The sequence below is a fragment of the Hyperolius riggenbachi genome, chromosome 4, assembly GCF_040937935.1.
Source record: "Hyperolius riggenbachi isolate aHypRig1 chromosome 4, aHypRig1.pri, whole genome shotgun sequence".
Taxonomy (NCBI): domain Eukaryota; kingdom Metazoa; phylum Chordata; class Amphibia; order Anura; family Hyperoliidae; genus Hyperolius; species Hyperolius riggenbachi.
In genome coordinates this window covers 364,803,749-364,875,837 of record NC_090649.1, presented here as the reverse complement: position 1 = coordinate 364,875,837, position 72,089 = coordinate 364,803,749, and the positions used below count along the sequence as shown (strand labels likewise).

At 46.4% G+C, this 72,089-nt stretch overlaps 1 protein-coding gene across 1 annotated transcript; it reads left to right on the top strand.

Moving 5' to 3' along the window:
* Positions 1-32,546: 32,546 nt before the first annotated feature.
* Positions 32,547-67,649, top strand: IYD (iodotyrosine deiodinase). The gene is made up of 5 exons (XM_068279550.1): positions 32,547-32,778; positions 50,999-51,196; positions 55,800-55,959; positions 57,155-57,311; positions 67,348-67,649. The coding sequence occupies exons 1-5, from the start codon at positions 32,589-32,591 to the stop codon at positions 67,528-67,530; spliced, it is 888 nt and encodes a 295-aa protein (XP_068135651.1). The 5' UTR covers positions 32,547-32,588; the 3' UTR covers positions 67,531-67,649.
* The last annotated feature ends 4,440 nt before the right edge of the window (positions 67,650-72,089 follow it).

The following is a 72,089-nucleotide window of genomic DNA, read 5'->3' as shown; positions in this document are numbered from 1 at the left end:
TAAAACAAATTACACAGATATATAGCTATTGTTTGACGTAATAGCTGGTGGCAGAGTGGCAGCAGAAGGTAAATCTGTGTACCCTGGCAGTGGGAAACACAGACAGACAGCAGAAGGGCAGTACACAGCAGCCCACTGTAGGTGTAAAATGTGTGGCTGCAGGCGACGTAATAGTCAAAGTGAACCAGGCTGGCTTAGTGAGCAGGAGCCAGGAGGTGGTAAAGGGTGGTAAGGCACATTAACGATGGTTCTTAGCCAGTTCATGTCCCCCTCTCGCCGACAACAGGGGCCAGGAACTCGCCTTCCACCCACGCCTGGTTCATCTTGAGAAACGTCAGTCTGTCCACAGACTTGTGAGACAGACGTGAGCGTTTCTCGGTGACCACACCACCAGCTGCACTGAAGCAGCGCTCGGACAGCACGCTGGAAGGGGGGCAGGACAGCACTTCCAGGGCGTACTGCGCCAGCTCGCTCCAGATCTCCAGGCGCTTGACCCAATACTCCATGGGATCAACAGGGGCATCGCTGTCAAGCCCGCTGTAGGACCCCATGTAGTCAGCCACCATGCGGGTCAGGCGCTGGCTGTGACCGGTGGAGGATGCTGCTGCATGCACCTCCTCTCTAGTCACTGCTGCCGGAGCCTCTACAGTCCTGTAGAGCTCGTGGCTGAGAGACAGCAGGTCTGTGGGGCGCTTGCTGCTGGATGCAGGCACCTGCTGCTGCCTCTGTGCTGGCTGCTGGACAGTGGGGGTGGAAGGCTGGGGGAAGGCTTCCTCCAAGCGCTCAACAAGGGCCTGCTGCAAGCTCCTTATTTGTTGCGCTGGGTCTCCTCCTGCAGGCGGCAGGAACTGGCTCAACTTCCCCTTGAGGCGTGGGTCCAACATCATGCTGATCCAGATGTCCTCCCTCTGCTTCATCTGGATCACCCTGGGGTCTCTGCGCAGGCACGTCAGCATGTGCGCTGCCATTGGGAAGAGGCGGGCCACGTCTGCTGGCACATCGACGGCAGTGCTGCTGTCCTCATCCTCCTCCTCTGCCTCGTCAGCCTCATCCTCTCTCCACCCCCGCACCAACTCAGCTGCACTGTGCTGATCCCCCTCATCAGCAGCAAGGTCAGGGACCTCCACCAAGTCCTCCTCCTCCTCCCCCTCAGAGGTGGACTGTGCAGCTGCTTGCCGCTCCTGCTGGTCCAAGGCTGCCGCTCCCTGTTCCAGCAAAGCATCGAGGGCCCTGTTCAGCAGACAAACCAGGGGCACCCACTCGCAGACCATAGCATGGTCCCTGCTCACCATGTTAGTGGCCTGCAGAAAGGGAGCCAGCACTAAGCACACCTGCTGCATGTGCCTCCAGTCATCATCGGGGACGATGGACGGGATGTTGCTGGTCTTGTCCCTTCTCTGAGCGGCGGAAACAGTGGCCAGGGCAAGGTACTGTTTGACAGCGCGCTTCTGTTCAACCAGACGCTCCAACATCGCCAGGGTGGAGTTCCAGCGAGTCGGAACGTCAAGGATCAGCCGATGGCGTGGCAGATCCAGCTCCTTTTGCACGTCTTCCAGGCTCGCACAGGCTGCAGCCGAGCGCCGGAAGTGACGCACAACGTTCCTTGCCGTTTCCAGCAGTTCGCCCATCCCCTGGTAGGTGCGCAAGAACTTCTGCACCACCAGGTTCAGCACGTGGGCAAGACAGGGGATGTGGGTCAGGTTTCCCCTGTCTATTGCGGCAACCAGATTGGCCCCATTGTCGGCCACCACCTCTCCGACTCTGAGGCCTCTGGGGGTCAGCCAAATCCTCTCCTGCTCCTGGAGTTTGGCCAACACATGGGTTGCCGTCAGCTTGGTCTTCCCAAGGCTGACCAAGTGCAGCAGCGCTTGGCAGTGGCGGGCCTTCACGCTGCTGCTGAGGCGGGGGGTTTGGCCAGGTGTGCCGGAGGATGGCAGAGGATCGGAGGAACCTGCTGCAGTTCCCCTGACCCTGCGGGGTGGCACCACCCACTGTGTTGCTGCTGCTGCTGTGCCCGCTGCTGCTCTCCCATCCTCACCCCCTTCCACCAAGCTGACCCAGTGGACAGTGAAGGACAGGTAGCGGCCTGTCCCGAAGCGGCTGCTCCAGGAGTCCATGGTGACGTGGACCCTTTCACCAACCGCGTGCTCCAGCCCTCGCTCCACATTGGCCATCACAAAGCGGTGCAGTGCAGGAATGGCCTTGCGGGAGAAAAAGTGTCTGCTGGGGAGCTGCCAGTCTGGGGCTGCGCAAGCAAGCAGCGCACGAATGTCGCTCCCCTCCTGCACGAGCGTGTACAGCAGGAGTTGGGAGCACATGGCCCGTGCCAGCAAGCCGTTCAGCTGCCGCACGCGACGGCTGCTGGGAGGCAGAGCCCTAACCACCCCCTGGAAGGAGTCGCTCAAAAGGCTCTGGCGTGGCCTTTTGCTGGCACGGGAATCAGCAGACACAGCGGAGGAGGCCACTGAGGACTGGCTGCCAGAACAGGCCTCAGTGTCGGCGGCAGGAGTTGCAGAGGGGGGAGGAGCAGTGCGTTTCCGCACTCCTGCTGGTGCTGCTGGAGGAGCAGGAGGGCGGGTGGCTGCTGTTGCTGCTGCTGCTGAAGGCTGTGCAGTGATGGGTGTGGTGCCACTGCCAGCACCAGATGCCTTCAGCCTCTGGAACTCCTGATGCTGGTGGAAATGTTTCGCAGCGTGGTGGTTGATGAGCGAGCTGGTGCAGAACTTTAAGGGGTCTGCACCTCTGCTCAACTTCCGCTGACAGTGGTTGCAAGTGGCGTACTTGCTGTACACTGTGGGCATGGTGAAAAAGCGCCAGATTGGTGACAGAAACATCCCCCTACGGCATGGAAGCGCTGCTGCCTGTCTCCCTGTGGTGGTTTGGGGGGGGGGGGGCTTGGGGGGCTTGGGTGCGGCTGGTGGTGGTACTGGCAGATGCTGCTGCTGCTGCTGCTGAGCCTGAGACACCAGCAGGCTGTGGGACCTGCCTACTGCTGCTGCCAATGCTTGCAATGATGCGCCTCCTTGCAAGGCCCACAAGAGCATCCTCCTCCTCCTCCTCAGAGCTGCTGAGGACGACATCCCCTGGAGGTGGTGGCACCCAGTCTCTGTCTGTCACCGGGTCATCAACATCCTCCCCCTCCTGAAACATGTCCTGCTGGGATGAGGACCCCCCAAACTCCTCTCCTGATGCATGGATGGGCTGCTTGACTGTCGCCACAGTCTTGCTGTCCAATCCCTCATCCCCCAAAGTGCCCATCAGCATCTCCTCCTCAAGATCGCCAACAACAGCAGACAATTTACTCATGATGCCTGGGGTCAAAAGACTGCTGAATGACAGGTCGGCGAGTGACGGTGAACTGGCCTCCTCCCCAGACCCTGCTGGGCGGCTGCTGCGAACAGGGGTGGTGGTGGTGGTGGTGAGGGTGGAGGCCTCAGATGCAGAGCTGATGGCGGGCTGCTCATCCTCCGTCATGAGTTGCACCACAGTGTCTGCATGCTTTTCCTCAATGGGACGTTTCCGACCCGGCTGGAGGAAAATCGGAGCAGGTGCTACACGCTGCTGCTGCTGTGTCTCTGCAGCGTGAGTTGCAGATGCTCCTGCTGGGCGGCGCCCAAGGCGTCCACGGCCAGTGGCTATGGGAGGAATGTTAGCCACTGACGCTGCTGCTGCTGCGGAACTGTGCATGGTGGCGCGCCCGCGCCCGCGGCTTGCCACAATGCTGCTCCCTCTCCTCCTGATTCCCTTGCTGCCCTTCCCCTTGCCCAAACCGCGCTGGCTGCCACTTCCAGACATCTTCGATGTTTTGGGCGTATAGACAAAAGTTTTTTAAAAGGGCGGGTGAAAAGTGGGGTACTTTAATGGAGTGGGTTGGTGGGTGAGGTGACTGAGTGAGTGTCCCTAGTACAGTAAGTAAGTAGTAACAGTCAGGAAGTACAACTAGCAGTTACAACTTACAATAATCAGTAGTAATCACAAGTAAATTTAGTGTGTGTACACTACAGACAGTGAGTGCACGCACGCGCAAACACGCGCAGGAGCTAGCCTATGAACAGTGACTGAGTGAGTGTCCCTAGTACAGTAAGTAAGTAAGTAGTAACAGTCAGTAAGTACAACTAACTAATTACAATAATCAATCAGTTATCAGAAGGAAATAGAGTGTGTGTAGTGTGTACACAGACAGTGAGTGCACACACGCAGGAGCTAGTAGCCTATGAACAGTGACTGAGTGTCCTAGACTCCTAGTACAGTAAGTAGTAACAGTAAGTACAACTAACTAATTACAATAATCAATCAGTTATCAGAAGGAAATAGAGTGTGTGTAGTGTGTACACAGACAGTGAGTGCACACACGCAGGAGCTAGTAGCCTATGAACAGTGACTGAGTGTCCTAGACTCCTAGTACAGTAAGTAGTAACAGTAAGTACAACTAACTAATTACAATAATCAATCAGTTATCAGAAGGAAATAGAGTGTGTGTAGTGTGTACACAGACAGTGAGTGCACACACGCAGGAGCTAGTAGCCTATGAACAGTGACTGAGTGTCCTAGACTCCTAGTACAGTAAGTAGTAACAGTAAGTACAACTAACTAATTACAATAATCAATCAGTTATCAGAAGGAAATAGAGTGTGTGTAGTGTGTACACAGACAGTGAGTGCACACACGCAGGAGCTAGTAGCCTATGAACAGTGACTGAGTGTCCTAGACTCCTAGTACAGTAAGTAGTAACAGTAAGTACAACTAACTAATTACAATAATCAATCAGTTATCAGAAGGAAATAGAGTGTGTGTAGTGTGTACACAGACAGTGAGTGCACACACGCAGGAGCTAGTAGCCTATGAACAGTGACTGAGTGTCCGAGACTCCTAGTACAGTAAGTAGTAACAGTGAGTACAACTAACTAATTACAATATTCAATTACAATAATCAATCAGTTATCAGAACTTGGAAATAGAGTGTGTGTAGTGTGTACACAGACAGTGAGTGCACACACGCAGGAGCAGCTAGTAGCCTATGAACAGTGACAGTGAGTGTCCTAGTACAGTTACAGTATATAACTACAATACTAATACAATCAGTAGTAAAGGACAGCAGAAATACTGGTATAGAATAGAGAGAAATAAACAGAGGACAGGAGGACAGCTGCCCACACAGGCAGGCCCTGAGGCCTAAAGCTGTAAGCCTGCAGCAGCTGGCCTGTCTCTATGTAACACAAAAGCTACTAACTAAAATACAATGTCTAACTAACTAACAACAATATAGGTGTGTATAGGAGGTGTATGTGAGCAAAAACGCTAGGTAAATGACCACAATAAAGCTCTTGCTAAGCCAAAGCACAAAGGAGCAACTCTCTCTCTATGCAAGTCTCAGGCAAGGACGGAGAAACGTAACATGGCGGCCGCTATTTATAGGGTAGGGCTGGCCAGGGTCCCCCTCTGTGATTGGCTGCCGTCAGAGGGCCTGGGAGCCCTCTGATTGGCTCTAAGGACATCAATCTGGGCTATGACGCTATTCGAGCTCGGTACCGAGCTCGAATAGCGCCGTTTGCTCGAATAGCTCGAATAGTGAATGGGCTATTCGAGTGTACGCGAATAGCCCATTCGAATAGCTGCAGCTATTCGGAGCTCGAATACCGAGCTCGAATAGCTGAAAAAGAGCTCGAATATTCGAGCTACTCGAATATTCGAGCTCTGCTGAGCACCACTGCACGCTATGTACAAATCCAACATACAGCTAATATTCATAGCCCATCCACATACATTCCTCATCCAATACCAACAATTACACACATATTCACAGGTGACTAGTTTTACATCGCTTCACAAACTTCAAAACTATCAACAAATATTTATATAACAAATCAATATATACATGTAATATACAGTTACTTTTCCTTGACATCTTTACCATGATACATTCTATTTACCTTCCCACTTACATTAATGAAGATTTATAATTATTTTTACTTCATTTTCGAAATCGATACGAGAAATCATATGACACAACACAAGAAACCTGACCAGACAAAATGGCAGTCCCAGTACAGGAGTCCAGTGTGACAGGATATCCATTTATGTAGCTACATTTTTCACACTGGTCACTGTCCCGCTCTAGACTGCACCGTCTGTCCAAGCCTCAAGGGTACCAACACATTAATTCTACTAACAGTATCTCTCTCGAAAATGCAGTAACCCCAACACTTATCGCTGCGCAGGAAATACTATGTTACATCTTTAAATAACAATCTCTTCTGTACAGATAACACTATACAACAAATTTATAAATAAGGATTTTGAGTGCAATAATAATAAAGGGTTCTCCTATATTATTATCCCTTGGTGTTTGTCCCACTTTTTATTATGTTATGTTTTTCCTTGTCTTTTCCCCTCTTGGTTACTTTGGGAATGGGTTTATTTATTGGAGTTCCCGTGTCAGATGTGGATGGCAACCCAGGAGATTCTTTATTTAACTTGGGATCTTTTCCCGGAGTCAGGTGTGATGTGTGTCTGCATACCTCAGCACTAGGCGGAGGGGAAAATATTTCTACAACTTTCTGTCCATCTGGTCTACTTATCAGTCTATAATATACTTTTTCCATTTTACTAATGTATCTGTGGGTGGAAATGTATATGACTTATTATGGTAATTTCCAAGAAAGAACTGAGTAGTATGTAATAAAGTGTCCTGTATATTTGTCCTCTAAAAGGACCCCCTCTTTTGGGAATTTAAACTTATCCTATGTATTTAGTGGCCACACACTATCCAAGTCAGTGAATGAGGTCTAGATTATACGGATCAGGAAACTTGTGACTTTTAGGTATCTAAGGATTCTTTCTATAGTCGCAACCTGGGGACACTTATAAACGGACTCAGTTGGAAGTTAATATGAACTTCTTATATTTTGGGCGGGAATTTTAAACCAGCCGGGACACCCATATACTGAGATCATTAACCTAATTATTTCTACTATATTTCAGAGGTTGTAATATCGGCACTCTGGTATTATTGAGGAAACGATTTCTAGTGACACTAAAATCAAGCCTAACCGTGGCCTTGATTTCAAATTCCCTCCGATGGATTTAACAGCTGAAATAGCATTAAGCCTGCTTCTTTGGGGTCCTTCTGACTGAACAAAAAAGAAAAGAGAAGAGCCTCTTTAGTCAAATACCAGAGTGTCGACTTGTCTAGTGCAAAGACAACAATATACAGCCGACCTGTCGTATCCTACCTAATACGACAGAGTTGAACGGCACGAAAACAGATTATCTTATTGACTTCTATGCGATAGATAAGATTCAAGCAAAGTAGAAAGAAGATTGTGACCAAATTATGTGACCAATCTCTATATTAAAACAAATGACAAACAAAGACTACTAAACTATTACATATACCCGTCCTATCTTTCAAGAACGGCCCACTCCTCACACCCGGGAGCGTCTCTTGTGGGGTGATCAAGCCCACTCTTTATTATAAACCCCGTCCACTTTAGTAGGAGGCCACTATTCCAGTCAAATATGACTGACACTATAAACAAAGTATTATAAACCCCGTCCACTTTAGTAGGAGGCCACTATTCCAGTCAAATATGACTGACACTATATACAAAGTATTATACAAAATTTAGACAGACAGTACTGGGAAAGCAGCAAAAATGAGTTCCCTAAGGGCGGGAAAAATTCTGTACTTACCCAGAACTGGGCTGTCGGCCTCTCAGCTCTCCTCCGCAGCAACTTCTACCATCCGAGTCACGGCACCAGCTGTAGGCTTAAAACTTATCTTAAACAAATATAAAACAATTATAAACTAACTTTAAATTTGATTAGTCAGATAATTTGGTCAGCGCATGGCATGCCAAGTGATTCTGACTATATGAATTAATACACAGACAAGAGCGGTCAGGTATCAATAGCCAGAATGAGGTTTAATAGGAAGGGGAGCAGTATATATAAAGTTTCTCAAACCGCAAATTTGGAACATGCGCAGAAGCTACAGTATACATCTTATAGGGAAACTTATAGGGAAACTTATAAAAAATCTCTAAACCTTTTGTTACAGGAAATCAACAAGTGTGAAATTGTTTGGCTGTGCGCCCAGAACATGTGGTGGGAAATGTATCATAGGTGTGACAACGGATATAAGCTTGTGGTTTAGGCTTCAAAAGAAGTTATCTGCTTAGCGACATTCAATATAATGGCCAAATCATACTATTACATCCCACCCTATCATATGGAAATACAAAGTATATGTGATTAACTTAGGCTGGACAATATGGTGACCTTAGGCCTATGAATCACCCTCTGCTAAGCCTCAGTACCAATTACCTTAACTAACAGTTCCAGCTAATACAGCAGATATCATAGTTTCTTATATATGTGTTTTAATATATGAAGATACAAAATGGAGGATGCTATGCATGTACTGTCCTATTTCTGAACTATTGACAGGATGCATGGGTTGGTAGGGGTTTTATTGTTGGGTGTGTTACTATCAGATAGAGGCAAGAAGAGGCATTGTGGTTTGTGTTACAGGAAAGAGCTTTTGCAAAATTACCTTTAATATCAAGATCGTATAATGTTGTTAATATATGTCCTTATATGTAACTAATATAACCAATATGGACGCCTCTGAACAACATGGCGTCTGACCAGTTGCTAAGCACTGCAAAGCCTTATGATATGCCTTGCGGTTTACAGAACTAAGCAATTCCTAACACTATGTTTATATGAGTATATGTTCCTGTCTATCTTATTATATGGCTATAGTATGAGCAAGCAAAGGAATATGTGTTAGATATATTAGGTATAGCAAATGAGTAATAAGGGTCCCCAAGGGTCACTCCCACAGTTGCCACCAGTAAAGGCTAGCAAGGTAGATGCCCCCAAGACAGGTTACATAGGTAGCTGCCCCCAGTATAGGTTACATTGGTAGGTGCCTCCAGTATAGGTTAGATAGGTAGCTGCCCCCAGTATAGGTTAGATAGCTAGCAGGGTGAGAGGGCGGGCAGATAGCTAGCCGGGTGGGCAGATAGAAAAAAGGGGGAGGGGAAAGAAGTGGTGCGGTCATGGAAGAATTGGGTGTGGTCATGGACCAGAATGTGGGTGTAGTCATGGGTGGAGACAAATTTGCATGAATGGTGGGACATTAGATTAGGACAGTGGTGGCGAACCTTTTGAAGGCAGAGTGCCCAAACTGCAACCCAAAAGTCACTTATCTATTGCAAAGTGGCAACAGCAATTTAAACTAAATAAAAACGCTTTAACTCATACATGAACATTATGGAAAATCCAAGTTGAAAATAAACTGTGAAGATAAACAATTTCATCCATCCTACTCCTGAAAAATGTATTCTTTTTTTTTTTTTTTTTTTAGAACCTCCCAGTTTTATTTTCTGTTTTAAAAAGCTAAAAAGTAGCTATTGTCTCATATGATGATGATTCAGCTTTTTCCATAGTCTCGCAGTTAGCAATCATGTGACCCTCAACAAGACAAATTCAGCAATCATGAGGTCCCCCATCAAGACAAAATCAGCAATCATGGGGCCCCTAACAAGACAAATTCAGCAATCATGAGGCCCCCAACAAGACAAATTCAGCAATCTTGAGGCCCCCAACAAGACAAATTCAGCAATCATGAGGCCCCCAACAAGACATTCAGTAACCATGAGGCCCCCAACAAGACATTCAGTAACCATGAGGCCCCCAACAAGACAAATTCAGTAACCATGAGGCCCCCAACAAGGCAAATTCAGCAGTCATGAGGCACATAAATAAACAGCATTTCACATAAATAGGCAGAATGCCCACTAAATATGGTAGACACCTCTCACCTGGCTTCTGAATTCTCCTCTACTGGCTGCTGTGCCAGGCAATACTGTTTTTGGCTGGATTGGGGATGATGTGTGGGCTGAAAGGCCTGGCGGTGATGCTGTGGCCGGCCTGGCGGTGATGCTGGGCTGTACTTGGCTGGTTGAAGTAAATGTTGGCCTGACTGTTGGTGGTGATGCTGTGGCCTTTTTGACAGTGATTCTGGGCTGGTTGGCTGGTGGTGATGCTGGGCTGGCCTGGATAGTTTAGGTAGTGACAGGTGCACCCTAGTTTAGGTAGCACCAGGAGCCTCCCAGCTTAGGTAGTGACAGAACCCCCAAGTTTAGGTAGCGACAGGAGCCCCCCAGTTTAGTTAGTGACAGATACCCCCCAGTTTAGGTAGTGACAGGAGCCCCCAGTGTTTGTAGTGACAGGTGCCCCCCAGTTAAGGTAGTAACAGGTGCCCCCCAGGGTATGTAGTGACAGGAGCCCCCAGTGTTTGTAGTGACAGGTGCCCCCCAGGGTATGTAGTGACAGGAGCCCCCAGTTTAGGTAGTGACAGTGCCCCCCAGTTCAGGTAGTGACAGGTGCCCCCAGTTCAGGTATTGACAGGCGCCCCCCCAGTTCAGTTAGTGACAGGTACCCCCAGTTTAGGTATGACAGGAGCCCCCCAGTGTATGCAGTGACAGGGACCCCCCCCAGTGTATGTAGTGACAGGAGCCCCTAGTTTAGGTAGTGACAGGGCCCCCCAGTATAGATAGACAGGTCTATAGGTGTCCCCAGTTTAAATAGCCAGATCTATAGGTGTCCTCAGTGGCAGCGGAGAGAGAAGAGAAGCGGTGGGGAAGGGAGGACGTTTCCCCCTCCCCCTTCCCTCACCTTGGGGCTCCCCCTCTCTCGCTCCCCCCTTTAGAATTAAGTGATGCGGCAGGCAGCGCCGCTGTGCCTGCCGCTTCTTTTCTCTCTCCGCTGCCACCCCAGGGCGGGCGGGCCAGCCACGTCCGGGTAGCTAGGGGGGGCAGCAGCTAGCCAGGGGAGTGCGCATGCCCCATTTTGCCCTATGTAGGGACGCCCATGGCATGGTAGGCAGATAGGTAGCCGGGTAGGCAGTTATGTAGCCGGGTGGGAGGGTAGGCAGATAGGTAGCTGGGTGGGCAGTTAGGTAGCCGGGTGGGAGGGTAGGCAGTTAGGTAGCCAGGTGGGCAGATAGGTAGCTGGGTGGGCAGTTAGGTAGCCGGGTGGGCAGTTAGGTAGCCAGGTGGGAGGGTAGGCAGATAGGTAGCTGGGTGGGTAGATAGGTAGCCGGGTGGGCAGATAGGTAGCCGGGTGGGAGGGTAGGCAGATAGGTAGCTGGGTGGGTAGATAGGTAGCTGGGTGGGTAGATAGGTAGCCGGGTGGGTAGATAGGTAGCCAGGTGGGCAGATAGGTAGCCGGGTGGGAGGGTAGGCAGATAGGTAGCTGGGTGGGTAGATAGGTAGCTGGGTGGGTAGATAGGTAGCCGGGTGGGTAGATAGGTAGCCAGGTGGGCAGATAGGTAGCCGGGTGGGAGGGTAGGCAGATAGGTAGCTGGGTGGGTAGATAGGTAGCCGGGTGGGCAGTTAGGTAGCCGGGTGGGAGGGTAGGCAGTTAGGTAGCCGGGTGGGCAGATAGGTAGCTGGGTGGGTAGATAGGTATCCAGGTGGGCAGATAGGTAGCCGGGTGGGCAGATAGGTAGCCAAGTGGGAGGGTAGGCAGTTAGGTAGCCGGGTGGGCAATTAGGTAGCCGGGTGGGAGGGTAGGCAGATAGGTAGCTGGGTGGGTAGATAGGTAGCCAGGTGGGAGGGTAGGCAGTTAGGTAGCCGGGTGGGCAGTTAGGTAGCCGGGTGGGAGGGTAGGCAGAAGGGTAGCCGGGTGGGAGGGTAGGCAGTTAGGTAGCCGGGTGGGCAGTTAGGTAGCCGGGTGGGAGGGTAGGCAGATAGGTAGCTGGGTGGGTAGATAGGTAGCCGGGTGGGCAGCCAGTTAGGTAGCCGGGTGGGTAGATAGGTAGCCGGGTGGGAGGGTAGGCAGTTAGGTAGCCGGGTGGGCAGTTAGGTAGCCGGGTGGGAGGGTAGGCAGAAGGGTAGCCGGGTGGGAGGGTAGGCAGTTAGGTAGCCGGGTGGGCAGTTAGGTAGCCGGGTGGGAGGGTAGGCAGTTAGGTAGCCGGGTGGGCAGTTAGGTAGCCGGGTGGGAGGGTAGGCAGAAGGGTAGCCGGGTGGGAATGTAGGCAGTTAGATAGCCGGGTGGGCAGTTAGGTAGCCGGGTGGGTAGCCAGTGGGGGCCCCGACTCCTATGCTCCCCCTCACCTGGGTGTCCCCCCTCCTTACAAGCCGCGGGGAGGGCAGCCCGACTGGTTTTTTTTTTTTTTTTTTTTTTTTTCCCTTAAAAAAAACTATTTTCCCCGGGGGGCCCCCTCCTATCCTCCCCCCTCCCTCACCTCGGAGGGCCCCCCTCCTGTTACGAGCGGCGGGAGAGCGGCGGGTACAGCAAACTTCCGGCGAGGTAAAGCAGAAGATAGAGGTCCAGCTGCCTCCCAGTCGCTGTCTCCTTTGTAATAGCCGCGCACTAAACCAGGAAGCAGTGCGAGCGGCATAAAGGAGACAGCGTAGCCCGGGAGGCAGCTGGACCTCTATCTTCTGCTATACCTCGCCGGAACTTTGCTGTACCCGCCGCTCTACCGCCGCTCGTAACAGGAGGGGGGCCCTCCGAGGTGAGGGAGGGGGAGGATAGGAGGGGGCCCCCCCGGGGAAAATAGTTTTTTTTAAGGGACATAAAAAAAAAAAAAAACAGTCGGGCTGCCCTCCCCGGCTCTCCCCTCCAGCGCACCCCTTCTAGGGGCCCCCAGGAGGAGGGGCAGTCGGGGCCCACCGATGGGACCGTCGGTGGTTCGGCGGCTCTGTCCGAGCCTGTCTTAAGCTGAATACCGACCACAAGACCTCGGAAGATGGATCAGAGGATATGCAGCGATGAAATATGTGATGAACGATCATTCCCCGATCCATCTTCCGCAATTGCGTATCGCAGGAACAAATGACAGCACAAATGCAACTTTGAACGATCGTGTTAATTAGCATGGGGGTCAATAGGGATTTGAACAAACGTCCACAATAGGATCCATCACTGAAGCAGAGATTTTTATCCGGTCATTTTCTAGTTGGGGCAATTAGACAGCACCATAAGCCCCACCCTTTAATTTCCAGGACATCCTACAAGGCTAAGAGGTATAAAAATAGCCCACATGCACACCTGCTGTATCAGTATTGCTGTATGGATAGGAGGTTTATTTCTGTCTTTCCTTGCAGAGTGCCTCTTTACTTTTTACAGACATCGTAGGCTGATAACTAGAGCTGAGGGGGACCTACACCATTTCTATGGCTAGGTGTGGGACTAATACAGCTTCTGAAATTAATACCCTGTGTCATGTTTATCTCGTTGAAAAACTTCTGTTCTCTGGTAATTGAGTTGTAACGATTGGTGTAGCAACACAGACGTCTGATTATGTGTGATCTGCAGAATCACCGATAATACAGACGCTATACCTGATTATGTGGTGATCTGCAGTATCACCAATAATGCAAGTATAGCTAGCAGAATGCAAGGTGTATAGTGCTTGGTGCGACAGTAACTGAATAGTTTAACTAGACCTCACCAGAGGAGCTGGTGGGTACTATTTGTACACAGTAATTGAATAGTTTGGCTAAACCCCACCAGAGGAGCTGGTGGGTACTATTAAAGAGCACCTCACCAGTGACAAGGGCTCACTGGTGAGTAGAGAGGTCAGACAGGCTAGGATCAGTAACAGGCGGGCAGATACAGTACAGAATCGACAACAGAGTAGTAAGATATCAGGCAGGGTTCAGCAACAGAGTCAGATGGGCAGAAGTACAGAATCGATTAGCAAGAGCAGGGTCAAAGGATAGCCAAAGTCATACACAGAATATCAAATTATACAATAATACAATAATCCTAGTCTTGGGGGAAATCCCTGGTTTCCTCCCAGATCAAAGCACACCGGATACTATCTAAGGTCTGAGCGCTAACACATGAGTATTCACAACAGCAGACAGGTTGCGAGTGAAGACTGAAGGCTTTTGAAGCAGAGGAGACCCCACGGCCGCGCCCGCCACCAATCAGCCAATCCGGAGCGCTGTGAGTCTCCTCTGACGTCAGCCGACTGGCTGGTCAGCTGACGCGCCTCCTCCCTGCATAAAGGTCCTGTCTCTGCGCGCGCGCGATACAGCAACCCTATGAGCAATGGACAAACCCGTCCTCGGCGTACTAGACGCCAGAGGAACGGCCGAAGTCCCAGAGCAGGGAAGCGAGGCGGCTGCGGAGACACCCTGCGTGCCCGCAGCCGCTGCTTCCATGGATGTTACAGTACCCCCCCCTTGAGGCGTGGACTCCGGACACGGTCCACCTGGTCTGTCAGGATGCAACCTATGAAACTCCTCCCTAAGTTCCTCTGCATGCATGCGACAACCCGGCACCCTAGATCTCTCCTCCGGGCCATACCCCCTCCAGTGAACTAGGTACTGTATGGAGTTATGCACCAGCCGAGAATCCAATATCTGCTCTATCTCATACTCAGGTTCCCCATCAATTACCACAGGGCCCCCCCTTGAAGCCTGCTGTGCATGTGGGTTCCTCTCCCCCCCCCCCCCCCGGGGGGGAGAGGAACCCACATGCACAGCAGGCTTCAAGAGGGTCACATGAAAACATTTCACACCTTTCATAGTGGGCGGAAGTGAAACGACATAAGTGTTTATCATTGATCCTTTTGGACACCGGGTATGGGCCTATGAATCTGGGACCCAGTTTTGCAAAGGGGTGCTTTAAAGCCAAATGCCGAGTAGACACCCACACCATATCACCTGGTGCAAAGGCCCACTCTATAGATCGTCTCTTATCTGCCTGCTTTTTTGAGTATTCGCAACAGCAGACAGGTTGCGAGTGAAGACTGAAGGCTTTTGAAGCAGAGGATACCCCACGGCCGCGCCCACCACCAATCAGCCAATCCGGAGCACCGTGAGTCTCCTCTGACGTCAGCTGACCGGCTGGTCAGCTGATGCGCCTCCTCCCCGCATAAAGGTCCTGTCTCCGCGCGCGCCCCCGCGATACAGCAACCCTATGAACAATGGACAACCTCGTCCTCGGCGTACAAGACGCCAGAGGAGCGGGCGAAGTCCTAGAGCGGGGAAGCGAGGCGGCTGCGGAGACACCCTGCGTGCCCGCAGCCGCTGCTTCCATGGATATTACATGAGTCAATATAATATACAAAGGTGATTACATCAAACAAAGAGATGTGCTGACTGTACACTTCCCAGAGCAATGTAACCTGAGAACTGTCTGAAGTCACACAAAAAATCTTACATTTATGGCCACAACATAGAACTCCAAATGACCACTAAGACAGCTTCCAAAATTATTATTTTCAATTTCTCCCTTAAAGGGAACCAGAGAGGAATGGAGCCTGGAAATAGAAAGAGCTTTTATACATACCTGGGGCTTCTTCCAGCCCCATAAGCCTGGATCGCTCCCACGCCGCCATCCTCCGCTTCCTGGAACCGCCGGTACCAGGCCCGTCACTTCCGGCGGACACGGCCAATTGTCCGCATCACAGGGGCTCCCTCCATACCCGTACACATGCGGCTGCGCAGTAGGCAGCCTCATGCGTACTTGTATAGAGGGAGCTCCGTGTGATGCGGAGAATCGGCCGCGTCCGCCGGCCGACTGGCCGACTCGCGGCAATGACGAGACCCGGTACCGGCGGATCCAGGCAGCAGAGGACGGCGGCGTGGGAGCGATCCAGGCGAATGGGGTTGGAGGAAGCCCCAGGTATGTATAATAGCTTTTTTTGAACCTCTCTGGTTCCCTTTAACGGTACTCATACATGATACAATAAAAACATTAAATTTTCCTATTTATTTGACCAAAACGAGCAAATCGAATAAAAATAAATCAAGAAAAACTAACGATTATCCAGGTTTTTTTTACAATAAAAATCCACTCGAACATGTTGGAAAAATCTTTAAATTTGATCTAACACGGGGGGTCAAGAACCTTTTTTGCTGAGAGAGCCAAAAATGCCACATATTTTAAAATGTAATTCCGTCAGAGCCATACAATATGTTTCAAACTGGGACATTGCGCATGCACAGCAGAGGGCTCAGGTCCCTGTTGCCATGGTGATGTGTACAGAGTTGATCCTTCGGGCAGGAGAAGTGTCAGACACTCCTTCAGCTTCTCTTGGTATCAGCAATTTCCCTGAAAGCCAGACAGGAGGAATACAGACTTGTACAATTAGCTAGCTGACTTGGGAGTTGATTCACTTTGTAGGACGAGATCCCCGCACTTCGGCCCAACAGGCTGTCTGTCAAGTGACAGACAGCCTGTTGGACCAATCAAAGTGCAGGGATCTCGTCCTACAAAGTCAATGGACCTGACAGGATCCAGGGTGGGACAATTGGAGCAGCTGTTAGTTTTGGGGGGAGCTTGAGTAAGTTAGTAGTGCATGCTACAGCAGTAGCGTGCTTACTCTGAAAACTACTTGCTCTTCCACACTAAGCTGCGCAGCTTGAGCAGTGTAGCTTAGTGAATCAACCCCTACTGATTTGTCTGTGAGTCAGATGTAGCTATCAAAAGAGCCACATCTGGCTCCTGAGCCATAGGTTCCCTACCCCATTTTTTTCGATTAGATAATTTTGTTTGATTATTCCGTACCGGAATAATCAAACAAAATTATCTAATCGAAAAAAATTGTACCATGCATGGGCACCATAAGTCAGATATTTTATGGAGACAGGTAATCAACCTGGCAGCACATGGGATTGCCACCCAAGTTCTTGTTGATACAATGAAGGAGTTTGGTGTTCCCTTAGCGGTTTAAAAAAAAAAAAATTCTATTAAATTTTGGGTATTACTATTGACACAAACAAGATGTAGTTTTGTTTACAAATTGAGCTTTGTGAAATCCTTGCTGAATGGAATGCTAATTAAAGAAAAGGCCACAGGGAAGGAGATACAAACCTTGCTGGAGCATTTAGTTTTCGCATCTAGGATAAGGCCCATGGGGAGGGTATTCTCCATGAGGCTATCGAAGGTCATTGCTGGGTTTCTCCCCCGATGCATGTGTGCTTAGGAAGAGATGTGAAAAGGGATTTTTATCTGGTATGAGTTCTTATCATGTTACAATGGTAGGTCAATATAGCTGCAGGATTTTATTTTAGATGCAAAGGTGGTAGCCCTGGTAATTTGGGTATACCTTTGTCTGTCAGCTAAATCAGAGTTAGTGTTGAGACATCTGGTGTTACTTTGCCTTAAGGTAAATATTTGGCTAAAAGATTCATAGTTACCTGGTAAAAGAAATGTAATTGTTGACTCCCTTTCTCAGTAGTAGTGGGATCAATTCAGGTTGTTAGCCCTAAGGCGAACCTAGTGGGAGAAATCTGCATGGAGCACTTTTGGAACCTCATCTGGTCTTGATCATGGAAATGGTGAAGAGATCAGTAGCAGTCAGGGCCAGATTTGGGGAAAGGCCTACAAAGCCCGTGCCTAGGGCACCAGAATCAATAGCATCTGAAGGGCGGCGAGTGGTGACAAGTTGACTGCACTTGTCACCAGCTCCGAGAACCGCTCCGCGCTCGGCAAAGTCCTCAGCTGCCCCTTCACTGACGTAGAGAGTGAGCCTGAAGCAGCCAGTAGTAGGCTGCATCCAGACTCTCTTCAGAAAGCGCTGAGCGGCTTCCTGAGACGGAAGAAGCAGCTCTCAGCCGCCGCCACCGCCGCCGCCAACCAACTGATCTCCCCACTATATTTCCCCTGAGAGCAGCAACAGGAGAGAGCGATGCATGGCGGCGGCTGACAGAGCAGGGACATAGGAAGCTTCGGCGCTGGAAGCCTTGTGAGAGGTGAATGGCTCTGTTCCCGCTCGTTGTGTGTGTGTGAAAAGGGGGGGGATAATAGAAGACATCTGCACCGCCTCCTGCTCTGCTGGGGGAGGTGACACGGGACAGCACCTGACTGCCTATAAGGGGGGGGGGGGGCTCAGCATCTCACTACTTATAATAGGGAGGTGGGGGGTGGCGACAGTATTTTGGCTACTTCGGGGAGGGGGGGGGGAGGGGAGGACAGCATATGATTATAGTAAAGAGAGGGCTACAGGAGTCAATATCAGGCTCTTATACTAAGGGGGTACAGCATTTGGCTACCTATACTGGGGGGGGGGGGAGCATTTGGCTTATCGGCTACATATACTGAAGGGGGGGCAAGGGGGCAAAGTATCTGACTCCTATACAAAGGGGGGGAGGGAATATGCAGCATCATGCTACCTATACTAAGGGGAGAAGCATTTGGCTACCTATACTAATGGGGGGAAGTGACAGGAGACAGCATCAGGCTACCTATACTAGGGGGAGGGGGGCAGCATTTGGCTACCTATACTAAGGGGAGGGGGCTCAGCATCTGACTACCAATAGTAATGGCGGGGGCATATGGGACAGCATCAGGCTACCCATACTAGGGGGGGGGGGGGCAGCATTTGGCTACCTGTACTAAAGGAGGGAGCAGCATCTGACTGCCTAGACTGGTGTGAGGGGGGGGGGGGGAGAGAAAGGGCACCTGTCTACCTATACTAAATGGGTGAACAAGATCTGGCTACCTATACTGGGAGGTCATAACATACTTAGGGGGAGGGGGCGGCTTGTGACAGTGAGCCTTGGGCGGTAAAAGGTACAAATCCGGCCCTGGTAGCAGTACATTCTTGGAATGATTATGAGAAGTCATGGAGCAAATGGTGTCGGTTTGTTTTTATTTATGATTTACACCGTGGCAGATTTGGCTGAGTTGTTCTTGTCTTTCATTTGCCAAGAACTGGAAGTCGGATCCTTGCCTAGTAGGGTTATCAAAATGTTGTCTAGGATTTCATTTTTTAGACGATTGGCCTGCAAGTAACTCCTATCCAGTTGTGAGGCAGTTTCCAAAGGGTTTGAACAGAGTCTCTCAGAAGACTGATGATCGCAGGCTTGTTTGTTTGTTGGGATGCTTATGAGTGCTTACTGTTTAGGGCAGCATTTGCATTAGCCTTCTTTAGTGCGTGGAGAATTTCGGAGCTTGTGGCTGTTAACAAAGGTGGCCCGGCCCCTAGCAATTCTGATGGTGTCAAAGTTTTGGATGATTATTTGGAAGTTTTATTAGAAGGTCAAAAACAGCTCACTTGGGCAAAGGATTTGGGGTTTATCTGGGTGCTGTGGACGGCACTAGCTGTCCTGTTATATGGTAAAGGAATTTCTTCGGGTTAAGCCTTCCTTGGTATCTTTTTTTGGTTCATAAGGACGGGGTTTTCGTCTCAATGTTTCAGTTCTCTTCTGTGCTTAAGAGGTGTCTGACTCATCTGGGACTTTAATCCTTTAAGTTCACTTTTCACTCCTTCAGAATTGGGGCAGCCACTGAGGCTATGAGAATGGGTCTCCATGATGAAGTTTTGCAATGTATCGGACGTTGGGATTCGCATAGATTTCATTTATATGTTAGGCCTAATTTGTGTGTTTATTAATGTTCTGTTTCAGGTCACAAATCCGTGGTTTGGATATTAGGTCATTCCTATGTGTATCGGGCACAAAAAAAAAAAAAGAGCCAGGAACAGACCCGAAAACTGAAAACCTTTACTTTGATTTAGATGAACACCAGAATTATGGCAAGGTACCTGGGGACTCCGATGAGATCCACTTTGGTCTTTAATACTGTATATAAGCAATTACATTATTGGCCTGCCCCATATAATTTGGGTGGTGGTAATGACATTGGGAAAATGAATACATTAGAGGTGATGTTCATCAGCTAGTGGAGCAGCTTTGTAATACTAAAATCATATTTTCTGAAATAATTCCAAGACTGGTTTGGTTTAGAAGTTGGCAGACTGTCTATTTGCCATGTGGACCTGGAAGAGGTGGAAGTGGGCCTTTTCAGGAGGGAAAGGGTCCGCTCGTCCCCTGTTGGACTTGATAGTTGAATGCTAACTTGCATTTGGTTATTGGAGAGGCCGCGGTTTTGGGGGGCCAGTCCAGTTAAGCTGGACTGCCTTTTGGGTAATGTCACCCTGTTGGGCGGACATTATTGTTCATTTTGGGGGGCCAGTCCAGTTAAACTGGACTGGCTTTTGGGTAATGTCACCCTGTTGGGCGGACATTATGGTTCATTATGGTTATTATCATGTTTTCAGTTTACTTTATATGTGGTGTTAATAAACATTTTGGTGATTCTTTTTTAAAAAATAAATCAAAGTTCTGCTTAACTTGGTTACCCCAATAAAAATGGCCGCGGCCTTTCTCCATTTGGTTGTCTTTCTATTTAGTATCCTAATTTGGTTGGTAAGTGGTTAATGAATGGGGTGTGCAATCCCATGTATGGAGACAGGTAATCAACCTGGCAGCACATGGGATTGCCACCCCTGAAAGGGTTAATTTGTGCAAGTCTCCTGGCTGTCTCCTCTCTAATTACAGGTGCAGGTGTGGGCCCAGGTCCTAAGCGAGACCATCTCGCAGTGGGAGACGTCCCTTCCGGACTCACTGTTCATCATAACGGGCGATTTCAACAGGGCCAACCTGCGTCAGGAGATGCCACGCTATCACCAGCATGTAACGTGCCCCACCAGAGGACCGAACACCCTGGACCACTGCTACACAGCACTGAAGGATGCGTACATAGCGGCTCCATGGGCAGCCCTGGGTTCCTCGGATCACTGTCTTATCCACCTTATCCCTACCTACAGGAGGCGCCTAGAATCAGCTAAACCGATCAGTAAATCTGCCAAGGTGTGGTCAAACGAGGCCATACTGAAACTGCAAGCCTGCTTTGAATGCACTGATTGGAGGTCCCTGGAAGCGTCAGACCTGGATGAATGGGCAGATAACGTCGCCTCATACATCAGTTTCTGCGAGAATTCGTGTGTACCAACGAAATCCTTCAAGGTGTACCAGAACAACAAGCCATGGTTCACCAACAAGCTGTGGAAACTACGGAGACGAAAGGAGGCTGCACACAAGTCCGGCAACCAGGAGGACTATAGGAAGGCAAGAAACTATCTTAAGCGGGAGCTGGGAGCGGCCAAAAAAGAGTATGCCGAGAAAATCAAACTCAGTCTGCGCTCAAATTACTCACGTGCTGTATGGAAGGGGCTGAAGGCCGCCACAAACTATAAGCCACAACCACAGCACGCAACACCCAGCCCGATACTAGCAGAAGAACTCAGCAGATTCTACTGCAGGTTCGAGAACCAGGAAGAACCGGAGGAGACTCAGGTATCGGCTACCCCTCCTCCATGCCCTGCTGACAACACCCTAAGTCTGCCCTCTCCCATGGTGGTGAGTGAGGCCGAGGTCCTGCGCCTCCTATCAACCCTAAATGCCAGGAAAGCCCCCGGCCCGGACGGAGTATCTCCAGCATGCCTGAAAAACTGCGGTAGGCAACTTGCTCCAATTCTCTCTGCTATCTTCACCAAGTCCCTGGGGGAAGGCAAGGTCCCTGCGTGCTTCAAGAGGTCTACCATCATACCTGTGCCTAAGAAACAAGGAGTCACCAAACTGAACAACTTTAGGCCCGTGGCCCTGACGTCCGTCATCATGAAAACCATGGAGCGTGCGGTCCTGGCCTACCTCAAGCTCTCCACTTCGCCCCTCCTTGACCCCCTCCAGTTTGCATATAGAGCAAACAGGTCCACTGATGATGCAATCAATATCTGCCTGGAGCTCATCAACGACCACCTTGACAGGCCGGACACATACGCTAGAATACTACTCCTGGACTGAGGCCGAGGTCCTGCGCCTCCTATCAACCCTAAATGCCAGGAAAGCCCCCGGCCCGGACGGAGTATCTCCAGCATGCCTGAAAAACTGTGGTAGGCAACTTGCTCCAATTCTCTCTGCTATCTTCACCAAGTCCCTGGGGGAAGGCAAGGTCCCTGCGTGCTTCAAGAGGTCTACCATCATACCTGTGCCTAAGAAACAAGGAGTCACCGAACTGAACAACTTTAGGCCCGTGGCCCTGACGTCCGTCATCATGAAAACCATGGAGCGTGCGGTCCTGGCCTACCTCAAGCTCTCCACTTCGCCCCTCCTTGACCCCCTCCAGTTTGCATATAGAGCAAACAGGTCCACTGATGATGCAATCAATATCTGCCTGGAGCTCATCAACGACCACCTTGACAGGCCGGACACATACGCTAGAATACTACTCCTGGACTTCAGCTCGGCCTTTAATACCATCTGCCCACGCATTCTCCAACAGGACCTAGCTGCACTGGAGGTCCACCCTAGTCTACAACTTTGGATCACAGACTTTCTTACCAACAGGTCCCAAGTCGTCAGACAGGGCGATATCCACTCTCAAGCAGCGGCCACAAACACAGGAGCTCCTCAAGGTTGCGTACTGTCACCATTGCTGTTCTCCCTCTACACAAACAATTGCAGGTCTGAGGCAGACTCTGTCAAGGTCATCAAGTTCGCTGATGACACCACCATCGTTGGCCTTGTCACCAAGGATAATGTCCGAGAGTACTGGCAGCAGGTGGAGAGAATTTGCAACTGGAGCAAGGAGAACAGGCTGGTGCTAAACACCGAAAAAACCGTTGAGTTAATCATTGACTTCAGGAGGTCTGCTCCCTCCCCTCCTCCAATCTACATTGGTGGCAGCGAGGTAACCAGAGTGTCCTGCGCCCGGTTTCTAGGTACTACCATCTCCTGTGACCTAAGCTGGAAGCCCAACATCACTGCCACTCACGGAAGGCCCAACAAAGACTCTTCTTCCTCCGCCAGCTGAGAAAGTTCGGCATGACTCAAGAAATTCTAACCAGATTTTACTCCGCCACCATTGAGTCGATCCTCTGCTCTTCCATCTTGGTGTGGTATGCTGGCGCCACTGTCAATGATAGGGACAAACTACAGAGAGTTATCCGGTCAGCTGAGAGGATCATTGGGTGCCCCCTCCCCTCACTTGCCCTACTATACAACAAAAGACTTAAATCCAGGGCATTGAGGATTGCAAATGATTCCTCACACCCAGGCCATCGCTACTTCAGCATCCTGCCCCTGGGCCGGAGACTACGAGCCATCTCCACTAAGACCACGAGACACAGGAACTCGTTCTTCCCCTCGGCAGTCAGCCTCTTAAACTCCCTCCACATTCTGCCATCAAGCAAGCTCTAACGTACGGCGAGGCCGGCGGCGCTACCGTTGAACAGCCGACCAGCCCACAAGACTAACTATTAGATATCTCAGTGACACACTGGGAATGTGATGTGTATTACAATGTAATGTTAATCTGATGTCTGTTGTGTGTCTCTCTCTATGTATTCTTTCTGAGCTATTGTACTGTGCCAAAAACAATTCCGGGCATGACCCCTCATGCTTGGCGAAATAAAAAATGATTCTGATTCTGATTCTGATGATTCTGATTCTGAGGTAGCTGGGCGAAAAATCCAGAGCAGCAGTGGATTGGACAAGTGATTGGCAGGCATTTCTCAGCAGCCAATCGAAGATGAAGAGAACAGATAAAAGCTGGGGAGTGATGTCAGCAGCAGCTGAAATCAAGAGCATTTACAGCGCCCCTGTCGCTGGCCATGGTTATTGGGGTTCAAACTTGAGTTCTTGGGTAATGTCACCCTGTTGGGTGGACATTATGGTTCATTATGGTTATTATCATGTTTTCAGTTTACTTTATATGTGGTGTTAATAAACATTTTGGTGATTCTTTTTAAAATGAAGGCATTGACCGGCACCATCTGTAATTAATGCTCTTTTATTTCAAATAGTCATGTATAGCCATATACATCAGCGACGTTTCGGAGTAATCTCCTTTCTCAAGCCTGGCTAATACAGACTACACATATTGCTGTCAACTTACACAGTTATATAACAAACATGGTAGGCAGTTGACCAATCCTGATTGTTTCACCTTACACCAATCAGCAGGACCGGCTATCTCCGTGGACCTGATGGGGAACTTAACTAGTTTTTGCCTATTGGTCGCTTCAAACTGAGCTCCTCCCTGCCCACACCTGTACTTACGTGTCTCAGAGCGCTGTCAGCGCATTTCCGCATATGCGCACAGTGTCCAACATCCGCGCCGCCCATCGCCGTCAAAGACGGACCTGATGGGAAACCGCAGTGTGGTGACGTGGGAGGAAGGCGGAACATCGCCGCGTATCGTCCCACTCTGCTGCAGCCAATAGGAGAGCCATGGGGAACCCGCCCACCACGTCTGTAATGACGTGGTTTGTTGCCGGTAGTCGCCATGCTATCCTTTGACAGTTGTTAATGCGCGGAATGCGGAAACAGAGCCCCACAGACATTACACATGTTACAATACTGTATTAAAGAGAAAGCTTTTAGGAAACACATGGATTGCCACAGGGTTTAAAGAGGTACCTACTATAATAACTGTCAAAACTGTAAAAAGCGATTTATGATGCACATCAAAATTTATATAAAAAGGGATAAGATCCAATTCTCGATTGAGCCCTTTTGCTTCCATGGTGTCCAATTGCTTGATCCACCATGCCTCTCTATATAAAAGTTTTTTTAGTCGATCCCCACCTCTCCTAGGAGGCAATACCTCCTCTATTATTTGATATCTTAGCTGACTAACATTATGTCCTGCCTGGACAAAATGATATGGTACTGCTTGCTCTATAAGGCGTTCTCTAATCGCATGTTTATGCGACGAGAGGCGCTTTTTGATTTTTTGCAAGGTCTGGCCGACATAGATCAACCCGCAGGGGCACTTCAAAGCATATACCAATGTTTTCGCTTTGAACACTATATCTCGATACAAATGGTATACGTCCAGAGATGCCCCTGTCTCGTCTGACAATTGTCAGACGAGACAGGGGCATCTCTGGACGTATATAAATGTCCCTGTCTTTTCTTATAAAAAAGCCCCTACACTCAGAGACAAGTTGGTACATGCAGATATGAAGGTTGTGCGGTCTGGCCGGCGGGGATTGACCCACAGGGGCACTTTTCCATGCTTGAATTGTGTTCATTGCAGCTCTGTAATCAGAGGGGATGAAATTCGACATCCCCACAGAGGCACTAAATTTAAAATTAGAGATTGTTTTACTTGCGATTCCACATATGTGGTATATGCTATAGGCAGGACATAATGTTAGTCAGCTAAGATATCAAATTATAGAGCAGGTATTGCCTCCTAGAAGAGGTGGGGATCGACTAAAAAAACTTTTATATAGAGAGGCATGGTGGATCAAGCAATTGGACACCATGGAACCAAAAGGGCTCAATCGAGAATTGGATCTTATCCCTTTTAAATAAATTTTGATGTGCATCATAAATCGCTTTTTACAGTTTTGACAATTATTATAGTAGGTACCTCTTTAAACCCTGTGTCAATCCATGTGTTTCCTAAAAGCTTTCTCTTTAATACAGTATTGTAACATGTGTAATGTCTGTGGGGCTCTGTTTCCGCATTCCGCGCATTAACAACTGTCAAAGGATAGCATGGCGACTACCGGCAACAAACCACGTCATTACAGACGTGGTGGGCGGGTTCCCCATGGCTCTCCTATTGGCCGCACAGCAGAGTGGGACGATACGCGGCGATATTCCGCTTTCCTCCCACGTCACCACACTGCGGTTTCCCATCAGGTCTGTCTTTGACGGCGATGGGCGGCGCGGATGTTGGACACTGTGCGCATATGCGGAAATGCGGTGACAGCGCTCCGAGACACGTAAGTACAGGTGTGGGCAGGGAGGAGCTCAGTTTGAAGCGACCAATAGGCAAAAACTAGTTAAGTTCCCCATCAGGTCCGCGGAGATAGCCGGTCCTGCTGATTGGTGTAAGGTAAAACAATCAGGACTGGTCAACTGCCTACCATGTTTGTTATATAAATGTGTAAGTTGACAGCAATATGTGTAGTCTGTATTAGCCAGGCTTGAGAAAGGAGATTACTCCGAAACTTCGCTGATGTATATGGCTATACATGACTATTTGAAATAAAAGAGCATTAATTACAGATGGTGCCGGTCAATGCCTTCATATTGATGTGAGTCTGTGGTGCTGACAGACAGACCAGGCACATCAACTATACAAGCCATAGAGGAGTGCTCCACCACAGATATTTGCGATGATTCTTTTTAAAAAAATAAAACAAAGTTCTGTTTAACTTGGTGTCACAGGAGCCCTAGTGGCTGACCGCACTTAGCCTTCTAAACGGTGCCAGCGCACAGATCGTGCGAACTCTGGTCGCAGTCAATGCGCAGGAACCGTTAAGAATTAGCCGCAGACAACTCAGAAGGGAGCCTGTGAGACACGGGTGATTACAACTTCACCCACTGGTTCAGAGTAAACTGCCACCACCGCGGTTACCATGGGACCGTGGAGCCCACTAACTGACTAGTCCTGCGAATAAAACGGTTAAACACACGATATTCTGTCTAGCCAACAACAAACAAACAGTAGCGTATCTTCAGAGACCCGGGATCAGTTCTGTGTGTGCTGATAAGCAGGGTAGCGGACAGTGAATGACTTGGAGGAAGTCGTTTATTCACGCAATATAAATAATTAATATATACAGACAATTATTAAAATCACAATTATTAAAACAGTAATAGCCAGTATGAAATAAAAAGGAAGAAAATACTTATGGTTTGTGGAAATATGTCCTTGTGGGAAAATCATAAAGTTCTTGGTTTCAATCAGAATTCAGCAGAATTCTTTGTTCCAGATTACAGAAGGGATGGCAAATCAAGATGGCCGCCCGCACATGTGTCCTTTGTCTCAGGGCTTCATTCAAAGTTCAGCAAAATGGCCACCAGCCCTATGTCCTCTGAGCTGGCAGCAGGATGTTCTCATATGGATGGAATGGGAGGACTTAAGCCCGCCTGCTGGCTCTGTGCTTTTGATGAAGCTGGTTTGGGGGTGTGGCAGTGCCAGCCCCCTCTGAGCTACCAGCAAATGACAGTTCATTCCCTCTGAGAGATTTTAGAGCTAAACTTATGAATTGCTGTAACTCCTGAACCATACATGTTACATTTAGGGGGGTAACAGCTTCATACTTGGAGGAAAATACAGATTAATATGATATCCGACATGGCTAGTGCAGCAGATCAGGGTCCTGGGTAGATTCATACCTGGGTTGTAGGGGCCCCGGGCCCCTCTCGACTGGTATCAAGAGATCCAGCATGACCCTACGGATCCAATGATACCGCTCTCATAACCACCCTATTTATTGTATTCTGTAAATGGGCAAAAGATTATATAGTACATTCATTTCTTCCTGCTAAGGCTGGAGTCAGCCTGACTGGAGTCCAGCTGTGTCTGCTCTTGGGATCTCCTTTTTTTGAAAGGCCCTGTTGGCTCCTTCAATTAACATCTGAATGTGAGATCAGCTAGGTGTCACCTTATACCTGATGGATGGGCCATCAGCACAGCTTGAAGCCAGGGACTCTCTGGGCCCAGGCTCATTAGCATATCAAAAGAGCCATCCAGCCTTTAGGATGGTGCTCTCTCTGCTAAGAAAAGGACTTCAGCTCCCCCTACACACTCAACCCAGATTGTATCGATTTGAAGCGCAATTGATGCAGGGTATCGAGTGCGATCGCTTTTTTCTTCACGGGCGGTTACAGGACGCGCCTGCGGCCCTGCAACCGTCCGTGACAGCCCTCCCTGGGGAGAAGGCAGATAGACATTCATCAGCAAGATGTGTGTCGTTGCCGCTAACCTGCGAGATCTGATCTAGTTCCCCGTTGGCGTTCTGGGGTCGGCTGCCCGCTGCGTGTCGGCCAACCTGGCTGACGGGTCTCGGGTTGCCGGTGCGGCGGGAAAACCTATTGGAGCCTGTGGCTCGGTTCCCCTGGACCGGGCGCGGTCTGCTACCCTCAGGGTTGACCCGACATGGACCATTCTGGACAGGGCGTTTGCGCCACTGCAGTCGGACGTGGTGTCTGCCGGGACTGCCGACAACGGGCAGTGGGTTGGTTAGGTCAACAGCCAGCCCACGCAGGGTTCCCCTGCTAAGTGGCTGTGGACCTAAGGGAACCCCGCGGGAATCCCTGGACCTTCCCAGCTCCTGACAGACGGCACATGCCCTGCAGTAGTTTGCTACATCCCTGTTCATTCGGGGCCAATAAAACTGGTTCCGAATACCGGCAAGTGTCTTGCGGACACCTGAGTGCCCTGTCAGAGGATTACCATGTGCGGATTTCAGCACATGTCCCCTGAACGCACTCGGGACCACAAGCCATTTGGTATTCGCGTGGGATCTACCTGTAGGGGGCTGTACAGACTCACTGTACAGTCTCCCACCTTCCCAGTACACCTTGAAAGCGGCCCCGTCTGCGAGGGGCTCAGCGGCTTGCTGCCTGAGCACCTCCAGGCTTGGGTCACTTTGTAGTGCGGCTGAGAATACGGCGCTGTCAGTTTCAGCCAATTGGCTCATGTCACACGAGGCCAGCGGCTGAAAGGTCTCATCCCTGCGGTCAGAGGAGGGGGAGGAGGCCGGAACCCCCTCCACCTGTTCTGAGCTCGGGTTCTGAGCAGTGCAGCGGCGCGGTACTGCTAGCACAGGTACACTGTCAGAATGGCACAGACGGACATTACTCAAGTCATCATTGCATGCAGTAATGACATTGACAGGTATAGACATTTTTTCATTACACACAGGTTGTACAGTAAACTCAGGTACAGTTACAGCATCATCACAACAGACAGTCTGTACATCAAACTCAGGTGCCTTTGAAGCAGGCACTATTGAACCTGGTACCCTTGAACTGGGCACATTCAACCCGCCTCCTCCTGGTGCTCCCCCAAGTGTATAAAGTACCTGGTGGTGGGTGGAGAGTCCGTCTCCTTCCGTGAGCGACAAGGCGGTCGTGGCAGGTTCATAGTAGGACACAAGCTTGCCCAAATCAGTCCCCAGCAACACAGGGACTGGGAGATCCTTCATAACCCCAACAACCCTTTCGTGGATCCCTAATCCCCAATCCAGCTTCACTGTCGCGTGGGCTATGTGAAAAAGGGTGCCCTCTACTCCAGTAAGGGCAAGGGATCGGCTGGAGCTGATGCTCTCCTTTGGCACAAGGTGTGAGTGAACTAACGTGATGTCAGCTCCGGTGTCTCGAAATCCGGTGACAACTTTGCCGTTCACTCTAACAAGTTGCTGCTGGTCGGTTCGGTCGCGGATTTCCTTTCCGCGGGCAAACAGGACAAAATCTGATGATCCAGGCTGTGGTTCGCTGGCGGGCTGCCTCTGCTGTGGGTGAGGTGCAGGTGATGCAGATGATCCAGGTGCTGGTGGTGTCTGTCTCCGCTCCGGACAGTCGAATTTCATGTGTCCGGGCTGGCGGCAGTAGTGACAGGTGACCTCTCCAGGCGCTGCAGGCCTGGGTGCAGCAGCTGCGCTGGGTGGCCTCTGTGGCGGACGGCTCACAGGGGCAGGAGGGTCTGCCGAGGTATTGGGCTGACCTCCTCTCCAGCTGGATGGGACAGTTCTGCGGGTATCAGCCACCCGGGTAGTTGCAAAAGTCTCAGCAAGGTCTGCAGCGACAGTTGCTGAAGCCGGCCTGCGTTCTAGCACAAACTGGCGTACATCAGCAGGGCAAATGTTCAGAAATTGTTCCAGGACTATCAAGTCCTCCAGGACATCATAAGACCCTTTGGTGAGGCCTAGTGTCCACTGGCGGAGTGTGGTGAGCAAGCTGCTGGCCACATCTCGGTACGAATCCGAAGGCTTTTTCTGCCAGGCCCTGAACTTTTTCCGATAGGCTTCTGGCGTCAGCTGGTACTTAGTAATGATAGCGTCTTTTATAGCAGCATAATCATTATCCTTCTCCGCAGGCAATTCTGCGAAGGCATCAAGCGCTTTGTAGCGCAGCAAAGGTGTCAGATGTCTGGCCCACTGGTCTTGGGACAGACGATACTGACGGCATGCTTTTTCAAAAGACCGCAAAAACAAGTCAATGTCTGTGTCTTTCTCAATATTAGCAAATTTAAATTTTGCACTTACGGGTGGTGCAGCTCCTTCAGCAGGGAGGCTGGGCGGTGAACTCCGGCTGGCCTGTTGCACTTTTGCCATGTTTAGCTCATGCTGTCGTTGGCGTTCCCGCTCAGCGGCATCCCTCTCCGCGTGGCGTTCTGCAGCAGCAGCAGCAGCGGCTTGCCGCTCCCGTTCCTCTCGTTTTTGCTCCGCCATGTACTGCAGGTACTTGTCCAGGTCAGTCTCCATCAGCTTTTGTAATGCCTGCTGCATTACCGGGTCAGCACCCCTGGACAGTCCAGTACTGGCCAGTTCCGGGCGAGTATTTTCAGAAACTTTGGGGTTGGGGTCCACACTGACATTCTCCTGCGTAACTGTTGATGCAGGGCCCTCAGGATGCACAACCTCTGTACGGTCAGGAGTCTCAGTCTCTGGTTCCCCTTGCCTTGAGTCAGGTGGGTCAGCGTCTACCTCAGCAGACACATCCAGCTCCTGCAGTTGCTGGGTATCCCATTGAAACAATTCCGTTACCAGGTCCCCTTGTTTCTTGCGGCCGACATCAATGCCTCTCTCTTGGCAAAGATTTTGCAGGTCCGCCAGGCACATTTTCTTGTAGTTCCCGGACATTTCCACGCCAAATAAAATAAAACTTTTGGGGAGGGGTACTCGCTACACAGTCTCTCTGTATATATAAAAAAATATATTGCCTTCCAGCTACACCAACGAATTAGTTCGTTTCTTGATAGCGCTAGCGCTATCGTAGATACTTTCAGCACAACACAGGTCCCAACCGCTGCCTAACACTGTCACAGGAGCCCTAGTGGCTGACCGCACTTAGCCTTCTAAATGGTGCCAGCGCACAGATCGTGCGAACTCTGGTCGCAGTCAATGCGCAGGAACCGTTAAGAATTAGCCGCAGACAACTCAGAAGGGAGCCTGTGAGACACGGGTGATTACAACTTCACCCACTGGTTCAGAGTAAACTGCCACCACCGCGGTTACCATGGGACCGTGGAGCCCACTAACTGACTAGTCCTGCGAATAAAACGGTTAAACACACGATATTCTGTCTAGCCAACAACAAACAAACAGTAGCGTATCTTCAGAGACCCGGGATCAGTTCTGTGTGTGCTGATAAGCAGGGTAGCGGACAGTGAATGACTTGGAGGAAGTTGTTTATTCACGCAATATAAATAATTAATATATACAGACAATTATTAAAATCACAATTATTAAAACAGTAATAGCCAGTATGAAATAAAAAGGAAGAAAATACTTATGGTTTGTGGAAATATGTCCTTGTGGGAAAATCATAAAGTTCTTGGTTTCAATCAGAATTCAGCAGAATTCTTTGTTCCAGATTACAGAAGGGATGGCCAATCAAGATGGCCCCCCGTACATGTGTCCTTTGTCTCAGGGCTTCATTCAAAGTTCAGCAAAATGGCCACCAGCCCTATGTCCTCTGAGCTGGCAGCAGGATGTTCTCATATGGATGGAATGGGAGGACTTAAGCCCGCCTGCTGGCTCTGTGCTTTTGATGAAGCTGGTTTGGGGGTGTGGCAGTGCCAGCCCCCTCTGAGCTACCAGCAAATGACAGTTCATTCCCTCTGAGAGATTTTAGAGCTAAACTTATGAATTGCTGTAACTCCTGAACCATACATGTTACATTTAGGGGGGTAACAGCTTCATACTTGAAGGAAAATACAGATTAATATGATATCCGACATGGCTAGTGCAGCAGATCAGGGTCCTGGGTAGATTCATACCTGGGTTGTAGGGGCCCCGGGCCCCTCTCGACTGGTGTCAAGAGATCCAGCATGACCCTACGGATCCAATGATACCGCTCTCATAACCACCCTATTTATTGTATTCTGTAAATGGGCAAAAGATTATATAGTACATTCATTTCTTCCTGCTAAGGCTGGAGTCAGCCTGACTGGAGTCCAGCTGTGTCTGCTCTTGGGATCTCCTTTTTTTGAAAGGCCCTGTTGGCTCCTTCAATTAACATCTGAATGTGAGATCAGCTAGGTGTCACCTTATACCTGATGGATGGGCCATCAGCACAGCTTGAAGCCAGGGACTCTCTGGGCCCAGGCTCATTAGCATATCAAAATAGCCATCCAGCCTTTAGGATGGTGCTCTCTCTGCTAAGAAAAGGACTTCAGCTCCCCCTACACACTCAACCCAGATTGTATCGATTTGAAGCGCAATCGATGCAGGGAATCGAGTGCGATCGCTTTTTTCTTCACGGGCGGTTACAGGACGCGCCTGCGGCCCCGCAACCGTCCGTGACACTTGGTTACCCCAATAAATATGGCCGCGGCCTTTCTCCATTTGGTTGTTCTGTCTTTCTATTTAGTATCCTAAGTTGGTTGGTAAGTGGTTAATGAATGGGGTGTGCAATCCCACGTGTGTCAGCATTGCCTGCCTAGTGCATGATATGCTCTTGCAGCCCAAACATGCATCCATGTTTATGATTATTCAGTTACAATAATTCTACAAGAAATAATTTGTGAATCTGTAAATAAATAAATTAAACTACCGATATCAGTTTAACAAAACTAATATTTTTCTGCTAGAAAAACCTCAAATGAATGCAGCAGAATCCACTTGAGGTTTGATCAATGATCCATAGAAAGGTTCACTGGCACACACTTTGCCAAGCTCAGCATGTTGTGAAATCTGAGTTGGCCCTTACATAGGTAAGATCCTCCCCTTTCCTCTTACCTTTGACTTTTGAACAGAACAGAGTTACATTCCTGTGGAAGGCTGAAATGAAACAGCCATGGCTGTATTTTCATTCTTATCACCATTTTTCATTGCTGTCATCTGCCTTCTAGTTGTTATCATCTTGCAAAGTAAGAAGAGCAAACCTAGGAATGAAAAGACTACTAAGGAGAAGAGTAAAGCAGAATCTCGGCCATGGGTAGATGAGGACCTGCAGGATGCCACAGACCTTCCAGCTGAGGGAGATGGTAAGGAGCACGCTGTTCATGTGATTACTATGGTGTCTTTTTGTCATTGTCATGGGAACCCTAGAAATGGTCTTGGTATGCCTAGACCATGCTTTCTCAACCAGGGTTCCTTGAGTACTCTGCAGGGGTTCCTTATAATAGAGGATACTGTAAAAGGAATCACTAAATTGGGGGTCAGAATAATAAAGAGCACATTAATAAAATGCACTACTAGAATAAGGGGACAGTATAATGAGGACCACTGTAATAGGTGGTAACACCGGCGTAACTACCGGGGATGCGATCCCATCAGCTGCAGGGGAGCCCGGGGCCCCTCTAGGGCCCGCCAGCCGTGTGCGGGGGGGGGGGGGGGGGGAGCACTGCCGCCTGCCCGAATCTGGGACCCCCCAGCCAAGTGTGGAACTGGCCGAGGCATCTAATAAACGCTGCGCCAGTTCATTCCCCACAGCCCACAGTCTCCCGGGAGGCAGAGCAGGGCTACGGGAAGATGGCTGCCGAAGCCCTGCACTGGAGACTATTTGTGTCTCCAGTACAAGGCTTTGGGCGCTATCTTGCCAAAGCCCTGCACTCTGCCTGTCAGCGCGGGAGATGTGCTGCAGGAGGATCGTCGGGGGACCTGGTGCAGAGGCCAGGAGAGGAGACTTCTGCCAGGTGAGTTCATTGTTTGTTTTTTTTTTTTTACAGGTGCATTTTATTTTAACCACTTTACCACTGAGGGGTTTTACCCCCTGAGCACCAGAGCAATTTTCACCTTTCAGCGCTCCTTCCATTAATTCGTCTATAACTTTATCATTACTTATCACAATGAAATTAACTATATCTTGTTTTTTCCGCCACCAATTAGGCTTCATTTAGGTGGGACATTATGCCAAGAATTATTTTATTCTAAATGTGTTTTAATGGGAAAATAGGAAAAATGTGTGAAAAAAATTATTATTATTCAGTTTTCGGCCATTATAGTTTTTAAATAATGCATGCTACTGTAATTAAAACCCATGAAATTTATTTGCCCTTTTGTCCCGGTTATAAAACCGTTTAAATTATGTCCCTATCACAATGTTTGGCGCCAATATTTTATTTGGAAATAAAGGTGCATTTTATTCAATTTTGCGTCCATCCCTAATTACAAGCCTATAATTTATAAAGTAACAGTGTTGTACCCGATTAATAATAATAGTTGTTAAATTACGGTGTAGTGTGTATATTATGCAGGTACCAGCACTGGTGAAGAAAACTCAAAAAACCAAAAAGAAACACTAACCAGTATATGCTGCTCAAAAAACTGCACTTTTATTGACACAATATTAGGTATAAAAATTATATACACACTTGATTTCAGAATTATGTCAGAGATGTCTGACATAGTATAATTGCCATGCAATATAAAGTGCTGCTGCTGTGTAAGACAGCGTGGAAGAACCCCCAGAGAATAGCATATATTATTCAAATAGCCCACTGCATAGATCCATCAAAATAGACCAAGGCATAAAACTTTGGTGACGCCAGTACTGCAGACTTGTGAGGAGACCTGAAATGATAATATATAAGGTCATAACCACTCACTGTAGCGCAAAACTGGCTTAGCCAAATTCACACTATGATTGTTAAAGCCAAATAGCTGCCTGGCAGGTAAACCTTGGTGATGCCTGTATCCTTATCCGTGAGGAGACCTATTAAGAGTAGTGCAAAAAGGTCATAACCACTCACAGAGGGCATAAACAGGCATGACCAATGTGATCAAATAATTAAACCACCGGTCAATATGATAATATAATTTAAAGTATAGTAGCCTGAGTCATAATAGTCCAGAGTGGGACGTCTTAGAAGCACCAATCCTTGATTTAATGAGGGACAAATAAGTCTGAAATGTCCGCTGGTATATATAAACCTTAGAGGATAATAGGTGCCACCAATATGGTTGAATAAAAAATCTATTCGCTGAATATATAGGAGCCAGCAGTTCAGTATCAAAGATGGAAGCCAAATCCGCTGTAAAGTATCAAGCCTAAATAGGACAAAATAGTCGCTGAAAAAAGCAGCCTAGATGTCGCCAACCAGAGAAGTATTTTCGAGTCTTGCCAGAAATCTGCAATGTATGTTAAGTATCAGCTCCATGCAAGCAGACATTGTATATGGCACTAGATACATAGTTCCTTCCTGGAAAAAATACATAAGCCAGCAGTTACTGTGATGCACAGTTTCTTAGTACTCAAAGTCTGATATGAAAGTGTGGATATAGTTTGCCATCACATATATTGCATTCAAGTGATATAGAAATGTTCATTGAAGCTGTGCTGTAACAACGTCCTCCCGGACAACCACGCTGCTCTAAGATCACCAGGCAGCCCATACATCCAGCACAGTGGCTAGATAGCATACATTTCGGCCTCTGAACCATGTACTGTTCCAGGAGAGTAATGGAACGCTTATCTGTGAGCTGTGGAACAAAGCAGCTGATGATGCCGCTGGAGACGGCTAGTTGCTTGATCTCTGTGCAATTAGTGCAACATAGCAGTAGATATCACAGTAAGCGGCTGGGACCAGGCCTCTGCATGCTGCGTATGTATATAGAGTTGCTTTAAAATGATGCAAGTACACTGGCACTTATCTTATCTGGCGTCCGGACTTTGTGTGGAATACATGGATTACCGCAATAGAGCGGCTAGAAGCAGTTAGTAACGGCTGGCAACAAGTTGGCTGTCTGACTTTTGCAGGCTTTCTCATGAAGAAATGGCGGCGGCTCCCATCAGTAAGACAGCGGCTCCCAATACAAGAAGAAGGCGTAGCATGACGTCTACGCGTTTCGACCCGCCCACCGGAGCTTCATCAGGACGTGCTACGTCATCACGTTTGCCGTCCTTCTCCCCCAGTATTTATAGTGTGCAGGCCACCATAATTTAGGAGCCTGGAAATCTCCATCTAGTGGAGGAGAAGTACACTTTTTGGCAACATCATTTGGGGACATCTTGTGGTCAAAAACAGACACTGCAATAATAATTATTCAGATGCACTGAAGGGAAAATTATTAAGGCTAAATACAACATAAAGGGATGTTTAAAACTAGGTCTACTATATTTGGATATGAACTCTACTTCAGGTTCAGATCAACATTTAGGCCATAAGGAATCAATGTTTTTAATTGGTATATCCAAAAACTTTCCTTTTTGATTAATTGAGCTCTCATATTACAAAATCTAATTCCTGGGTCCAAACGATATATAGCCTTAAATTTCAAACCTGTCGGATCTGAATTATGGAACTCCACAAAGTGAGAGGCTATTGGGGTTTTGTCTCTTTTTTCCTCCTTTGCAGAGTCAACAATAGATCTCACATGTTCCTGAATTCTAGTACGCAATTCTCTCTCAGTCTTACCTACATAATGTTTCCCGCAAGGGCAAGTCATCTGATACACAACAAAGGTGCTCAAACAATCCACTGGACATCTGATATTATATGTCCTATCTTCTTCTGAATTAGTAAATTTATCTATTTTGTCTACATATCGGCATACAGAGCATTTTTTTGCATTGAGTCATCCCGTGACGTTTTTGAAAAAATTGAGTTTTTTTCGATTTATATTCAGATTGGGTAAGTATATCTGCCAGATTTTTATTCCGTCTCGCCGTAAGTAAAGGTCTTGGGCCTATTATTTCTGAAATTTTTGCATCATTTTGCAATATAGGCCAAAAACGATGCAGGGTGTCTCTGAGTCTGTTCCAATGAGGGCCATATGTAGCTATAAGCCTTCCCGACGCTTGGAGGAAGTACTAGGAGGCTGGGTAAGTTTTTTTTTTCACAATGATCGTGCTGCTTAGCGGAAAAGCAGTGGATCATTGCGGGGCTTAGATCAACTAAAGAGAATGGATTTTCCCGTTCATTGATCTCCGGGCGAGCGGCATGTTTACCCGCGGGAATGCGCGCTAGAGCGAGCGGGAGCGCGGGCAGCGGCGGGAGAGCGGAAAGTACGGATTTCTCCGTCCCTGGGGGTTAAAGGATGGAAAAAGGGACGGAGAATTTCGTACGGGCGGGGGTAAAGTGGTTAATAACTGCTGCCCACTGTATGATTTTCTGTGACTGCTGCCCACTGTACAATTTTCTGGTGAACTCTGCCCACATTGCGATTTTCTGGTGACTGCTGCCCATATTGCGATTTTCTGGTGACTGCTGCCCACATTGCGATTTTTCTGGTGACTGCTGCCCACTTTACGATTATTTTCTGGTCACTGCTGCTCACATTATGATTTTCTGGTGACTGCTGCCCACATTGCGATTTTCTGGTGACTGCTGCCCACTTTACGATTATTTTCTGGTCACTACTGCTCACATTATGATTTTCTCGTGACTGCTGCCCACATTGAGATTTTTCTGGTGACTGCTGCCCACTTTGCGATTATTTTCTGGTCACTGCTGCTCACATTATGATTTTCTGGTGACTGCTGCCCACATTGCAATTTTCTGGTGACTGCTGCCCACTTTACGATTATTTTCTTGTCACTGCTGCTCACATTATGATTTTCTGGTGACTGCTGCCCACATTGCGATTTTCTGGTGACTGCTGCCCACTTTGCGATTATTTTATGGTGAAATGCTGCCCACATTACGATTATTTTATGATGAAATGCTGCCCACTTTACGATTATTTTGTGGTGAAATGCAGCCAATGTTACTATTATTTTATGGTGAAATGCTGCCCACTGTACGATTAATTTCTGGTGCATTACGATTATTTTATGGTGAAACGCTGCCCCATTACAATTATTTTATAGTGCAACGCTGCCGCATTACGATTATTTGGCACCTATGAGGGGGGGCATCCAAATTTTTGCAGGGGGGCCCAGTGATTTCTAGTTACGCCCCTGGGTGGTAATTAAATAAACAGCCACACCTACTTTTAATGTCCATGCCTCCTGCAAAATAAATGCAGGGGTTTCTTGAGATCGAAAAATTTGCAGGATCCTCCAGGTTAAAAAGGTTGAGGAAGGCTGGCTTAGACTGTGTCATTAGTATATGCTCAAGGTGAACACCATAGCATTTATTGTATATCAGCGTTCCTCCATATCTTTCACGCATGCTATCTATATAATAACTTCTGAGCATATTTCAAGGAAAACATTCATTCAAAATATATTGTTCCTGATTATTCTAACATCTGTATATTTTTCCTTTTGGAGTACATTTTTGGCTTGCGCAAATAAAGCTGTAGAACTGCTTTGTGCTGTTGTTTTTTTACAGCTGTTGAGTGTAGAGTGACTATGACGTTTCACACAGAAACATAAAACAATCTTGGAGGGAAAACACTGCATCGGTATTTTAGACTTTTGTGTGCTAATTCATAAAAAAGTTTACACATGCGATAAAAGGTCGGGGAATTCCTGCACTAAATTAGCGGTGATGCCTGAGTTGATACATTTTCTCTGTGCAGAGAGAGTTACTATAAAGGAGGCAGCCCCAACTTCCCTTTAGATGTGCATTTTTTTGAAAACTGCCTCTCCTTGCCCTGAATCTTCTCTGAATCTGTCTATTAGTCTTTCAATCTATTTAATTGCCGCAGCTTAGAAGAACTTCAAGAAATGTTACACATGCAGGCTTTCTGATGTGAAATTTATCTGAAAACAGGTACCCAAGGGGTTAAAAAACACAGCCTGGGTATTCTGGAATGCTTTTTTTTGTTCTGCTCTCACTGCTGCTGCTTGGGAGGTCTGTCTTCATTAGTTTGCCTGTTATCTTGCCTGTTATTGTCTTGCTGGCTTATCTCCTTTTCTAAACAGTCGGTATTCTCTGTTCCCATTCCGCTTGCTCTAGTCTTTATGAATTGACATGTAGTGACATGTGTTGTGATAATCACCGCATAAGGCGGTAATTTCCCGCACTTCTCAGCACGTGTAGCTTTTCATGCGGAAACAGCTTTTATGAATGGACACTTTGCTAAATGGTCAGTAAAGTCAGCTGTTTTGAGCATTACCACATGCGGGAATGCTTTATGAATAGAGGCCAAAGTGGCTGATGAAGCTTCTTATTTTAGCTCAGGGGAGGTGAGCTGTGGCTGCAGTAGTACATCTCTGGTGCACACTGCTCAGGTGTTGGGCAGCTTGTTCATCAACATGTTGAAACAAAGGGCTGGTGCACACCAAGAGCGCTTCTGAGTGCTTTTTTAAAACGCTTGCGCTTCAAAAAGCGCTTGGCTAATGTATTTGAATGGGATGGAGCACACTAGAGCGATGTGCTTTTTTCCCAACGTGGGTCCTGCAGCACTTTTGCTCATTTCTGAGGTGATTCAGCCTCAATTTTAAGTATAGAAAAGTGGAAAATCATTATGAAAAGCGCTAGATCAGAGCAATTTTCCAAGCGTTTTTGTTACAGAAGCTGTTCAGTTACAGTTCTACTGTGACAAAAAATAAAAAACTGCTACACCAAAACGCTCCAAAAATCGTTGGGCATGCTTAAAAAAAATCGCTAGGCACATGCCTAGAATTCGCCTTAAAAAAATTACTTTAAAAAGTGTTGAGCGTTTGCTTTTACGCTACCGCTTTTTGGTGTGCACTGGGCCAAACATGGATAAGCATCTCTTAGGCCTGGAACCCACCAGAGCGCTTTTCTGAGTGCTTTGTGATTTGAAAAGATCTTGCTAATGTAATGCTATGAGCACGCCCGTTTCTTGGGCCGTGCGGGGCGTGCCGCCGCCCGGGGCGCTGTTGGGAGGGGGGCGCTATAATGGAGGGGGGAGCCAGAGCCGCGGGGAGGGCAGCCCGACCTCTCCCTTTCTCTCCTCGCCGCCCTCCGTGCTTCCCCCTCCAGACTGCAGAGTAATGCGCAGGGAGTGCTGTATACAACATACCTCCCTGCGTTCCAAGCGCTGCTCTCTCGCCGGTCGGGCTGCCCTCCCCATGGCTCCGGCTCCCCCCCCTCCATTATAGGGGGGCAGCTACCTATCTAACCTATACTGGGGGCACCTACATAATCTAACCTATGCTGGGGGGCACCTTCCTAATCTAACTTACGCTGGGGGGCAGCTACCTATCTAACCTATACTGAGGGGCACCTACCTAATCTTACCTACACTGGGGGGCACCTACCTAATCTAACCTACACTGGTGGGCAGCTACCTACTCTAACCTACACTGGGGGGCAGCTACCTATCTAACCTACACTGGGGGGAAGCTACCTGTCTATCCTACACTGGTGGGCAGCTACCTATCTAATCTATACTGGGGGGCAGCTACCTAATCTAACCTACGCTGGGGGGCAACTACCTATCTAACCTATACTGGGGGGCACCTACCTAATTTAACCTACATTGGGGGCAGCTACCTATCTAACCTACACTGGGGGGCACCTACCTATCTAACCTATACTGGGGGGCAGCTACCTAATCTAACCTACGCTGGGGGGCAGCTACCTATCTAACCTACACTGGGGGGAAGCTACCTGTCTAACCTACACTGGGGGGCAGCTACCTATCTAATCTATACTGGGGGGCAGCTACCTAATCTAACCTACGCTGGGGGGCAACTACCTATCTAACCTATACTGGGGGGCACCTACCTAATTTAACCTACACTGGGGGCAGCTACCTATCTAACCTACACTGGGGGGCACCTACCTATCTAACCTATACTGGGGGGCAGCTACCTAATCTAACCTACGCTGGGGGCCAGCTACCTATCTAACCTACACTGGGGGGCACCTACCTAATCTAACCTACACTGGGGGCAGCTACCAACTAACCTACACTGGGGGGCAGCTACCTATCTAACCTACACTGGGGGGCAGCTACCTAATCTAACCTACACTGGGGGGCAGCTACCTATCTAATCTATACTGGGGGGCAGCTACCTAATCTAACCTATGCTGGGGGGGCAACTACCTATCTAACCTATACTGAGGGACACCTACATAATCTAACCTATGCTGGGGGGCACCTACCTAATCTAACTTACGCTGGGGGGCAGCTACCTATCTAACCTATACTGAGGGGCACCTACCTAATCTTACCTACACTGGGGGGCACCTACCTAATCTAACCTACACTGGTGGGCAGCTACCTACTCTAACCTACACTGGGGGGCAGCTACCTATCTAACCTACACTGGGGGGAAGCTACCTGTCTAACCTACACTGGGGGGCAGCTACCTATCTAATCTATACTGGGGGGCAGCTACCTAATCTAACCTACGCTGGGGGGCAACTACCTATCTAACCTATACTGGGGGGCACCTACCTAATTTAACCTACACTGGGGGCAGCTACCTATCTAACCTACACTGGGGGGCACCTACCTATCTAACCTATACTGGGGGGCAGCTACCTAATCTAACCTACGCTGGGGGGCAGCTACCTATCTAACCTACACTGGGGGGAAGCTACCTGTCTAACCTACACTGGGGGGCAGCTACCTATCTAATCGTTACTGGGGGGCAGCTACCTAATCTAACCTACGCTGGGGGGCAACTACCTATCTAACCTATACTGGGGGGCACCTACCTAATTTAACCTACACTGGGGGCAGCTACCTATCTAACCTACACTGGGGGGCACCTACCTATCTAACCTATACTGGGGGGCAGCTACCTAATCTAACCTACGCTGGGGGCCAGCTACCTATCTAACCTACACTGGGGGGCACCTACCTAATCTAACCTACACTGGGGGCAGCTACCAACTAACCTACACTGGGGGGCAGCTACCTATCTAACCTACACTGGGGGGCAGCTACCTAATCTAACCTACACTGGGGGGCAGCTACCTATCTAATCTATACTGGGGGGCAGCTACCTAATCTAACCTATGCTGGGGGGCAACTACCTTTCTAACCTATACTGAGGGACACCTACCTAATCTAACCTACACTGGGGGGGCAGCTACCTATCTAACCTATACTGGGGGGCAGCTACCTATCTAACCTATACTGGGGGGCAGCTACCTAATCTAACCTACACTGGGGGGCACTTACCTAATCTAACCTACACTGGGGGGCAGCTACCAACTAACCTACACTGGGGGGCAGCTACCTATCTAACCTACACTGGGGGGCAGCTACCCAATCTAACCTACACTGGGGGGCAGCTACTTATCTAACCTATACTGGGGACACTTATCTAACCTTTATTGGGGGCACCTACCTAGCTAGCCTATACAGGTGGCAACTATACTGGCTACCTATATTGCAGGCACCTACCTAAATAACCTATACTGGGGGCACCTACCTATCTAACCTATGCTGGGGGCAACTATTCTGGCTACCTATATTAGAGGCACCCACCTAGCTAACCTGTACTGGGGCACCTACCTATCTAACTTATACCGGGGGCGCCTGCCTATCTAACCTATACTGGGGGCAACTATACTGGCTACCTATACTGGAGGCACCTACCTGGCTAACCTATAGCGGGGGCAACTATACTGGCTCACCTATGCCTGGCTACCTATACTGGGGTACCTATTCTTGGCTACCTATACTGGGGGGACCTATACTAAGTGCAACTAGACCTGGCTAACCTATACTGCGGGCACCCATACCTTGCTCGGGGAGGGGGGGGGCACAATTTTTACACCCTCGCCCTGGGTGCATTTTAACCTAGAAACTGCACTGGCTATGGGTGTGAGCCCACTTGAGCAATGGGATTTTATAAAAAATCCCCCAAAGCATTGCATAAGCAAAGAGATTTTTCACTAGCTAGCTAGCACTTAGAAAAGGCTGCAGGAATGGCAGATTATTTCCTGCAAGCATTTTGCCGCACATGTTCGGGGGTGCTTTTACGCGTTTTTTACAGTTGCCATATATATATATATATAATTAATCACATATGCATTGCAGCACATTTGACAGCTGTACAAAGAGAAGAGGCAGACAGCACCCAGGGAATCCAGTTGCCTAATTGCCAGATAATGGGGGCCTTCTGCAGTATGTTTTCAAGACAGGGAGTCGCTTGTTTTTAAATGTTTTATTGTCAAAGTAATCATTATGATTTGGATGCGTCACATGACACACTCAGAAGACGTATTGAATTATAGCACACTGGGCAGCCCTGATGAAAACTGAATAGAATATGATGAGAAAACAACAGGCACCACAGTCACTAATGCTCGACCTTATATTTCACCATGGATGGCAGAGACAACAATCGGGTAGAATTCACAGGATCAGCGTGCTCAAACCCAAGGAAACAACAGTTTCATCCAGCACTTAGTAGAAGTACACAGGTTGGCACTTGCACTCCTAGGGCCTGATTCACAAAGCGGTGCAAACACTTTGCACGCCTGTGAAAAGCCCTTTATCACGCCTAAACTTAGTTTAGGCCTGATCTGAAGGAATTCGCGCGAACTCCCGCGCGCAAAGTTTCACCGCGCTACGCGTGCAGCGCACCATGCTTCGCGCGAAGTGCCCATTAAGCCCTATGGGATTTTGCGCGCGTGCCTACGCGCGTACGCGCGCAAAACTTTGCGCGCGGGAGCTTCGCGCGAGTTAGAGCACAAAGTGGTGATAACTTTGCTAGTGCAAAGGTTATCACGCCTAAAGTCTTTTAGGCGTGATAACTGAGTTATCACCGCTTTGTGAATCAGGCCCCTTGTGTAAAAACAGCTTTAATAGTTCAGGCTGTACAGAACAAACACACTTGGTTTCAATAAAACAGTTCCTACCCGATCTTGTGTACCAGTGGGGTGAAGTGGGAACTGTCACAGACCGCAAGGCCGGTCTGCGGATGGGGTAAATCGATCAGAGTCAGAAATCCTCTCACACTGTCATTTTGTCCATCACGAAGCGTAAACCCGACTTCGCAGTTGATGAACTGACTAATGGAGGGAGCGTTCGGACACCAACGGATTCACCACACACATACAATTCAAAGATCTGCCACCAAGCGAGTTACACAGCCCGCTACTGTAATTATACTAGGACTTGGAGAACACTCTATTAACCCCTAGCAGTATGCAAGAACCTGGGTCAGATCGTTATATCTGGGCCGGGTTCTCGCATACGGGTTATAAAGGCACACTTCTATTAACACAGGGTAGCGATTTCAGGAGAATAGGTACGATTGTGTATGTTCAGCAACAGGTCATAACCGCTAAGCGATTTTTAAACGTTTAATAACAAAAATGCATTACATACAGTTATATACACCAATTAACATACATACACAGAGCTTAAAAATAAAAAGGAATAAAATCAGAAAATTCTTACTTAGTTAGCTGAGCAGTCCATTTGAAGAGTGAAGAAAAACAGTCCAGTTTAAAAGTAGGCATTCAGGTTAAGAGTCCTTTGAACACAGCATGCACCGATTCTCCTTGAGCACATGCTTGGACTTTCCTGGTCAATGAAATTTGGAGAACCCCGCAGGTTTGGTCCCGCCCCACTTTTATAGGACCCGAGTCTTCGGGCTGTCACTACCTGGAAAGTAGGTGTGTTTAAGGCGGGTTTACCTCCTAATCAGCAGGCTGCCGCCCCCCAGACTCAGAGCAAGAAATGTACCGATTATTAATAATCTGTGTAACTCCGCCCCAGATTGGCGCATCGCGAATCCGAGACTATATTCATAAGCGGCTTGCGACCCTGTATCAATCGAGGCTACACATGCCTATTCTATTGCATTCGCTCTACACAGGCCGGATAAAGTGGTTTCTCTATTGATTCCTGATAGCTAGAAAATTATAATTCAGGTGAACGACAGAACTGTTTCCTAGGTATCAGGAAATGTGTTTGTTGTCTTTCTGTGCCAAAACCCATTTTGAATTATTAATAAATTAAAGTTCCCTTTGTTTGAAGCTTATGAGTTTGGAGGGAATTTTGAATCTCAACCAGTTTGAGCTGGCTTGGGGGGAACATGAGCTGTGTAGCCAAATGGCTTCTGCCCAGGGGTTTTGGCCACGTTTGAAATTCTTTCCTGACACAGGATGTGGGGGAAGGTTACTGTACTCTCTGCAATGCTCTCAGAGGGGGAAAAGAGAAAGGAAGGGCATTTTTTGTAGTTACACAGCACTGACAGTAATTGTGCACGACCATACGAAAATTGTTGGCGATTGCGTACGACTTTCCGTAATGTTCATCACAGGAGCGATGGATAGCCTGACACACGTTTCACTCAAATGAGCATCTTTTGAGGATCTGCGCACGCCGTCTCGTCCGCGCTGAAGGTTTAAATAAGGGTGGAATCCCATAAGTCTCGGCGTGTGGCCGGCCGTCGCCTGCCCTACTACTTCTGGGACGTTGCTCCATCTTGCAGCCTATGACTTCAGCTCCCTTTTTATATTTCAGCTCCATCTTGTGGTCATTGCTCTAACTACGTGTACCTATTTTTGTACGCATGAGCAGCAGCAACCACCGTGCAACGCCTGAACTTCTGGTTAAGCGTACATTGTGACGCAACATCCCGGAAGTAGTAGGGCGGGTGACGGCCGGCCGCATGCCGAGACTTATTGGATTCTACCCTTATTAAACCTTCAGCGCGGACGAGACGGCGTGCGCAGAGCCTCAGAAGACGCTCATTTGAGCGAAATGTGCATCAGGCTAGCCATCGCTCCCACTTCACCCCACTGGTACACAAGATCGGGAAGGAACTGTTTTATTGAAACAAGTGTGTTTGTTCTGTACAGCCTAAACTATTAAAGCTGTTTTTACACAAGGAGTGCAAGTACCAACCTTTTTACTTCTACTAGGTGCTGGATGAAAACTGAATAGGACAGCAGAGAGTAACAATGCACAGTGCTGAATGTGGTACACACTGCTCTGCTGCACTTTTCTCTGCTTACCGAACTAATACAAGAACTGCAACCACCGCCGAACTGCCCATGCCGCCAAGTGTTGCTTTTGGAGCGGCATCTTGTCCTGCTCCCAACCACCCTGTGGATAGCCTTACCTTTTCAGTGGCCGCTTCCTCTATAACAGTCCCCATCCCCCTTGCAACCCGCTGCCCCTATAGAGACCTCATATCACAGTGGCTCGCCTATCAGTGCTTATACAGGAAATAAGTTACTTCCTGTATATGGGATATGATAGGCGAGCTGCTGTCCTATCACAGCGGCACAGCGGGTCGCTCTGTTATGAGGTCTGTGTAGCGGTGGCAGGGAGATGGGGAGGGGGGACTACCTGTCTGGCTACCTGTACTGGGGCAACTAAACTTACTACCTATACTGGGCCTGAGGGCAACTAAACTGGCTATCTATACTGGGCCTGGGGGTAGCTACACTGGCTACCTATACTGGCCCTGGGGGCAACATAACTGGATACCTATACTGGGCCTGGGAGCAACTATACTGTCTACCTATACTGAGCCTGGGGGGGAACTAAACTGGCTACCTATACTGGGCGTGGGGCAACTATACTAGCTACCTATACTGGGGGGCAACTATACTGACTACCTACTGGGGCACCTACCTGGCTAACCTATACTGGGGGCAACTACACTGACTACCTTTACTGGGGGCACCTATACCTGGATACCTACCTATACTGAGGGTGTTTTTTTTACTTTTCTTCGGTTGCACCATAGCTAAAATGTGCAGTGCAAATTGTCGGGTGAAGTACGATAGTTCCAAATCGGGGGTGGGGGGCATCCTCACAGGTTTTCCTCAGGCAGCAAAAAGTCTAGAACCGGCCCTGACTGAAACCAATGGGGATGGGGGGTTGTTAATGTCGGTCAACAGGTCAAGTGAGGGAAGGCTGGGGTGCCCTATTAATAGAGTGGAGGTAACTGGCAGGGAATTGAGATAACTGTCAGAAGAAATACATATGAATAAGAAACATTTTGAAGATTAAAAGTTTACATCAAAGGATACAAATGTAAAGATGTGTGAGAGTGGGTGTTAAAAGGGATGTGCATCAATGAATAAAATGTACCGGTAATTTTGTGACGAGAAACAATTTGGGATGATCAATGAGATGCCAATATTTCCAAGTTCGTGATTATGTAAATTTGCGTCTAAATGTATGCAGCTTGAAAATGGACCAACCAATGTAAGCCTTCGTAGGACTTGATTGGTCCATTTCATTTTCAAGCTGCATAAAGTTGCATGTACATTTAAATAATCCTGCAATATTAGCATCTCATTGATCATCCCAAATAAATAATTACATAGATTCAACAAGTTGGCAAGTCTACTCTGCACATCCTTAACCTCCCTGGTGGTATGATTATTTCCAGATTTTAGGGTCTTTTTAAAATGTTTCAGACGCTAAAATCTGGAAAAAATCATGCCGCCAGAGTCTCTGCAGCAATACCAGCACTCACTCACCTCCCTGGACTCCAGCGCTGCAATTTTACCTCTGTCCTCCGGGTGGCACTGTAACTCTGTAGTGAGATCTCTGACAGTGACCTTACAAGAGTGATTCAGAGCCTCGGAGGACAGGAAGGAGAATGGCTACTGACGTCTGGATACCCCGAGAGGTGAGTAAAAGCGCCCGCTGCGCACTATACTCTGCACTGAGCTCCCGGCAACCAGCCCGATCTACACTGGGGATTACTGCCAAGAAGGTTAAAAGACAACTAAAGTGAGAGGGAAATGGAGGCTGCCATATTTATTTCCTTTTAAGCAATACTAGTTACCTGGCAGTCCTGCTGCTCCTTTGCCTCTAATACTTTTGGCGATAGACCCTGAAAAGGATGCAGCAGATTAGGTGTTTCTGACATTATTGTCAGATCTGGGCTAGTTAACATTACAAGAGCTTTTCTAAGCGCTTTGTGATTTTAAAAGCTCCTGCTAATGTAATTCTATGTGTGTGTTCTCACTGGAGCAATGTGGTTTTGTAAAAAATCCCCCATAACATTGCATTAGCAAGAGCTTTTCAAATCACTAGCGCTTAAAAAAGCTCTTGCAGTGTGAAGCCCAGACCAGCCAAGACTGGATTAGCTGCATGCTTGTTTCTTGTGTGATTCAAACACTACTGCAGCCAAATCGATCAGCAGGACCTCCAGCCAACCGGTATTATTTAAGAGGAAATCAACATGGCAGACTCCTTATACTTCTCACTACAGTTGTGCTTTAAGGCCCCTTTCACACTTGATGGTGATGCATTCCGTTGCAGTGCGATTGTTATGTGATTGCACTGCAACAGTCCTGAAAGGTCACCACGCATGTTACTGCTGCGGTGCCACCATATTGTTGAGCCATAATTTCCAATGAAAGTATGCCTCACTCCCAGGTTCACTGCGCATGATGCACAGTTACTATTGCAGTGTCACAACGGGACCCACTGCACCACACACAGCATTCAGTGTGATAGCGCCAGAGCTATCACTGCTTCTAGATGCGATGCAGCCTTATAGTGAGACACGACGGAACACATTAAGTGTGAACGGGCCCTTAGATGAGGTATTGCGGTAATCAATTCTTCTTCTGGGACAATTTTGCATGGCTTTTGCACTTCCTTAACTGTAGGACGGTTTGGTGAATTCATGCTAAATTGCCACAGTTTCCTCTAAGGCCTCTTTTTCTCAGACTGTTGATGGGCAGTGAAATGCCTCTCAAACTCTCACAACTGCTCACTGCTGCCTGGTAACTGCTTGTTGCTGCCTGGTAACTGCTTGCTGAGCACACAGCTCAATAGTCCATGGAAAAGAGGCCTTACTTTGCTACTAGTATCGAAAGTTGCAAGAAACATGCAGAACCTCAGCTGGTTAAGACTGATTAGGGAGAAAAAAGTTTGACAAACCTGTGTGCTGTTTGTCATTTCACTTGCACAGTCTGTTTGGAGCTCAGATCACTGTGATTTCTTCTACCCACAGGTGTGCTTAATTATGCTTCACCTGAACAGCTCCTTCATATGGACTGCCCTTTCTTTACAAAAGCTGCCATAATATTTAGTGGCTATATAGTGTTGCTGAATGCTGAGTTCTGTCCTTTTGCTTGCTTTGCTTGCTTTTCACTGCACATATCATACCTCTCAACTTTTTGAGATGAGAAAGAGGGACACTTGAGCCATGCCACTGCCACACCCCTGATCAGGGCTGGATTTGTACTCTTTACCGCCCAAGGCCACAAGGCAAATTATGTAACACTTGTTATGTAGTTTGCATAGGATGCGTTATTCACACAAGTGCGTTGCATGTAGAATGCATGTTACACCATGTTTCATAAGTAACGTTGTGTGTATAATGCATATTCCACAATCTATGTAGCATACGCAGTGGCCGTTGAGGTTGTGTAACACCTGATAAAAATTATGTGTGTTGCCTGTGCACACAAGTTTTACCAACTATGGGTCATGATTTGTGGATATGTGGTTAGAAGACACTAAGGCCTGTGGAACAATTGCATTCTCTATACCAGTGATGGCTAACCTTGGCACTCCAGCTGTGACACAACTACAAATCCCATCATGTCTCTGTCTCCCGAGTTATGCTTAGAGCTGTCACAGTATTGCAATGCCTCATGGGACTTGTAGTTCCACCACAGCTGGAGTGCCAAGGTTAGCCATCACTGCTCTATACTATTGTAAAAAAAATGTTTCCTCATTATATTAATTTATAGTAAATATTAACCATTTAAGCCTTCTGGACGTAGAAGCTATGTCCAGAAGGCCATGTGCACTCCCGCGCGCTCCCACGGCCAATCGCACGTGTGCTCCTGGCTGCAGATCGTTAGCCCAGGAATCAATGAATCGGGACATGGTGCCCGATCATGGATTCCTTTACCCGACAGAAAAAATGACCGCTTCTCTCGGAAGCCTCACTTTTTCTGCCTCCTACGTCCCTCTAAGCGTACATGTTATGCTTAGAGTGACGTCATGTAAACAAACTAAAGGTTGCCATCTTGTGACCAAAAAGTAAAACTACATTCACATGTAAAAAAAAAATACAAATAAACACATATTTACATTAAAAAAATTACTATTTACATCCCACCCTCCCAAAAATACCCAAATAAAATGTTTAATTAAAAAAAAAAAAAGTCAATTAAAAAAAAAAACACGTAAATATTTACCTAAGGGTCTAAACTTTTTAAATATTCATGTAAAGATAAAATATTTCTATTTTTTTATTATAAGCTTGTAAATAGTGATGAATGCAAAATGGAAAAAATGTACCTTTTTATTTCCAAATAAAATATTGTCACCATACATTGTGATAGGGACATCATTTAAATGGTGTAATACCCGGGACTATTAGGCAAATACAATACCTGGGTTTTAATTATGGAGGCATGTATTATTTTAAAACTATAATGGCTGAAATCTGAGAAATAATGATTTTTTTTCTTATACTTCCTGTTAAAATGCATTTCCAGTAAAGTAGCTCTTAGCAAAATGTACCACCCAAAGAAAGCCTAATTGGTGGCGGAAAAAACAAGATATAGATCAGTTCATTGTGATAAGTAGTGATAAAGTTATAGGCTAATGAATGGGAGGTGAACATTGCTCAGATGCATAAAGTGAAAACGGCTGAAGGCTGAAGTGGTTAATAGTTTCATAATAATAAAAAGATCTTTAAACCAAATGTGTACTGGGCAGTATATGTAGATGTCTATTGCTAACACTCTCTTGAACATGCTTTTTGCCAGGCTGGCAGAGGTTAAGGGTCAAGATCAGGCATCAGGAGATGGAAAAAGTCAGACCACAGAAAATGGGGGTGTTAAGTACAAACAACTAACAGTAGAAAGGTATGGGAGATCAGGCAACAGAAAGGGTAGGTTAATCAACAAGCAAAGAATGATAGTTGTTCAATCAGGCTGATAACTAACACACAAGGAGCTCAAGAGGTTGGGCAGAGATAAAAAGCAACAATTAAAGCAGTGTTCCCCAACCCTGCCCTCAGGGCCCTCCAACAGTGCATGTTTTGTAGAAATCCACAAAGGTAGTTAATCAGCTCTACTAAAACACCAATTACCTCACCTGTGCATGTTTGTGGTTTTCTGCAAAACATGTATTGTTGGTGGGCCTTGTGACAGGGTTGGGGAATTGTGGATTAAAGGATATCTGTGGCAAAGTGTTTTGAACAAAGGGACAGATCCGGCATGTATGAGCAGCAGTCCTCCTGCCCACCGCTCCCCCTGATCTCCTCCGCCCCCTCTGTCACCTTGCAAATGCCCCCTTTTGTACAAACGTCTCCTTGAATGTCTGTTTACACTTTGGACTAGTTTAAACAACAAGCCCTGATTTAAAGTCCTTTACTATGTGGTCCTGCCAATGGTAATGCGTGTTTCTCTCCGGATATTAGTCCTCTGTTGATGCTATGGCTATACTTGTAGCCTTGTCCTGTACATACAATCTTTATTACTTTATTACCAGAAAGAAAAGACGATTGGCAAGATGATGAAGAAGAAAATCTTTTGCATATCCCATTCAGCCCAGTGCGATACTCTGAACAGGAAATGGTGAACAGAACAAAGGAATTTTATGAGATGCTGAACCAAAGAAGATCTGTGAGGTTTATCAGCGATGAGCCTGTTCCAAGAGAAGTGATTAACAACATCATCAGGGCAGCCGGTAATTCTACAGTCATTTATCATAGTAACATTCTCACTGCACACGCACACACACACACACACACACACACACACACACACACACACACACACACACACACACACACACACACACACACACACACACACACACACACACACACACACACACACACACACACACACACACTGAGCACGGTGGGTAGCACACTTGCTTTGCAGCGCTGGGCCCTCAGTTTGTATCCCAGCCAAGGCACTATCTGCACGGAGTTTGTATGTTCTCCCCGTGTCTACGTGGGTTTCATCCAGGCACTTCAATTTCCTCCCACGTCCCCAAAGCATACCGATAATATTAATTGGCGTACCTCTAAATTGGCCCTAGACTAAGAAGTATACACTACAAGATACATACAGAGATATATGACTATGGTAGGGATTAGATTGTGAGCCCCACTAAGGGACAATTACGGTAATTGACAAGACAATATACTCTGTACAGCAATGCGGAATATGTCAGCGTTATATAAATACTAAATAATAATAATAATAATGTCTTCTACAAACTAATTCTTTGAATCTCCTTATAATTAATAATAATGTTAAATGTTTTCATTTTACTTTTTTAGCCAATACAATTAAATATTGGTTATCGATCATACTGCAGTCAGCGTGTTTTTTGACTGCAGGAAGTGATTAAAGGACAAATGAAGCGAAAGGGATATGGAGGCTGCCATATTTATTTCCTTTTAAGCAATAGTAGTTGCTGGCTATCCTATTGATCCGCTGCCTCTAATACTTGTAGCCACAGACTGTAAACAAGCATGCAGCAGATAAGGTGTTTTCTTTCTCCTCCCGATCCCCGCATTTCCCCACAGGCTTTCTTCCGCTTTGGCTGGCTTTGGAAGTCTTCGGAAGCACCTGGGCTCCAAAAAACGGGCTGTTCCACACTGTGAACGGGCGAGCGCCCTCTCTCACACACTCCCCTGTGTCCACTATCCACCCATCCACTTCTGCAGCTATTTTAGGATGAACTATTATTCCTTTGTTGCCATTTTGTGTTGAACATTTGGTATTGTGCTCGATCTACTGTGTTTTCCTGAAAATAAGACACTGTATTATATTAATTTTTGCTCCGAAAAATGTGCTAGGGCTTATTTTTAGAGAATGTCTTATTTTTGGCAGAAACACTGGTAGTTTTCCTATACAAAATGTATATACTACATGCCATGCTGAAACACAAGCAGCATGCACAGATCTTGTGGTTTGCAGATATTGGCTCTCACTTACAAGAAATTGATTCTGCTGATCATGTGAGTAAGAGTCTATTTCTTGCAGGCAGAGATCTCTGTCAGGCTCCCCAGAGCTATGATAGGATAAGCTGTGTGTCCTGGGAAAAGGTGAAGAGGTGAAGTGCTGCTGATGCTTATCACGACAGATCAGGAGGGCTGGCGGCAACAAAAACACAAATTGCCTGACACATATACAGGACTGCAGAACTCACATTATACTGCTCCTCTCCTGTATCCAGGCTTTGTATTGAGCGTGACTTGCTGGTGTCTTGTGGGCTGCTCCTAGGGCTTACATTCTGGGGATGTCTTATATTTCAAGCATGCTAGGAATTCCTGCTAGGGCTTATTCTTAGAGGATGTCTTACTTTAGGGGAAACAATCTATCTATCTATCTATCTATCTATCTATCTATCTATCTATCTATCTATCTATCTATCTATCTATCATGATGAAAAAATGATCAACATGTGTCTGTCTTTGTGTTGTAAATTTCTGCTTCCATTCTCTAGAGATATCGATAAAATTAAAGTTCACCCTGACCTAGTGTTTAATTTTTGGGAACACAGGCTGACTAGATTATTTTTTTCCCTCAGAAACACAGTCCTGAGGGCTGGTTAACATTGCAAGAACTTTTTCTAAGTGATTGTGATTTGAAAAGCTCTTGCTAATTTAATGCTATGTGTGTGTTCTCACTTGAGAGATGTGATTTTATTAGCATTAGCAAGAGCTTTTCAAATCACAAGCATTTAACATACTCTTGCAGTGATCTTAGTTTGCAGTTCTTGGCTATGACCTGCCTCATCATTATAAAGCCAACAAATGAGAGGTTGATCTGTCTCCTGTTTTAGCCATTGTGATATTCTGGAGGAAGTTCTGGTGTTTAGCTCATATTGGTAGAGGAGATCATAGCATCAAGGGTCACAATAAATATACCAGCCAGCGAGTCTTTTTAGGGTTAAAACAAAACAACACAGCTTTATTTTGTCAGTCAAACAATGTCTAAAAACAGCAACAACAATACACCACACCGGGTATTCAGCAATCACACTGCAGGTAAAGCACTCTGCTTCTGTGCCAACCCTGACCTCGGGTTATCTTCAGGGTTACTGCATACCACCCCTGTTACAATCCACAGCCACACTGGCTCGTGAGTGACACTCGGGTCTAATGCCAGTCCTGGGCCACACACCTTTTCCAGGCTTCTCCTAGATTACTGGAGTCCAACTCCCCTCCAGCACTTTACAGCAGCTTTCCTGCTTCAACAGGCCTGACAGCCCTCTTGGCTGCACAGCCTTTCAGGAGCCTTCTTGCTCCACACACAGCCCACTGCATACTGAGAGATGCAGCCTCTTATGCAAATAATGCAGGTGAGCCAGTTAACCCTCTCTCTGCCAGACTCAAGCCTGGTCCTGGAGTAGTGTGGCATGCAAGGCCCACCCTTCTCCCAATACATGCCAGTCCTGGATACCAAACGAATCTGCACAATATTGTTGTTGCTAATGTGTAACAACTAACACTAACTATGACCTTTTCATCCAAATTCAAGCCAGAAACAGGCAGACATTTGCTCTGTACCTCACACCATATTGTAAATGAAAGGAAATATTCTGTAAATAATAGCTTCCTTTCTAAATAGCTGCAACAGATGAGTGCTATCAACAATAGAAATGCAGATATCCTGCCATTGAAATATTCTTTACCTACAAAGGATACATCTTGATAGTATCCACCTAAAACTATTATTTAGGTGTTCTATGAACGTAGGGGCTGGTTTGCACTATAGAGAATTTTAATTGAAAGATGGGTACTTACACCACTGACGGGGCATGGGTTGCACAGTTAGCATAACCAGTGTTACCTACAGTGGCGTAGCAATAGGGGTGCAAAGGTTGTGACTGCCCCGGGGCCTGTGGGCTAGAGGGGCCTAAGGGGCCCTCCCTCAATCAAGCTATTAGCTCTTGATTGGTTCTGTGTTGGTTATAATCACTTATGTAGATGCATAGTGGTAAAAGAAATAGTGGCAAAAGAAAACTTTGCTTCACTGTATCCAATTTTTAAAGGTCCAATCTTTATTGAACAGATTACAGCACTGGGTAGCTCATGTGTATCAGAGCAGGTATAGCTACTTAGTCATAGCTAGAATACAATGCAGTCTGAAATAATTTATAGGGCAGGTAGTGACCAATGACCATCCACAATGGGAATTACAGCAGTCTTAAAGAGACCTACACAATGCAATAAAATCACATTTCAGCAGAACATTAAAAAAGGGAGGCATGCCCCTATGCACATAGTATAACAACAAGTGGTAAAAGGGAACAACAAAGAAACCAATTACACGAGGAACACTAGATATAGAAATCAAAACAAAGGCTTCAGGTGCTATTGAATAATCACATCATAAATGCAATATAACCTATCAATTGGTCTCATATACTAGATTGCCATCCCATTTCACATTCATGCCCTGGAGAGTCCAAGGGCCCACTTGCCAGATCCAAAAGGCCTCTCGCTTTTAAAAGTGTCCTCTGAATGTCCCTTCATCTGATAGACCGGAAAATCTCTACTCCTGGAATCAATCTCACTGATGGACAAATAAAATTCTTTAAAACACTAAATAGATTACTCAAATTATTCATGCTCCAACCTGGACCATTAAAGTGCTCTGAAATTCTTTTATGTAAAACCAGAGTGGTGCTACCAATGTACTGCAGCATGCAAATAGTACAAGATACCATATACAACCCTTTAAATCATTAGACCCATTTGTAAGGTGAACTTGTATGTTGTATTGTTTGGGGATGGTCACAATTATGGTGCCAGATTGCAGAGTGGTGATTTTAAAGAATCTTATATCAGGCTTATTTTACAGAATCTTTATTTTTATTTTTAAAAAATCCAGTGTGAAAGTACCTTATAAGACAAGACAAAACAAAAAACATTTATATGGCGCTTTTCTCCTGGTGGACCCAAAGCACTTAAGCCTTAGCCCCTAGAGCATGCTCTGTAGGCAGTAGAAGTATTAGGGAGTCTAGCCCAAGGACTTCTTACTGAATATGTTCCTGCTTACTGAACAGGAAGAGCTGATATTCAAACCCTGGTCTCCTGTGTCAGAGGCAAAGCTCTTAACCAGTACACTAGCCAGCCACTTTAAGCATTCACTTTGGTTATTGTATTATTATATTTGATGACCTTTCTTTATGGGCAAATTTTGGTTAAAATAATTGTGTGAATTATACCCAGTAACTGCCCTGCATTCATCTGCTTCAACTTTATCACCCTGGTTTCCAATGCATAACCGTAGTGACACCCATTTTACCACTTGCCAATTCCCAGGGACATCTCCAAGTGGTGCCCATACTGAGCCATGGACATTTGTGGTGGTGCAAAATCCAGAAGTGAAGCATAAGATTCGGGGGATTATCGAAGAAGAGGAGGAAGTAAACTACCGTAAAAGAATGGGTGAAAAATGGGTTAAAGACCTTAAAAGATTAAGGTAAAAAATTAAGAAAACATGGTGTCTCTGAGATATTCATGCTGCCTGTAAGTGATACAATGAGAAGACTTGGGATATGGAAATAGTGGCCAAAAAAACCCCTCATACCAGTGTGTACATCAGTACCTATATATGCATACTGCAGGGTAACCGTAGGCAGGTAGGTGCAACTAGGTCACTTCTTGTTAACGCGGGGGCTTTCCATTTAAGACTGGATCGAGGCCGCACATCTAGCGGAAGTAACAAGAGTGCAGTCACAGGGGAGCATAAAGGGAATACTGCGCGGCACAGTATTTCCATATTGGTCAGACTGAATGGGAACAAGAACGGGGCTGGGAATAGAGAAAATGGCAGCATGGTGGGGAAATCAGAGGGCACCGTACCGTAAGTGACCACTAACACCCTCCCACCAGCACAATATGTTTTTTTAACAGATTAAGCTGGGCTCTGGTATCCTTTAATCCTTTAATGATGAGTTCTGAACTTTCTGGATCCATTATATAGATAATTGTTAAACAATTATATGTATAATGGATCCCCAATTAAAAAAAAAACATATTGTGCTGGTGGGAGAGTGTTAGTGGTCACTTACCGCTCTCTGTTTTCCCCAGCATGCTTCTGTTTTCTCTATTCCCGGCCCCGTTCTGGTTTCTGTTCAGTCCAACCAATATGGAAATACTGTGCTGCACATGCGCAGTAATCCCTTTTTGCTCTCCTGTGAACGCGCTCTTGTTACTTCCGCTAGACGTGTGGCCTCGCTCCCGTCTTGCTGGCGTCGCGGCGTGCATGCTCCTCAGCCCTCTGCAGTTCAAGCGGAGGAGACACGCTGGCTGGCTGTTTGCCAAAGGCTGCTGCAGGTGTTTTTTTCAACACAGCAAGGCAGCGCTTCTAGCGGAAGTAATAAGAGCGCGGTCACAGGGGAACAGAAAGGGAATACTGTGCATGCACGTCACACTATTTCCATATTGGTCGGACTGAACGGTACCCAGAACAGGGCCGGGAATAGAGAAAATGGTGGCATGCTGGGGTAAACCGAGGGAGTGCTAAGTGACCACTAACACCATCCCACCAACACAATATGTTTTTTTTAACAGATTAAATTGGGCTCTGGTATCCTTTAATGATGAGTTCTGAACTTTCTTGATCCATTATATAATTGTTTGCATGTTTTTTGTTATGTTTTCTTTTGTTTTAGAACAAACTGGGTAAAAGAGTATCTAGATACAGCCCCTTTTTTGATTTTGGTCTTCAAACAAGTATATGGAATACATTCGGACAATAGAAAGAAGACTCATTATTACAATGAAATCAGTGTGTCAATCTCTTGTGGAATTCTCCTGGCAGCTCTGCAGGTACAGTACTGTATTATATCATATTGATGTTCAAATAGTAATAGTGGAAATGTTCAGCTACTCACGAACAAACAGAAATGTGCTCATCCCCCTAGAGAGGCCGAATTTGCAGCCTTATCCTGCATTCTAGCTGCATGGGAAAACACTGCCTATCTATTTCGTTGCCTGCCATCCAGATTGCACTATGGTTTGAATCTGGACAGCATGCTGCAGATTTCTACAGCACGCAGCTGAACCACTATAGCAGTTCATGGCATCACTGTGGCTGAATTGGAACGCTGCAACTGAATTTAAAACGGCTGTGGCTGCCAGTGGAAATAAGCCTTTCAAGAGGAAATGTAGTGAAAAAAACATAATGAATACAATTGATTATTTTTTACAATATTCATCTGCAAATTATTTAGTCAGTGTTTGCCCATTGTAAAGTCTTTCCTCTCCCCGATTTATATTCTGAAATTTATCACAGGTGGCGACATCTTTAGTCCTGCCAGGTTATGTCTGTTCATAGAACTTTCAGTAAATGAACAATCCGCCAAAAAGATACTGAAATGCTTGGCAGTTAGAAACACCAGTTACTTCCCACAATGCAACAAGGTTCACAGACATTGAATTGTCATGACCATAGTCCTGACATCACACTGTGGGAGGGGTTTCACCACAATATCAGCCATATATAGAGATGTCCCTGACAATGTGTTTGAGAAAAGGTAAAGATTTCTTGTGGGAAAGGGGTTATTGGCTATTGATTGGGATGAAGTTCAATCCAAGGTTTAAGTTCTTCTTTAAGGTCCCTGCAAGGACGAGTTCACCTCTGATGAAGATACAAGATCCAGAGTATGTGAAATATAGGCATAAACTGACAATGTAGAAAGTACCGAAACAGCCAGCAGAGATTTTTCTATATTTTTATTGTATACTAATAAAAAGCCCGCCCATTAAAAAATGGGCGCTAGGCTATGGGCGCTAGGCTATGGGTGCTCCCTCTCCCCCTTCCCCCCCAACAACGCGAGCACAGATGCGTCCCGCTCACCCGTCCTTCACCGCTGTCTGAAGTATGAGCACAGAGAGATGTTGCTTGCTTGGCAGTTGGAAAAAGCTGTTATTTCTCACAATACAATGAGGTTCAAAGACAGCAAACTGTCAAGTCTGGAAGCAGGGGCACACACACACTCACACACACAGGGACAGAAGTTTTATTATATAGGACTAGCAGACCCAAGCCCGTTTAAAAACGGGCTCTAGGGTCTGTGTTTCTCGCCACCGCCCGTCACATGTACTGCCCATGCGCGCGCACCCGACGCACGCACGTGTGCACACCCGTTGCTCGCGCACAGCCGGCGGTCACGCGTGAGCACACACCGCGCGCACACCCGGCCACCCGCTCACACGCCCGCCTGGCTCCCTGGCTCCATCCCTGTCCTCCTGTCTCTGTGAGGCTGGGTCCTTCCTGGCACATGCCCAGTAGCAAAAAGCACGGACCCAGCTACACAGAGACAGCACACGCAGGGGTTTTATTATAGAGGATACTGTCTCTCCCTCAGGATTTACAACTTTATTTTCCCATATGAAAAGCTGTTTTGAGGCAGACTTTGCATAGGCAATATTGCCTGGTGAAAGTTGAGTGTCTTTTTTTTTTTTATTATTATTAATGAAATACAGTTTTTAGGTTCATGTTTATTACTATAGGAAAAAAATCATTAGATAAAAGTGTGCGGAAGTTTTGTTTTGTTTTGTTTTTTCGTTTATGATCAGACTTGCACTCTTGCCCAGAAGGGGTCCATTTTAAAGGACACCTGAAGTGAGGTTGCCACATCTATTTCCTTTTTAAACAATACCAAATGCCTGGCAGTCCTGCTGATCATTCTGGCATCAGTTGTGTCTTAATAACACCAGAAGCATGTAGCTAATCTTGTCAGATTTTTGACAGAAACGTCTTATCTGAATGCTTGTATATGGCTAAATATTTTATGCTGGGTACACACGATTCAATTACTTGTCCGATCGATGGGTAATCTGACGGTAAGTTATATTGCGTGTACACGTCCAAACTGCTCCTGATTGATAACAGAATCAAATTTCCCATAATAACGCGATCCCATTATTAAGAGGCAGCAGATCTGACATGTCGGAAATAATCAGCCAATTCTCATCATTTGGACCGGAAATTGCATTGTGTATTTAGCATTAGAGGCAAGAGGATCAGCAGGACAGCCAGGCAACTTGTATTTTTTAAAATTAAATACATATGTCAGCCTTCATAATTCTCTCACTTCAGGTTCCCTTTAAGCTGCTTTCACAGTAAGACGTTACAGGCGCACGTTAGTGCAGCCTGTAACGCAGCCCACCGCACAGCAATGAAAAATCAATGGGCTGTTCACAGTGCCGACGTTGTGTTACATTGTAACGCAGCAAGTTAAAAGAAAGTGCTGTATGCTGTGCATTATACGCGGCTAAGTCGCGTTAGACTGTTTACACATGCTCAGTGATGTTGGAGGAGGAGGTCTCCCCTCCTCCTCCGCAGCCAGCCACATGGCTAATTAATATTCACTGCACTGTGACGTGCAGTGTTTACTTCCTGGAGCGACCGCTCTGTGCGGCGATTGGCTGGCGGGACCACGTGATGCGCACAAAAAAGGTGCACCAGGAGCTGCATAACGCAGCTCTTGGTAGCGTCCTCCTCCAGCACCACCAGGCGTTGCGTTAGGGGCACGTTATGCGACCTATAACATCCCCTAAAACGCAACGTCCTGGTGGGAAAGAAGCCTTAATGTTCATCGGAAGCAATACAAATTTACATTAAAAAAAAAGCACTTTATATGGACAATAAATATCATCATACATTTCTGCATCACTATTTCTGTGCAATGTTCTACTTCTATAGACAGCAGTGATAAAGTTAAATATCCCTTTATTGCACTTCAAAACTTGATTTAAAAATACAGTGGGATGCAAAAGTTTGGGCAACCTTGGTAATCGTCATGATTTTCCTGTATAAGTTGTTGGTTGTTACGATAAAAAAATGTTAGTTAAATATATCATATAGGAGACACACACAGTGATATTTGAGAAGGGAAATGAAGTTTATTGGATTTACAGAAAGTGTGCAATAATTGTTTAAACAAAATTCGGCAGGTGCATAAATTTGGCCACCACAAAAAAGAAATGGAATCAATATTTACTAGATCCTCCTTTTCCAGAAATGACAGCCTCTAAACGCTTCCTGTAGGTTCCAATGAGAGTCTGGATTCTGGTTGAAGGTATTTCGGACCATTCCTCTTTACAAAACATCGCTAGTTCATTCAGGTTTGATGGCTTCCGAGCAAGGACAGCTCTCTTTATCTCACACCACAGATTTTCAATTATATTCAGGCTGGGGCGTAACTAGGCCCCACCGGCCCCCCCTGCAGAAATTCTGAGCAGGATCCCCCCCCCCCCTCCCGGGCCCGCTCGGGGCCATTTTGGAGGGCCGGAGGGGTCGCAGCATGAGGGGAAAGCCATGCCCACAGTCGGTGGGGAGGGGGGGGCGGTCCCTCCCTCCCTCACCTCGGGGCTCTCCCCTCTGCACTCCCCTCCAGCTTAACGAGTGTCCGTGCAGCGGCTGGCAGTGGCAAGCACCGGCTGATACATACCTTCCGTCTTCCGTGCGCTCCAGCGTGCGTTCCTCACTCTAGTCTCTGAAGCGACTTCCTGTGTAAAACAGGAAGTCGCGTCAGAGACCAGAGTGAGGAACACACGCTGGAGCGCATGGAAGACGGAAGGTATGTATCAGCCGTTGCCTGCCGCTGCCCGGACACTCGTTAAGCTGGAGGGGAGCGCCGACTGTGGGCATGGCTTTCCCCTCATGCTGCGACCCTGCCAGCCCCCCAAAACGGCCCCGAGCGGGCCGCCGGGGGTGTCGCATCCCCTATTGTTATGCCAGTGTATTCAGGTCTGGGGACTAAGATGGCCATTCCAGAACGTTGTACTTGTTCCTCTGCATGAATGCCTTAGTGGATTTTGAGCAGTGTTTAGGGTCGTTGTCTTGTTGAAAGATCTAGCCCCGGCGCAGCTTCAGGTTTGTCACTGATTCTTGGACATTGGTCTCCAGAGGCTGATACTGAGTGGAATCCATGCGTCCCTCAACTTTGACAAGATTCCAAGTCCCTGCACTGGCTACACAGACCCACAGCATGATGGAACCACTACCATAGGTAGCAGGTGTTTTTCTTGGAATTCTGTGTTCTTTTTCCTCCATGCACAACGCCACTTGTTATGCCCAAATAACTCAATTTTAGTTTCATCAGTCCACAGCACCTTATTCCAAAATGAAGCTGGCTTGTCCAAATGTGCTTTAGCATACCTCAAGAGGCTCTGTTTGTGCTGTGGGCAGAGTAAAGGCTTCCTCTGCATCAGAGCGCAGATCAGCAGCTTAATATGTGTCTTTTACCTGGAATAGTGAAACAGCGATCTCACAGCTCATATTGATCTTGGTTGTCTGCAGTAAGGTCTGACAAAGACTTTGTGAAAATATCCAGTGACATTTCTTTTTGAGTACAGATATTTGTCTTGCATCGAGGAACTCAGTGGACTCTCAAAGGGCCTAGTAAGGTCCATTAATGTATATGTTACGGCCACAACCCGAAGTGTGGCCACTTCTAGTTCTGGCCGGCCACTTCGGGTTCTGGCCGGCCAATGCGCGAAGTGGCCGCAGCGCAGCGGCCAATGTTAGAAATGGAATGTTTCCTTTTTATTATGAATGTAGTTTTCCGGCCGTCTCTAGCCAAAATGTAGCAAAACAGTTCGTTCATTAAATGAAATGAAGCTGGCGGCAATGTAGAAGGATGAAGCCGCCCGGCTTCTGCTCCGCCTCCTCTCCTCCGCCCCTGCCTCTCTCTCTCTCTTCTCCCCGATACTGGCAGCGGGGGGACATGCGTGTCCCCCCCAGAGTCGTTCGTCGCGGCAGGCAATCCTGTCGTTCGTCCCTGCAGAGCGGGTGCTGGCAGAAGCAATGTCTGCAGCCTCCCCGCTCTGCTTTCCTGGCGCCACGAACGACTCTCGGGGACACGCGTGTCCCCGCCGGCTGCCCGAAGAAGAGAGAGAAAGAGAGAGAAGAGGCAGGGGCGGAGGAGAGGAGGCGGAGCCGCCAGCTTCATTTCATTCAATGAACGAACTGTTTTGCTACATTTTGGCCAGAGACGGCCGGAAAACTATATTAATATTAAAAGGAAACATTCCATTTCTAACATTGGCTGCTGCGCTGCGGCCACTTCGCGCATTGGCCGGCCAGAACCCGAAGTGGCCGGCCAGAACTAGAAGTGGCCACACTTCGGGTTCTGGCCGTAACATATATATAAGATTTCTGTGTATACTGGTGGTGGTTTTTTGGATAAAACAAGCACCTAGGCAGAATAACATCTAAGGCAGCGCAGCCCTATCTACTCTGTAAATTCTGCATCACTCTCGCGTACAGCATCTCCTTGTGTAAAGTGCGCCAAATGGTTGAACGATGCACAGTGACTCCATCTGCAGCAAGATGATGTTGTAGGTCTTTGGTGTTGGTCTGTGGGTTGACCCTCACTGTTCTTACCATTTGTTTCTTCTGTTTATATGCGATTTTTCTTGGTCTGCCACTTTGAGCCTTAATTTGAAATGAGCCTGTGCTCCTCCATTTCCTTAATATGTTCCTAACTGTGGAAACAGACAGCTGAAATCTCTGAGACAGCTTTCTGTATCCTTCCCCTAAACCATGGTGGTGAACAATCTTTGTCTTCAGGTCATTTGAGAGTTGTTTTGAGACCCCCATGTTGCTACTCTTTAGAGAAAATTAAAAGAGGAGAGAAACTTACAATTGACCCCCTTAACCATTTCAGCCCGCGGGGATTTTTCACCTTATGCATCAGAGCAATTTTCACCTCCCATTCATTCGCTAATAACTTTATCACTACTTAAAGAGACACTGAAGCGAAAAAAAAAATGATGATATTATGATTTGTATGTGTAGCACAGATAAGAAATAAAACATTAAGATCAGATACATCAGTCTAATTGTTTCCAGTACAGGAAGAGTTAAGAAACTCCAGTTGTTATCTCTATGCAAAAAAGCCATTAATCTCTACGACTTTCAAAGTCGTGGAGAGGACTGTTTTCTGACTTTTATTATCTCAACTGTAAGTGAACAGTTTTCTTCTCTGCCAGAGGAGAGGTCATTAGTTCCCAGACTGCTCTGAAAGAATCATTTTGAATGCTGAGTGTTGTGTAATCTGCACATATTAGAGAATGATGCAATGAAAAAACACTATATACCTGAAAATAAAAATGAGAATATTTTCTTTGCTGCTAATCTTCTAGTAATTATTCATAGTACACAACCAATTCATTATATCATATTTTTTTTTTTTCGCTTCAGTGTCTCTTTAACACAATTTATTGATCTATATCTTGTTTTTTCCGCCACTAATTAGGCTTTCTTTGGGTTGTACAGTTTGCTAAGCATTATTTTTTTATAAATGCATTTTAACAGGATTAATAAGAAAAAAATGGAAAAAAAATCATTATTTCTCAGGTTTCGTCCATTATAGCTTTAAAATAATCCACGCTACTATAATTAAAACCTATGTATTTTATTTGCCCGTTTGTCTCGGTTATGACACCATTTAAATTTTGTCCCTATCACAATGTATGGCGCCAATATTTTATTTGGAAATAAAGGTGCATTTTTTCAGTTTTGTGTCCATCACTCTTTACAAGCTTATCATTTAAAAAATGTACATAGTATATCCCCTTTAAATGCATATTTAAAAAGTTCAGACCCTTAGATAACTATTTATGTTTTTTTTTTTTAATTGTAAATTTATTTTTCCATTAAACATTTTATTTGGATAATATTTTGGTGAGGGAAATAAACAGTTAATTTTTAATGTTATTATATGTGTAAATAGTAAAACTACATCTACATTTTTTTACATTACTTTTTGGCCACAAGATGGCCACCTTGAGTTTATTTTTTTTCTCCTTGTGCTTCTCGATCACCGGAAGCACAACGAGGACGGGGAAACTTTTTTTTTTGCAGAAAGACTGAAGCCTCTAGTAAGAGCGCTTCGGTTTTTCTGCTGGGGACACGGATCGGTGATCGGGAACCATGTTCCCGTTCACTGATCCCAGGGCTACCGGGGGACAGTACGGGGGCACAGGGGCGTGCCCACGATCGCGCGTGGGCGGCACCGTAGCAGAGCAGCCGCCTGGACGTGAGGATCACGTCGGGGCGGCAGAAATGGTTAAATACTCTTTCATTATTGGATTCACCTGTGTATGTAGGTCAGGGGTCACTGAGCTTACCAAGCCAATTTGAGTTCCAATAATTAGTTCTAAAAGGTTTGGAATCAATAAAATGACAACCGTGCTCAAATTTAGGCACCTGCCTAATTTTATTTAACCAGTTCACCCCCAAGTGGTGTTTACCCTAATGGACCAGAGCAATTTTCACCTGTCACCTATTTCTCAGTTTTTCGGCCATTATAGTTTTAAAATTAAAAGTTCTCCTGTGGATAAAACCAACACATTTTATTTGCCCAGTTGTCCCGATTATTAAACAGTTTAAATTCTGTCCCTATCACAATGTATGGTGAAAATATATTATTTTGAAATATACAGTAGGTGTTATTTTTCAGTCTGTTTTTTTTTGTCCAGTCCATAATTACAAGCCCCTATGTAGTAAAATAAAAGTAAAATATAGATTAAAAAAGCTGAGTCCCTAAGGCAACTATTTATGTATTTTTTTAAGCTGATTTTTTTTTTTTACAAGTGTTTTTTTTTGGGGGGGGGGGGCTTTGGAAGTGTAAGTTATTCATTTCATTAATATTGTGTATGCATGTATGTGCCTGTATGTGTAATTTTACTTTTTGGCCACAAGATGGTGCTAGTGAACACTCTCCCGTTATAGGAAGTGGGTTTCTTTTACATTTGACTACACTGTGACTGTTTCCTGTTTTATGAATGGACGTGGCCGTGGATCGCGGACACGGCCGTGTATTCCTCTGTCCCCTTGTGCTTCCTTCAGTCTCACTTTGTGCCTATGTCTGCCCGCCTTTGTTCATCCTTTCGTCTCCTTGTGCCTCTCACAGCCCTCCTGTGCCCTCTGCCCCCCTGTGCGTCCCACTGTGCCTTTCTCCGTTCCCCTGTACTTCCTTCTGTTCCCATTTTGTGACTCCTTTGGGCACCTGTGCCTCCTTCTGTTCCTCTATGCCTCCTTCTATCCCCTTGTATTAACACTTCTGTCCACTTGTGCTACCTCTGCCCCCTGTCCATCCTTCTGTCCCCCTTTTGTGCCTTCTTTCTCCTTCTGTCTCCCTGTGCCTCCCTCTGTCCCTTATTGTGCCCTCTTCTGTGTCCCTTTGTGCCCTTTCTGTTTTCCCTTTGTGCCTCCTTCTGTTCCTTTGTGCCTCCTTCAGTCCACTGTGGCTTCTTCTGTCTCCCTTTGTGACTCCTTCTGTCTCTTGTGCCTCCTTCTGTCCCCCTGTGCATCTGTCTGTCTCCCTGTGCCTCCTTCTGTCCCTTATTGTGCCTTCTTCTGCCCCCCTTTGTGCCTCCTTCTGTCCTCCCTTTGTGCCTCCTTCTGTCCCCTTGTGCCTCCTTCAGTACCCCTGTGGATCTTTCTGTCCCCATTTGTGACTCCTTCTGTCCCCTCATGCATCCCTTTGTTCCACTATGCCTTCTTCTCTCCCCCTTTGCACCCCTCTCTGTCCCTCTGTATTACTATCTGTCCCCATCTCCCTCTTGCGCTTCTCCAGCTCAAGTGTGTAATTGCAGGGCATAGTGCAGCAGAAGCTGTGCTCTCACCTCCCTGCCTGGACTCCAGTGCTGTGCCTGTGAGACCATCCTGTCTGTCTTCTGCTCCCTCTAGTGTTGGCACCTCTTTCTCCTCATGTCACGTACAACCATGCTACATGTGGTAGGAGTTTGTGAGAGTTGTGAATACTTCCTAGTGCTCAGATGATCATTTCTTTCTCTCATACTAAAGCTGAAGTCCGTTTTATTTAAGACCTGTATACTGGTCCTGTAATTTCCATATCAATTTTTAAAAGGGTACAAAGATCTCTCATAACCTGAAATTCTGTCACTTTGTTTCCATTTTGACCATGTCACTCTGTTTTCATCTTGACCAAAATGCCTGGGCTTCTTCTTTTGTTCCCAAGACCTCTGAATCCAGTATTCATATGAATCCAGATGGTGTGGAGGAGGAGTATTTATGAAGTTTGAACTCATAACCACTTACAGCGAAGCACAAACTCATTCTTAGTATGGCTCCAGGCTAATAAAGTCTGAAAGACTGTGTTAGATGAGGTTGCACAAGGAAAACCTCTCTCCAAAACTCTAGTTCTGATTTACCTTTATTATTTGCTAGTGTAAAAGACTGTGCAACACACCTTTTTGTTTGTTCTGAATCTGAATGGTGATCTGAATAATTTTGCAGAGTTAGGCTAGGTGCACATAGCAGAAACACTAGCATTGAGGAAAACACTGTGTTTTTGCCACGAATGGAAGTCTATGGGCCGCAGGAAAAACCGCATCCGCGTTTTTGATGGGTGCATTTTAAAAAATGTTGGTTTTGTTGCATAATCTTCAAAAATGCAGCAAAAACACACATAATGAAAGTCAATGGAAATGCAATGGTATGCATTTTACATGCATTTTACATGCGTTTTTCTATGCATTTTTGGTAAAAAAAATTGTTTTATGATGTATTTCCGCTTCCTGTTGTCTGCCTAGTGATTTGCATAAAACACAAAAGAAAAACGCATGAAAAACTCATACAAAACGCATATGCGTTTTATATATACACATCGCATAAAACATGCATTAAAATGCTTGTAAAACGCATCTGCGGTAAAAAAACGCTAACGCAAACACACCAAAAATGCAGCAAAAACACACAAAACACGTACACAACATAAAATAAAACTTGACATAAAACGCAGTGTTTCATGTAATGTTATGTGTGCACCCAGCCTAATGGTAAATTTGTGCTTAAAATGTAATACTAGACTTCTTTTGTGTCCAGTATGCAGGCTTAGTGACTGTTACCACCACACCTCTGAACTGTGGTCCCCGACTAAGGGTGCTGCTTGAACGTCCTGTAAATGAAAAACTCCTCATGCTGTTACCTGTTGGCTACCCAAGCAGAGATGCCACTGTGCCAGATCTGAAGAGGAAGCCTTTAGAAGACATCATGGTGGTTATTTAGAAAACCAACACATTCATGTAAACAGAAGTCCAGTCTCTTAAATTAATACAATTTATTGTAACTCATCTAATATGAATTAAACATTTTAAGCAGTATCCATCATTAAAATAAAGAAAACAGCTCTATTTTTCCAGAATTACTCCCACTATTGCTCAACAATAGTAACATTTTCAAGTATTGTTGATTTTTTTTCTTTGACTTTCATGTTTGTTTCATGCTCAACATTTTGTATTTACTTATGTATTTGCATTTTGAAGTAAATTCAAAACAGTTTTTTTTTCCAAATTATTGGTACTGATTATGTTTTTTCCCTAGCTGTTTACATCTGGATGATATGGGGACTTCCAAGGAAGTCTCATTGTTGATCTGCACCAGCACCTATTCAGTAGGAGACCTTTGGCAAGACTCCCTAAAACTTCTACTGCCTATAGAGTGCATCCTAGTGACTGCAGCTCTGGCGTTTTGTGTCTGCCAGGAGAAAAAACATAATATAAATATTTATTTATCTTGTTTTGACTTGATCTTTGGTTGGAAGCATACTTTTTTCTTCTTGGCGTAAACAAAACATTAATTTTCCTACAGTATTATACTGAAAATTATGTTAAAGATGGCTTTCAGAAGACATTGCCTGGTTTCCCAGAGTGCTGACAACTAATGGCTTTAGACCTAGAGTTAAGGAAGAGCACAGAGTAGGAGAAAAATATATTGGAAATCCCCACTGGAGTTGAACTTTTTTTTCCCCTCTCCACCCCTTCTTCATATTTTATCGAATATGGTTCATTCTTCTACCGCATAAAGTATTTCTTGGACCCTTTCACAGACATTATCCCCCATCCTCCAGGGTCAAAGAATATGGTAGCCACAATCTTTATTTTCTTTCAAAGAATGGAACGCTAACTCCTGGCAATTTTATGGGGAATAAAGATACCACTAGGCGTTCTCAGTTCACTAAAAGTGGGAGTAGTTGGGTAAGCTAGGCAACTCCACTAGTGTGTTCCCCTGGTAAGCATACTGTCTTAGAAGCATGCGCAATATGTACTTGAAGTGCTGAATTCGAGATTAACTGGGGTAAACATCTTGGTGAGGTTGATCAACTTAATGGAAATATTAAGTATAAAAAAAGCAGTTGAACTTACTTGGAGCTTCTTGCAGCCCCTTGCAGACATCCGGTGCCCGCGCCATCCTTCCACAACTCTCCAGCAGCGACCCGAAAAGTGTGAAATACTAGTCCCCGGTTAACGAACGAGATAGGGACTGTAGGTTTGTTCTTAACCTGAATCTGTTCTTAAGTTGGAACATTGTGCCATCTCTGTCCCCTGTACCTCCTCTGTGCCCCCCTGTGCATCCAGTGTCACCCTGTGTGTCACCTCTGACCTGTACCTGCTTAGACAAGTTTAAAAGACAGTTTTTCTTTTCTCAAAAACAGCGCAGCGCTTTCATACAGAGGCTGTACCCGAATGATTTATCTGCATGAATGTGCCGAGCTTCAGAAACTGGACAACATTACACAACTAGCACTCAAACTGGTATAACAAAAGAGGGTGTTAGCACATCCATGCAGATAAATCATTCGGGTACAGCCTCTGTATGAAAGCGCTGCCATGTCTCCCGCTGTACAAATTGAATGTAAGTATACCTGTGGCTATAGCTGCATTCATTGCTTCAATCTGTATTCAAAATCGTTTAGATTAGAATTAGTACATAATTGCATCTGTTTTGCATTCAAGGCATGTATTTAGCCCCAGAGGGGCTCTGCATGCCTCTGTTAGTTTTCATTTCGTGTGCAGCCTTGAGCGCTGTCATTTGTCTGCCTGCTTGATGAAATGTGTATACCATTTATGATCAGCAGTGCAAGGAAAAATTATGTTTTTAATGTTAGACTAGTGTTAGTTCTTCCCCGTGAGGGTCCGTCATCGCTGTGGGGAAGTCCAATAGGGAATAATCTGTGCAAACATTATTTACTGAAGCTAACACCCTGCTTTGTTATACCAGTTTGAGTGCTAGTTGTGTAATGTTGTCCAGTTTCTGGCGCTCTGCACATTCTTGCAGATAAATCATTCAATAGATGCAAGGACTGTAAAGCATCTATCAAATAAGGGGTCCAATGTTCATATGTAACTTGACCTGTTAAAGCGGACCCAAACCAAACATTTTTTTAATTCAAAATATTTATTTGCACTACTCTGACACATACAAAGATAAATAAACACTCCTTCAAGCCTATGAGCATTTCAGTGCATGCTTTCACCCTTCTCTTTTCACAACTAGGGTTATACAGGTGTCAGCCATTACTTCTGAGCTTAGTAGGAGGTTTTAGATCATGGGTGTGTTTGTCATCAGCTACCCTCCCTCACAGGGGTGTCGTCTATGTGAAATCTCACACAAGCTGAGATCACCTCCCCTATGACATCATCAGTAGCAGCCTGTGTTTGTTTTTGTTTTTTATCTCCTCCACCAGTCTGCTGGATTCTGTCCCAGCAATGTGAAAGGAAGGAGGGGGGTTCCTCCAATAAATGTAAAATATTTTATATTTGTTATCACGCAGCTGAAAAAAGGCTGTTATTTTGTATTATAATTTAGAAAATAGATTTTATTTCTGAAGTCCTGTATTTTTAATTTGGGTCCACTTTAAAGAGAACCAGAGATGAAGCACCCTCATGTATTTTACCTTATAAATCAGTGGGAACATGACAGTAAACACCTAATCTGCTCTTTGTTACATTGTTCTCTGTTTAATTTGCCTGTTATCACCTCTAAGATAAGAATCCCGACTAAGCAGTCGGCTGGCTTTGCTACAGAAAGATTATAGCTGAGACTGTGTTCTTTGCTGTCTTCAAGTCCAAGCCTGCCCCCTGCTGGCTTTGCTCAGAAATCATTATAGCTGAGTCATTATAGCAAAGCCAGACTCAATGCACAGTCCGGGATTCTTATCTCAGCTAGATAACAGACACTTTTAGCAGTGAGGATGGAACAGAGAGCATGGTAAATGTTTTCTCTAATGTTCCCACTGATTTCTATGGTAAAATACATGAGGGTGCTTCGTCTCTGGTTCACTTTAAGATGTTTTAATTGAAATAGCTTTTGATTTCAGTAAATATGACCTCCTAATACTACAAATTCAACAAATGACCATTTTCAGATCTTTACAACCTATAAATGTAATAATTTGGAACAGAGTTTTTTTTTTATTTGTAAAAAACATACTGTTATCCTTAGGAGGTTTGTTCAGTAACATTCCAATTATACTCTTATGCAGATGTTCTCAACCAGGGAACGGGTCAACCCCAGGGTTCCTTGGATACTCTGCAGGGGTTCCTTGGCATTTTTCCCCATCGTGGTAGTTAGGGGAAGTATGATAGAGAGCACACTATAATGGGGGTACTGTAAAAAGAAGCATTCATTTCAGAATAAAATTAATTCCTAAATGAATGACTAAGGGCTTGATTCTCTAAACGGCGTTAACTGTTAGCACGACCTGGATTTTAGGCTAATTGGCCAATTTTAATTTGCAGAACCACAGTGCTAGAGCACAACGTTTCGACCAGATGGTCTTTATCAAGTGCTATTTACAATTTACAATTATACAAGCAAAAGATACCAAATTGTAGTGTGCACACCAAACCCCAGTGAACCTATCTATCGAACTATCTAAGTAAATATATGCACAGTAAATATATACAATCACTCCAGTACAGGAGACAGCTGGCAAAGAGAAAGATCAGGACAGAATGCAAGTTTCGGCAATAGATAAGCATGGTGCAGGGAAACAGTTCAGGTTCTAAACATAGCAAAAAACAGTTAACCCTTTGCACACTCACATGCAAATGTTCAAACAAATGCATTCACATGGATCAATCATCCAGACACCACTGCTATCCCTACAGCTAAGTTAAAAGCTGGGGTCTTAGTTACAAAAGAATGCATTCCCTTGCGTAGTTACCTACACTGCGTAGAAGTACCCTGGTATTCATAGGTGTCCTAGTCTGGCCCTGTAACATGCATAGTGCAGACATGCAAACATTCATTGCATGTTTGAATGACTGTCTGCTGTGTCTTCTGTGCTTAAAGATTGGGTTCCACAGCCTCTGCACGGTTACTATTCTTTCAATTACTTTATTTTTAATATTTAATACAGTTCATGGCATGTCCGCTATGAGAAATTTCCCATACTGGGAAAACCTACAGGGCTTCCCTCATGCCAAATCACAATCTGCAAAAAAAGCTCTTTAACCCTCCTGGCGGTTTGCTAAAAATCCGCCAGGGGGCAGCAAATCCGTTTTTTTTTTAATTTTTCTTTTTCATGTAGCGAGACAAGGTCAGCTCAGCGGCATCCCCCCAGATCTCCTGGAGGGCTTCCCCGTCGCCATGGCGTCGTGACGTCGTGACGTCAAAGGGGACTCCGATCCACCCCACAGCCCTGCCTGCCACTGATTGGCCAGGCAACGCACGGGGTCTGGAGGGGGGGGGGTGGGGGGGCGGCCACGGCGTGACGAATAGCGGCGGATCGGCGGGTAGCGGCGGCGATCGCATTGCACACGCAGCTAGCAAAGTGCAAATCG

What these genes read in the sequence shown, in the direction of transcription:
- IYD (XM_068279550.1), top strand. Translation starts at nt 32,589, where the DNA reads ATGGCTGTATTTTCATTCTTATCACCATTTTTCATTGCTGTCATCTGC. An exon ending in CCTTCCAGCTGAGGGAGATG is followed by an intron (nt 32,779 to 50,998) that starts GTAAGGAGCACG and finishes CTTTATTACCAG; the next exon opens with AAAGAAAAGACGATTGGCAA. An exon ending in CAACATCATCAGGGCAGCCG is followed by an intron (nt 51,197 to 55,799) that starts GTAATTCTACAG and finishes GCCAATTCCCAG; the next exon opens with GGACATCTCCAAGTGGTGCC.